The following is a 72,089-nucleotide window of genomic DNA, read 5'->3' on the forward strand; positions in this document are numbered from 1 at the left end:
TTCAACAAAGTAAGAGACTTTCAATCATTTCTACTGGGAAAAAAAAAAAACTAAACAGAAAATGTCATCTTCAAATATAGTACTAAAGAGAAGCATGCAACGATAAATAGGGGAAATACTTATTTAAATGTTAAACTGTTTACATCCCTAGATGTAAAAATGTTATCAATGTTATCTTAACTCATGAGAACTATATTGATTAGTAAGGCGGACAGAGTGGGGCATCACACAGACAGAGAATATGGCTGTGAATGGACTCTGATGTGAGGATATCAAAGAAAATTACATTACAGGTATAAAAAGTATTGTAATGGGAGAAGAGAAATTAGATCCCATGAAGAAGCACAAAAGACCTACTGCAATCCAAGGAAAGGGATGAGCTCTGTTAAAAGCTTGATCTCAAAAGCTTTGGCTCAAAAAGGGAATAACAATCATTCACTTAGGTAGAGAAATTTATCTAACCCTAAAAAGAAGTAGGATGAGAAAGAGATAAGAAAAGGGGGGTATGGATAGAAGGTAGGGCAGAAACATTAGGGGGTAAAAAGAGAAGGGGCAAGGGGGTCATAGAAGATAAAGTAGCGGGTGGGGTGGGCAAAAAAAAACACTACTAAGGACAGGGTAGAAAAAGAGAACAAAAATACACACAGGGGAGAAAATAAGATGGAGGGAAATAGAGAGCTGGTAATCATACTTGTGAAAGTGAATGGGATGAACTCTCCCATAACACAGAGATGAATAGCAGAGTGGAGTAAAAAACAGAATTCTACAATATTTTCTTTACAAGAAACACTTTTGATACAGAGACATACAGAGTAAAGGCAAAAGCTAGAACAGAATTTATTGTGCTTCAGTTGAAAGAAAAAAAGCAGGAGTGGCAATTCTGATCTCAGATAAAGCAAAAGTAAAAAGAAATCTAATTAAAAGAAATAAGGAAGAAAAGTACACCTTGATAAAAACAGTATTGTAAACAATGAGGTAGTAACAAATACAAATCCCTAAAGAAGATATTAAGGAAGCAATAGACAGTAAAACTATATTAATGAGGGACCTCAACCTTTCTCTCTCAGAATCAGACAAATCAAAGCACAAAATAAGAAGAAAGAAACTAGGGAGGTTAATAGAGTTCTAGAAAACCTAAATATAATAGACATCTGGAGAAAACTGAATAGAGACATAAAGGAATACACCTTTTGCTTAACAGTATATAGTGCCTACACAAAAATTGACCATGTATTTGAACATAAAAACCTCACAATCAAATGCAGAAAGGCAGAAATAATCCTTCATTTTCTGACCATGGTGCAATAAAATTATATTGAATTGAAAGGAAAGATAGACTAAAAACCAATTGGAAATTAAGTAATCTAATTCTAAAGAATGAGTGGATCAAATAACAAATCACAAAAACTCTCCATAATTTCATTCAAAAAATGACAACAATAAGACAATGTACCAAAACCTATGGGATGCAAACAAAGCATACTTAGGAGAAATTTTATATCTTTCAAGAGCTACATGAATAAAATTGAGAAAAAGGAGATCAATGAAGTGGGTATGCAACCAAAAAAATCAAAACCTCTCAATTAAATACAAATTAGAAATTCTGAAACTCAAAGGATTTTGTATAAATAAATTTGTATAAATAAAATTTATACTAAGAAAACCACTGAACTAATAAATAAAACTAAGATTTGATTTTATGAAAAAATAGATAATACTTTGGTTAATTTGAATATTAAAAGGAAAGAAAAAGCCAAATCACCAGCATCAAAAATAAAAAGAGTGAACTTACCAATGGAAAAGAAATTAAAGCAATAATTAGGAGCTGTTTTGCCCAACTCTATGGCAGCAAATCTGACAATCTAACCAAAATTGATGAGTATTTACAAAAAATCAATTGCCCAGGTTAACAGAATAGGAAATAAATTACTTCAATAGTCCCATTTTAGAAAAAGAAATTGAACAAGTCATTAATGAACTCCCTAAGAAAAAATCTCCAGGGCCAGATGGATTCACATTTGAATTCTACCAAAACACTTAAAGAACAACTAACTCCAATACTATGCAAACTGTTCAGAAAAATAGTAAAGAAGGAGTCCTGCCAAATTCCTTCCATGACACAAATATGGCACTGATACCTAAATCAGGAAGGACCAAAACAGAGAAGGAGAATCACAGATCTATCTCCCTAATGAATATTGATGCAAAAAATTTAAATAAAATATTAGCAAAGAGATTGCAGCAATTTATCAGCAGGATAATATGCTAACCAAGTGGGATTTCTATCAGGCATATAGAGCACTTTAATATCAGGAAAATTATTGCAATAATTAACCATATCAATAACAAAATCAACAGAAAACATGTGATAATCTCAATAAATACAGCATCCATTTCTATTAAAATCATTAGAGAGCACAGGGACAAAGGGAGCTTTCTTTAAAATAATAAACACTATCTAAAAACAACAACAAACATGATTTGTAATGGAGAGAAGTTGGAAGCATTTTCAACAAGATCAGGGTTTATGAAACTAGGATGCCCATTATCAGCACTATACTTCAATACTGTACTAGAAATGTTGGCTTTAGCAATAAAAAAAGAAAAAGAAATAAAATGAATTAGAATAGGCAATGAGGAAATAAAACTGTCACCCTCTGCAGATGACATGATATACTTAGGGAATCCTAGAAAATTATCCAAAAACCTACAATCAACAGTTTTAGCAAAGTTGCAGGATATAAAATAAACCTACGCAAATCATCAACATTTCTATATATAACTGACAAAGACCAGCAGTAAGAGATGGAAAGAGAAATTCAATTTAAAAATAACTGTAGACAAAACAAAATATTTGGAAGTCTACCTACCAAGACAAACATAGGAAACTCTATGAACAAAATAATAAAACTTCTCACACAAATAAAGTCCGATCTAAACAACTGAAAAAATATCAATTGCTCATGTGGTTAAGGTTGAGCTAATATAATAAAAATGACAATTCTAACTAAATTGGCTTACTTGTTCAGTGCCATAGGAATCAAACTGCCAAAGAATTATTTTATAAAACTAGAAAAATAATAATAAAATTGATCTGGAAGAATAAAAGGTCAAAAATATCAAGGGAATCGATGAAAACAAATTATCTAGAATGGTGGCGTAGCATCACCAAACCTAAAATTCTATTATAAAGCAGAAGTCTTCAAAACCATTTGGTACTGGCTAAAAAATAGGGTGGTGAATTAGTGGAATACAATAGATACAATAAACATATAGTAATCTAGAATTTAATAAACTCCTCAACTCCAGCTTCTGGGATAAGAATTCACTATCTGACAAAAAATTACTGGGAAAATTGGAAAATAATGTCAGAAACTTGGCATAGACTTACATCTCATACCCCATACTAAAATAAGGCCAAAATGGGTCCATAATTTGGGCATAACAGGTGATACAAAAGTAAATCGGGAGAGCAAAGAATAATTTGCCTATCAGATCTTTGGAGAAGGAAATATTTAACAAAATAAATAAAAACACAATAAAATATAGAACACATTCCATTTTAAAACTAAATCCAGAGGAAAGCTGCATACTGCCTTAGGAAACCATATAGTCACATCATCTGTGTTCTATAGTACTTTTATCTGATTTGTCAAATATTTCCCAGTTAGATACTCATCTGGCTCAGCTGTGCTCTGGCATGTTACAGTCAACGTTGACCTTATGTACTGTAAATGTCACTGCACATTGAGGGTTTGTTTAATTATCAGTCAGTCAGTTGTGACTTGCTCTTTACAACCTTGGGACTTCAAGGCATACATTTTTGATTATCTGATAAATATACTGCTTTCCTATGTTAACAGATTTGTTTGAGTGACACCAGCTCTCTAGGAATTATACCCAGAATACAAGTTTTGGAACTGCCTGTTTGTTCTTTGATGGTGGATTTAATATTTGGAACCAACCAAATGCCAAGGACTGACAAGCCTAATCAATACTTGATATTCCAGTCAAAATGGAGATGATAACCAGACCCGCATTTCTCATATATCTAATAAAAGCCACGAAGGATTACTCAGAATAGAAGTAAACTCCAAGGAAGATATACCATTCATCAAGCAATAAAGCATTTATTAAGCACCTTTGTCCTGTCAGTCTTTGCACTAGGTGCTGAGCAAACACTGGTGAAATGGAAACAGTATCTGACCTTCTAACAGGGTAGATGTGGGAATTTGTCTTTACAAAAGAAGTCCAAGATTCATTTGGGTGAAGGGACCACTGGAGAAATGGAGGAGCGGAGATCAGAAGAGGCTTGAAAGATATGAAGGTAAAGGAAACTATATATTCTTTTTTTAAAAAATTTATTATCCTAGCATTTTATTTTTCTAATTACATGCAAAGATCGTTTTCAACATTCACCTTTGCAAAACCTTGTGTTCCAAATTTTTATTCCTCTCTTGCCTCTCTACCATCCCTAGACAGCAAGCAATCTGATAAGTTAACATATACAATTTTTCTGAACACATTTCCATATTCATCATGCTGCACCAAAAGGATCGGATCTAAAGGGGGAAAACATAAGGAAAAAACCAAGAAACAACAACAAAAAGGTGAAAATATCATGTTTTAATCCACATTCAGTCTCTATAGTTCTCTCTTTGGATGCAGAGGGTGGTTTCCATCACAAATCCATTGGGACTGCCTTGAATTACCACATTGTTGGAAAGAGCCAAATCCATCACAATTGGTCATCACACAATTTTGTTGTTTCTGTGTACAATGTTCTCTTGGTTCTGCTTACTTCACTTAGCATCAGTTTATATAAGACTTTCCAGGCTTTCCTGAAGTCAGTCTGCTCATTTCAATAATATTCCATTACATCAAATCATAACTTATTTAGCCCTGCTCCAACTAAGGGGCATCCACTTATTTTCCAATTCCTTGCCACTACACAAGGAACGGCTTTTGCACATGTGGCTCCTTTTCCACTTTATGATCTCTTTGGGATATAATTCTGGCAGTGAGATTGCTGCAAAGAGTATGCACAGTTTGATAACTTTTGAGCATAGTTTCACATTGATTTCCAGAATGGCTAGATCCGTTCACAGCTCCACCAACAAGGTATTTAGTGTCCCAGTTTGCCTACATCCCCTCCCACATACATCATTGTCTTTTCCTGTCATTTTAGTCAATCTGAAAGGTGCAAATTGGTTCCTCAGAGTTGTCTTAATTTGCATTTCTTTAATCAATACTGACTTAGAGCATTTTTACATGACTAGAAATGCTTTTAATTTCTTGATTTGAAAATTGTCTATTCAAATCCCTTGATCATTTATGAACTGGGGAATGGCTTGTATTCTGATAAATCTGAGTCAATTTTCTAAATATTTTGGAAATAAGGCCTTGTTCAGAAACACGTTCTGTAAAAAAAATTCTGCTTCCCTTTTCTTCTTGGTTCTATTGGTTTTGTTTATGTAGAACCTTTTTAATTTAAATGTAATCAAAATAATCCACTTTTCATTTCATAAAAGTTTACTGGTTTTTCTTTGGCTATGAATTCCTCCATTCTTCACTGATCTGACAGGTAGATTATCCCTTGCTCTACTTATTTGCTTACAATATCACCCTTTTGTTTAAATCATGAAACCATTTCAACTTTCTTTTAGTATATGGTGTTAGATGTTGGTCAATGCCTAGTTTTTGCCATCCTATTTTACAGTTTTCCCAGCAATCTTTGTCAAATAGTGAGTTCTTATCCCAGAAACTGGAGTCTTTGGGTTCATCAAACACTGTAGTCAATGACTATTGTGTCTTATGAACCTAACCAGTTCCACCGATCAGCTACTCTATTTCTTAGCATCAAATGGTGTTGATAAGTGCTGCTTTATAATATAGTTTTAGGTCTGGCAAAGCTAGGCCACCTTCCTCTGCATTATTTTCATTAATTCTCTTGAAATTCTTGACATTTTGTTATTCCAGATGAATTCTGTTACTCCTTTTTCTAGCTTTATGAAGTCATTTTTTTTTCAGTTTGATTGGCATGGCACTGAAGAAGTAGATTAATTTAGGTAGAATTGTCATTTTTATTATATTAGCTCAGTCTACCTATGAGCAGTTGATATCTTTCTAGATTTAACTTTATTTGTATGAAAAGCATTTTGTAATTGTGTTTATATAGTTCCTGACTTTGTCTCTACAGGTAAGACTCCTAGTACTTTACATTATCTATAGTTATTTAAATGGGATTTCTCTTTCTATCTCTTGCTGCTGGCTTTTGCTAATAACACATAAAAATACTGATGATTTATGTGGGTTTATTTTATATCCTGCAACTTTGCTAAAGTTTTAATTGGGAAACAATGAAATCTAAGAGGCAGAAGTAAGGAGGGAAGAAATTGGAGACATGGGAGTGACTGCTAGTACAAAGATACAGAAGTGAGAGATGGACAATTCTGTGTAAGGAATAGTGAGGATAATAGAAGTAGGCCACAGAGGGGAGAAAGGAAGACATGTCTAACAAGCATAGAAAAGCAGTTATAAAGAGCTTTCCAATTCAAGCAGAGGAGTTTATACTTGATCCTAAAGGCAAATGGAAGTTGACTGAAGAGAGAAGAACACAGATGAACAGACCCACACTTCATGAAAATCAATTCATCAACTGTGTGAAGTTGAATTGTATGAAAAGAAGGCAGAAAGACCTACTAGGAAACACTAGCAGGAATCTAGGGGAAAAGCCATGAGGGCTTGAACCAAGGGGCTAGCCTTGGGAATGAAGAGAAGCAGACAGAAATGAGAGTTACATTGCAAGTGTACACAAATTCAAAATTTAGCAGGACTTGAGGGTAATACCAACCTTATGAATCTGGGTAACTAAAATGATGGCCCATAATGAGTTGTGTTTTAGACATGATATTTGACTTGCTGGCATGATGTATAGTTTGTAATGTACAATAAAGGCAGAATGAGTGGGAGGGAACAATGTTGGTCTAAACCATCCAATTTAAGACAGACAAAATTCAGCATTAGCCAAAATTACGTGATTAAATGGCTGTGTTTAGGCATGTTCTGAAACCAAGCCAGAAACTTTAAACAGGTTCATTGGTACCTACTCAAGAAATCATGAGAATCTCAATACTTTAAAAAACATTAAGAATCAGGAGTGCGTTATATAGTAACAGCAACATTGGGTGAAGGTCAGCTATGAATAACTTAGCTCCTCCCAGCAATACACTGATAATTCCAAGGGACTCATGAAGGAAAATGCTATTCACCTCCAGAAAAAGAGCTAATGGAGTCTGAATAAAGATCAAAACATATGATTTTCATTTTTTCATAGTTTTTCTTTTACATGACTAACATGGAAGTATGTTATACACAATTACACACACACACACACACAGATATAAAACATTTATCAAATTATTTACCGTTTTAGAGAGCAAGGGGAGGGAGAAAAATTCAGAACTCAAAATTTTAAAAAATGTTAAAATTGTCTCTAAATTTAATTGGAAAAATAAAGTGTTATTTTAAAAAAAAACATTTAGTTTGCTATCAATGGCAAACATGAAAGGAAAAAAGTACATCCATTTATGCTCTCCTTATTGCCTAACAGCTCAAAGAATGAGGTTTTGGCCATGCTACCAATTTAAATATTCCTCTTTATGGACAATCTGTTTTCTGAAATACTTTTGTTAGTTCCCAAATCAACTTCCTTCTTTCTTGGGGAATCAGGAATATGAATTCACATCCAGCCCCAGGTACTCCCTAGATGTCCAACTCTAGGAAAGTGACAATAGTATATCCTCTGTTGACCTCAGTTTATTCATTGGTAAAACAGAAATAATAAGAGCTCTTCCAGAGTTGTGAGAATAAAATAAGATAATGCTTATAAAGCACCATAAAATGTTTTTTTAATATTTTATTTTATTTTATTTAATAATAACTTTATATTGACAGAATCCATGCTAGGGTAATTTTTTTACAACATTATCCCTTGCACTTGTTTCTGTTCCAATTTTTCCCCTCCCTCCCTCCATCCCCTCCCCTAGATGGCAAGCAGTCCTATATATGTTAGATATGTTGCAGACCATAAAATGTTAAAGAAATGTCAACCATAATGTAAAATGGCATAGAAGCAAATCATCTAATAATCATTTGTAATAATCATTTAACAATGGTGTTTTCCAACATGTGCTGATTTTCTTTGCTTCCAATCTGAAGGGCTAATAAACAGGTAAGTTGCAGCTCTTCATGGCTGATACCTTCAGAATGTGATGTACCTTTTCTATTGTCATTGGACAGGAACAGAAGAGGGAAGGGAAGTGGTGGGATCTTCTTTCACCTCCTAGTCATGTGAACCTTGGCCAAGTCAGTCTCCCTGGGCTTCGGATTCATGGGCTGCACTAAAAGGCTTCAATGTTACTTCTATGTCTAAATCCATTATGATCTTAATTAGAGCTATGTTACATATTCTAAGTCCATTGATCTATCTGGATTCCATTTAGATACTTGGAAATAATATATATATATTTAGCCATTCACTAATTCATTCAATATTCATTTAGCATTAACTTTGCACAAGGAGCCACTCAAAGAAAGATATGCTCTTGCCTGTAAATGTGGGGAAAATCCAGATTTTAACCACAAAATGTATTGGCATGGAGAATATATCTTCCCTTAACATGCATACTTAAATATTTTATAGTAATTAATACAATTACTATATAGTATATAAATGCATACATACACAAAGTATTCTAATTACAAATATGATATAAATAACACATAAAATATATATCCTATAATGCAAATGCTGAATAATAAATTCAGAACTGCTCATGGAATAAGATATAGACCTCATTTTTATTTTTTGTGGCACATGTCATTTATGGTAATCCTGTTTTTACATTTTTCTTTTCCTAACTGTAGAAATACCATCAAAGCTATTAATCTAATTAAGATTATACATGGCAGAGAAGGTGTTGATATTGTTTGGGAAAGAAAGTATTTTATAGTGATCTCTCTAGTCCAGTAGATCCAAAAATATCTGCATGAGCATTATGTGTATGTGGATGCACGTATCTTTGTGTACTTGTGCATAATGATGAAAGGGCAAATATATATGAATAAATTCAACAATGAAAATACAAATTTGTCATTGCTGATACATCTCATTGCATATGTGGAGCGAGATAAAAGAGCTTAAAAAAGAAAAAGGCTTGATCAAAAAACAAACTTTTGAAATACCAAGTTTAAGCAAGGACCCAAAACTGTTTCTCTCTCTATTCATCCCATGTTAGTCTTCTATATCCATGGAGATGATAATGTCCATCCAAACTACAATCTTCTTGCACATTATAGAGTTTGTAGATTTTTATTTTCTTAATCTGTCTGAATTGTTTTTTCCTTCACACTTACCACTCAGCCTTCATTTTGAGAGTGTAATCGACCAATTGCCAATAATTTTTAAATCAGCAACAGACCCATCAACCTTTACAAAATTATCTTCTGAAACTGACCTCTTCTGATATACATACTGGTCTGGTGGAAAATGTTCCTTCCTACCTGGGACGGGGTGGGATCAGGAGAACTATACTCTTCCAAGAGGCAACTTGTGGACTTAAAGAATGAAGAATGAAGACATGCTAGTTTCTTGGATGCTTGAAAGTAGGCCAGGAAAAAACTCTCAGGAAATGCATTTTGACAATTATTTAATCCTTCAAAAAACAAGCCGTTCCAAGTGCTTTTCCTACTCACCCTGTTGATCACCAAGATTATTTATGAAAAACCACTCAAATTCCTAGAGGCTGGGCCCAACAGGTCCATAATAACCTTATCGGCTTTCAGGAATGCTGCTGCCACAATCACAATAAAATGCCATGTGAAGATGTTCTGTGGACTTACAGGTGGTCTTTATTCCCAACAGAGAAGGAAAGAGAGTGTAGTTTTTTTAAGTGACATTTTGTAAGCCCTTGTTTATACTTCCCTCCTGGATGAAGACAGTGAAGTAATTTGAAAAATTAAGTCTTATAGATTACTTGCTCAACAATATGGTGTAATGATTGCTTCCTAAATATCTCTTCTAATCTCTGTCTGAAATGGAAGAAACTAGTGAGTTATTTTTTCCAACTAATTCCCCAAGTTAAGAAGTCAGAACCACTCTGTGCAAGTCAAAAGCAACACTAATTCTTAGAGGTCTCACTTAGAATCCTTACCACAAACTAACTCCATTTCCCCATAACAGTCAACATAAAGAAGCTTGCAGGCTTGTGACTCAGTTTGGCACAAAATCCTCTGGTTTCCAAAGAAGCAGCAGAATGGACAGTGCTACAAATGTGCCATATGAAGCACAGAGAAGAGAAAAATAGGGCTTGATGGAAACATACCTTGAAATAAATATGGACAGTCATCTCTTCCTGGAGGGGCCAGGTGACCTTCATATCACCCAACGGGAAGAGGCTGAGGTTCTCTAGCAATTTAGTCTCATTTCTCTGTGCATGAATGTAAAGTGGAGGTTTCAAGGGATAAATGATGGTGAATGCAAGAGAAAAACTGAAACAGTTAAATATCAATAGTGAATGGCTAATTAGAAAAATGTGAAATTACTACAAATAAACATTATAGTATGAAGAAAAATAAATATTTCCTGATCAAGTCCCCAAAATTGGATGATGGTTGTGGACCACCCAGAGATCATGGAACACACAAGACATTCCAGAGTGCTTCACAAGTTCAAAAAAATAACTTATGACTTTCAATGCAGAATTAAAAGTACAAATGTGGTAAGAAAAAAATGAATAAATAAAGGAGAAACTGTCCAAAGAAGAATCTTGTAGGGGAAAAAAACAGATTTAGGACACACAAATACTGAAGCAAAACAAAATTTGGCACAAGAGAAATAAACGGCACTAACATTGAAAGAACACAAATTCTACACAAGACAAAGCAATAAGCCTTAAAGATAGAACGTAGGAAGATGACAAGCATCACAGAATTTCCAGAACAACAAAAAAACAGGAAATCTGAGTAACACAATGGAGGGAAAAGCATAAGAAAACCATCCAGAATTTTGTAAATACCAACAAAATTCACAGATTCATCCACTGCCAGAGAAACCCCCCGATTTCAAATGTTATCACATTTAGGGTTTAAATTGAACAATTTATGAAACAAACTGATTTTGCAAGCATTAAGAGACAGGCCTTTGCATATGTAGGGAAAGCTATTCTAGTGACAAAGGATTCCATTTTCTTAGGAAATTAGAAAAATCAATGAAATCATATATTTCAAAAAACAAAGAAGCTCAAGTTGCAACATCAAACAGCATATCTTACAAACCTGAGCTTAATCATCAATGATTTGGAGGACAGCTGGGGGCAAAGGCAGGAGGATGGGCGATCTGGTGTTGTGCATAACAAAACCACGAGGCGGTCTGTCTGTTTGGAACAAGTACAGAAAGGGGAACAATGGACACACAGGGACTAAAAGGTAAGCTGTGTTGTGAAGGGCTTTAAAACCAAACAGAGGAGTTTGCATTCAAACTTAGGGATGTGACGAATCCAAAGAATGGAGAAAAGACCACAAACTTTTACACTAGCAAAAGCAGGGAACTAGCCTGACTATTTTTGGCAGAAGTGTTGATATTGACTGGGAAAGAAAGTACTTTACAAGGATCTCTCTAGTCCAATGAAATCATATTCTAATCCAAAAATATGTTTGTATGTGCATGTGTATGCACATATCTTTGTGTACTTGTGCATATTGATAAAAGGGCAAAGCTATATGAACACATTTGACAACGAAAGGAACCAATCTGTGGAAATATCTTTTCATCAAATATCTATGCTAATGATTTGATATTCAAGATATAGAGGGAATTAATACAAATATGTAAGATGAGAAGCAACTACTCAATGTAAGTAGTCAACTGGTATGAATGAAGAATTCTCAGCAGAATTTAAAATGATTAACAAAAGGTTGCTCCAAATCATTAATGTGATGAGAAACACAAAAACAACTCTCAGAATTCATTTCCAACAACTGGAAATTTGCAAAGACGACCCAAGAAAGAGTTTATGTGGAAAGAACTTCTCAGAGATAAATGCACTAATACAATGTTGGAATTGTGAATTAAAATTCTGAAAAGCAATTTCTATTTATACTCTTTTCACAGAGATCCTACTGCTAAGTACATACATTGAGGAGGACAAAGAAAGGGAAAAAAAAGTCCTCTGTGCCCTCAATATATTTCTGTGAGCACATCTTTATGATAGCAAAAACTGGAAGAAAACTTATAAAGTCTGGAACAACTAAACAAATTTCAATAAGTGAATGCAATGGGATATTACTCTAGTATAAGAAATGCTAAATAGGAACAATTCAGAAAAACCTGGGCAGAAGCAGGAAAACACGTGAACATGTAAACAGAGAATATAAGAAGGAAAACAAGCAAAAATGAACAGTGTGGAGTTAAGATGAGCAAAAGTGACCAATGAGGAAATGAATACACATACCGCCCTTCCTTCTTTATAAATAGCATGTTCTCTGGATGTGGAACACCACACATGATAAGTTAGCTTGGGAGATGTATAAGTAGTTTTAGTCATTTGTGTTCCTTGTTGCAAGGAACAAAACTCCCTCTGTGAGGGAGAGAAGGGAGTGATACATCCAAAGTTTAAAGGGATATGGAAAAGGCATTAATAAAAAAAAATTTAAACAAAACCATACATTTCTGGAAATCCAAGGATGAATAGCAGAAGATACTTAGGTAGTTTAGAAATTTTCTAGTTTAGCATTAGACTCTTAATAATTCTGTATTAATTTTCTTCTTTCCCCCCACCCTTTAAATAAAGCATATGTTTCCAGTGAGAAAGCCTCTCCCTAATTCTCTAATTCCTGAGCCGACCATAGTGAAAGAATAAATCTGGAAAAGACTCGGTCATTTTTTTTTGGAAATTTCTATCTTGCAAGAGTGGGAATTTGGAGACTCTAGTCACTGGAGTCCAAAAAAAAAAAAAAAAAACCAGGTGATTTTCACCTCATAATTACTAAAATGCCAATAACTCTAGTCTCTATCTCTTCAATACCTTTGTTTATTTATTATAAGTTCTGTACTGTCAGATTTCACTCCCTAGAGATTTAACTCCAATTATGTCAAGAATAGTATAATATAAGTATTAATAAGAGGCTTCAAGGCAAATTTCATCTTTAATCATATTATGGCAAGGGAATTAAAATAGTCCATTCTCTTCCTGGCATCTTCAATCTTTCCATCTCTACAGGCTGTTTCTCCAATCACAATCAAACATTCTAGTCTCCCGTATCATGAAACTAATAAAAACAACCAAACAAATAAATCCACCGTTTGATCCTGCTAAATTGTTCTAGGTATCAATAACCTCTTCCATTCTATTAAATGTCAAAACTCCTTAAATTCACGGTTGACATCCTCTACTTTGGCTTCTTATAGGTCTATTTAAGTCTCTGAATTCTGGCTCTTCCCTCTATAACTCAACTGAAGCTTCATGTGATAGATGAAGAAACTGGGCTAAGGAAAGTGACAATGCAACATATTCTTAATCTCTTTACTAGGGCAACAACCTTTGATTTCACCATTTTCAGTTTCATCCAGCTCTATCAGTCCTGCATGCCACATATTTTGAGGTAGTACTTCAGAATTGTTTTAATTTGCATTTCTTTTAATCAATAGTGAGGGCAGCTAACTGGTGCAGAAGATAAATGAAATCCAGAGCTGTGTTTGGGCAATGCAATAGTATCCTGAACCCAGAGCCAGCAGAAGGTCTTCTGTAATCTTACCATCTGCAGTCTGAGAGCTCTCCAAAGCTGCTGCCATTGCAAGCTGCTTTTAAAGCCTGCTTCTGGCATTGAAACCAGAGGCTGTGTTCTGGGCTCAGTCTGATATAGCAGACCTTTCCTGCCAACCTCCTGAGTTCTCTTGGGTTGCAAAATTATTTCACCTTGACCATTTCTTAATTTCCCACTCCAGAATTTGAGTTGAGAATATTTTAAAGTTTTCTGAAGGGAAACTTGGGAGAGTTCAGGTGAGTTCTTGTCTCTACTCCATCATCTTGGCTCCACCCCAGAAGAACGTTCTCTAGCAAAAATGAGCTGAGGTGAAATGTCTCACAAACTGCTTCACATGTAAATGATTCTAAGCAGCAATTTCTCAGCACAGTGTAAGAATAGTTAGTGATGCTGATTGCTTAAGTTGGTTTCCGTCAAATATTTGCTTGTGTTTTATGCTTAGAATTTCTTTGGGGCATATGAAATAAATACCTACTCCATATTTGATTTACATTGCATATCGTGGACCATTTAAAATTCCCTTCCCTCCACCTCCTCCCAGCGTGGGTAGACGCTCGACAGAAACCAAAGTTTTAGTCATTGGCGATCTTTCCTTAGGATGGAAATGGGTGAGTTAGGGAGACATACCAGGCTTGAGACTGTGTGAGGAGGATTGAACCCAGTCAAGTTTGAATTTGTGGGTCCAGAACAGAGAGTCCTGTATTGTAGAAAAGGGCAAATTGCCCAGCCCCCTGGGTTGAGTAGTGATTTTCAATGTCAGAAAAGAACTCGTGCTTTAAAATTGTGTTCCTCATTTGACTAGAGCATCTGGATTTCTGCTAATTATGTATCATTAGCAACTTTTACCTATTTTGTGTTCTGTGCAAATGTATTTACCATGAAAGGACTAGCAAGGAATATATTACCAGAATCACAAGAAGCAAAACTTAGTCTCCATTCACTTAAAACCTTTCTCCTATTATAATAATAAGGGATTCCATTAGACAGGAAGAAGTGCTTGAGGACAAGTCAGCCTAGAGTTTTCCTAAAGTATCCCAAAGATGTAACTCCAGGGTATTTAGCAACTCTCCAAAACCCTGATTTGCTTATAACAGAACAATTTAGTAGCAATGAAGTGTAGTCAAGGGGCACTAAGTTCTATCCCTAAGTATACAACCTGTGTCATCCTGGCCAAGTTACTGCCCTTCAACGACTGTTTCCTCATCTGTAAAGTGAGAGGCCTAGCATAAAATGTCTCTAAGGTTCCTTCTAACAATACATATAATTCTTTGGCTCCACAATTTTAAATTAGCTTATTATCTGGGGAACTATTTGTGCATTTACAATGTTAGCTATTTCATTCAAGAATTAATTAAACTTATGCCTTTATCTGTTTAAGTAACCATAAAGGTAGAAATGTAGTTAGATTCAGAACTTAAAATAACAACCAGTATCTACAGATTCCTTGAATGTTTGCAGAGCACTTTATGAAATTCATGTCAGTTGTGATTTACAACCACCCTATAAAGTAGGTACATAGCCATCTTACAGGGAAGTAAACTTGCCAAATGCTGCAAAACTAAGAAGAATCAATAAAAGAGAAGACTAGAACCAGGCCCCACATCAATGCTTTTAAGAATGAAATCCTATGTCTTACATTCAAGATGGCTGCCTCAATGAGAAGCTGACCACCCATCCTTCCTAAACACACTCTAGCAACAATCTGAAATTCTAGTCAAGTGGGAGGTACTAGCTTTGTTGGCTGTCACTTTCCCTACAGCTCATGAACTTTTGGTTGGTTTTGTCTGGTTCTGGGATGCAGTTACAAGGAGTCATGTTGTAGTTTATCATTGGATTTCTTGGTCATTTTTGATCCGGTGTGAGAGGCAAGAGACATGTATGTGGTAAGGCAGTGTCTGAAGGAAGCAAGAAAAGAGGATTCCATCAATAGAGCTCCAAGGAAGTCAGAAAGCATCAGGGATGGAACTCTGGAAGACACAGGGAGCAGTGGCTTGGATCAGAGCACCCCAGAGTTAGAGGTTTTTAGATCCCTCACATTTTGTCCTAAGACTGGGGGGAGATAGAAGCTAAAAATCAAGTGTTCTAAAACTCAAAAACCCAGGGTGGCTTAATTTTGGAAGGCAGAGGTTAGCACAGGAACCCAAGTGGCCTAGGGCAAACCCTAAACCAAATAAGGTTGAACATTCCACACCAAAACGCATTATATGTTAAGAGCCTAGACTTGCACAATTCTTCAATTCAGAAACTATAGCTGAAAAGAAGAGTAAAAAAAAAAACAAAAACAAAAACAACAGCACAAAAAATATTTGTATAATTCAAGCCTTATCCTTCCCTCCTCACCACTATAAAAAAAAGACTAATTCAGTAACAGCTTCAGAAACTCAAAGGGGAATTTTGTAAGGATTAAGTGATCACTAAGAAGAAATGAAAGAAAATAAAAATGAAATAAAAGCTCTGGATGAAAGAATTGAAAGGAGTATAACTAGCTCAGGAAAGAGTATGATAAATCTTATCCAAGAAACTGATTTCCTAAAAAGCAGAAGAGAGTAAACAGAAATCAATGTCTTTTCAAGACTACAAGAAATAGTAAAACAAAACCAAAAGAATGAAAAATAGAGAAAAATACAACAAATCTGATATAAAATAACACTTGGCTTAGAAAGTAGATCAAGGAAAAAATAGTTCAAATTCCAAGAAACCATAGTCAAAATCTCGTAAAACCTGGCAGCTTCTACAATAAATAAGAGGAGATTTTTCAATACAATCATACAAAAGTCATAAGAATCAAAGTATAAATCTACTAGGGGAAATATGGACTTCTAATGGATTAAAGGATTTTCAACCGTTCCAAATATTACCACCACCATCATTACTATTGCCACATAGCAATCAATTAATATTTATCAAGTGCCCATCATGCCAGTAACTGTGCTAAGCCCTTGAGATCCAAAACATAGCACCTGCTCACAAGGAGCTTTCAAATCTAAATATGATTATGATGATGAAAACCTGGCATTTATATAGTGCATCAACTCACTCGACTGTTATTAACAGTTCTTTGAAGTAGATGATACAAGAATACAAAGTTTGATTACCGCCCTTTGACAGATTAGCAAACTGAAGTCTAGAATGCTTAAGAGACTTGTCCAATATCCCAAAAATAATATATACAAGAGAAAAGATTCAAACCTAAGTCTCTCCCTACTCTGTATTTAGCAGCTAGTTGTCATACATTAGACTGTGTCTCCAAAAGCAGTTTTGCTTGATTTGCCCCTAGCTTCTTTCATGGGGGTATTTAACCTCTGCTCATTCTGGGTAGCTCTAAGACTGTAATACTTTAATTGAAGTTCGTAGTACTTCAGTAGTGAGGTACTGGGAGTTACCATCTTTTCACCACACCACACTCTCAAATATCCATCAGCACCCTAACATCTAAAAGAAAGGGACTTGGGTGATGCAGAGTCTATTCTGTCTTCAATCCTACTTGATCTAAAGGCAAAAATATTTGAACTCCAATACATCCTCAAACACCAGCCATAGAACCCTGGACAAGTCACTTGATCTCACTTTACTTCAGTTTTTTCAACTGTTAAAACATGGAGAAGAACAGCAACTGTCACACCCCAGGATCAAATGAGACAATAATTTTAAAGCATTTAGCACAGTGCCTGGGGCATAGCAAGCCCTTAAAATGCTTATTGCCTTCCGTTTTCTCTTCTCTGTTCATACAGCATGAACCTATGATTTTGACAATAAGGTAGACTGCTACCCAGCTACAATATATCATAATTATATATCTCCTATTCAGAGATGTCAGGAACTTGTTGAAGCTGCATTGTGACACATGCCAATTGGCTATAGAGAGCTTTGGGATACATCAGAACACCTAACTGGGTACTAGCTTTTTTAAAATAAGCCATATATATTGAAACAATGTGGATGGAATTCAATAGTCCTTATGCCTGTGGTACTCCTCAACTATTCTGTTCTCTTTCATACCCAAGTCGTTTAATCAGTAAACAAACTTGTATTAAATGTACTACATGCAGGGTCCCAGAGACAGAAGCAGAAATACATCAGCCCCAGTCCTTAAGGAGCCTGCATTCCAAAGGGTAGACAACAAGTATACATGTGAGTGAATCAGGAGTTACATACAGAATGCAAGGTAGTTTTTGAAGAGAGAGCACTCTAGCTGGCAGAGAAGGAATAGAGAGACCTAATATAGGAATCATCCTGGTGATTCTTTCTCTTGGTGATGAACTCAAATAACATTTGCCTAATTCTCTTTCCCATATCCCGCTGGATTGTTAGTGCCTACCTCTCAAAGAAATTAAGTGCCTTATAGGTGATTACAGGAGCATGCAGAACCAAGCTCTCTGTAAACTTCTACCCAAGCACCATACAGTCTATTAAAATACCTTGCTGGTTGTTTTTTGAATTGCCACAAGGAACCAGATCACCTTTGTTTGATGCACTGATATAGGTAACTCCCAGTACCCCAGTACTGAAGTACTACAAACTTCAATTAAAGTATCACAGTCTTAGAGCTACCCAGGATGATCAGAGGTTAAATAGCCCCATGAAAAAAGGCAGGGGCAAATCAACCAAAAATGCCTTTGGAGACACAGTCTTCTGTTTAACAACTAGCTCTTATGAACTGGTATAACTCTGCTAGAAGGCAATTTATAAGTATACCGAAAACTATAGTTTAGAATGGCTTAGATGATCTATTTGTTTTTTCAAGGGAAAGAGAGTATAAACTAACTTCCTTCCCTCCTTGCTTTTATTGGCTCCACAGAATAATATCGACAGGGAAAATGCTATAGGGGCTACATTTCCAGTCAATCAATTTATATTATATTCTTTTACTGGTGTTTAGTTGGGAGAAGATAGAATATAGCGAGGAATGCCAGAAAACTGTTCAAAAACCAGGAGCCTTTGCCTTGATTTCTCTACTAAAAAAGAGAAATCAGCTCTCTCAAAGTGAGTCAACAAGTAGTTTAGTAGTCAAGTCAAAAATCTTCATTGCCTCTTTTCAGAAATACTATTCAATGGACTGTGGCCAGGAAACAATGAGGGATGCTGCTACTTTCTAGTAAAAGAGGTGTTGTGCTTTAACCTTTAAAGGAAAAAAACAACTTCAATAGAGACATAGAGAAACTACAGAGCAAACTATGGCCAATGATGTTATGATGTTGAGGAGTCTTGCAAGTCACTCCCGTTAGGAAATATCATTGTTTTAAACAGCTTTCTATTTTGATCACATCCATTTGCTCTAATTCCTACGCACTAAGAGAATTCAATGAAATGATTTCTGGGAGAAACATCAAGGGCTTCTTTCTGAAGAAGCATGGATGGCAAAGAGGCCAAATAACATGCAAGATAAAATTGTGGTGCTATTCCTGCAGATACTGTGATGAACCCCCAAAGCTTATGGGGTGGATGTATAAATGATTTTGCTTCTGAAAAAAGAAGTTAGGCTACTGCAACTCTCAGATAACACAAACATCATGTGACACAGCTGTTGCTAAGAGCAACCACACATCTTTTCTATCAATTCTTTATTCCTAAATGCTTGATCCTAATGATATCCTCAATACCATGAAATCTGTGCCTCTGACTTTCAAAGCTTGACAGAGTATAAAGTCTACAAAAAACTCTAAGATGGAGAACGAAGGGGAGACATGGGGAGTTGATGATCCCTAGAAAGAGTCCTGACCTTGATGCTTATGGATGAAAAAAAGAGAACATTATGTACTACATTAAAAATTTTGACCCTTAATATAAAATGCAGCCAAGGCAAGAATACCAGATATTCCAAGAATCCTGAAGCTAGCTTTTAAGATTGCTACCTTGTGTATTCAAATGTCCACAATGGCATTTGGTGAATAGTTGATATTGGTGATATATGGTGATATGGTGGTTATATATCTCCTATTCTGAGATGTCAGGAACTTGTTGAAGCTGCATTTGTGACACATGCCAATTGGCTATAGAGAGCTTTGGGATACATCAGAACACCTAACTGGATACCAGCTTTTTTTTTTAATAAGCCGTATATATTGAAACAATATGGAGGGAATTCAATAGTCCTTATGCCTGTGGTACTCCTCAACTATTCTGTTCTCTTTCATACCCAAGTCACTTAAACAGTAAACAAAGTTGTATTATTATTGTTTAATACATATCTCTCCATCTTTTCCACAAAATATAGCATATGAAGTAATTTGCTTTTTTTTTTTTTTGAAAATCTCAAGATCAAAGATCATACTTTTTGATGATAACCAGAGGAACACTCAACCCCAAATATTGTGGGCACAGAGAATGATGGGTCTTCCTGAATCAAAAAAAAAAACAACTAGTAGAAATCCTGCAGAAAGCCTCTTCTTGTCTAATTCAGTTCGGTTTGGCTGCTTTGAGGAGGCTGGATTGGAAAGGAGATTTGAACATGGGGGTTATGGAAGCCAATTAGGCAAGAGGTGAGAAGGACCTAAAACATCATCTTGGTTTTGTGAGAAAAGAGAAAGGGATGCATAGTAGACAGAAAAGATTTAACAATTGCTTGGATGTGTGGGTTGAGGATGACAGCGATGTGGTAAACTTGAATTGACAAATCTAGGAAGAAGGTGGTACCCTCAAAGAAGATTAGATTTATTCCATTCAACACACATTGATTTATTAATGTCTCTTCCTTTTCTCCTTATTAGGCAGAAGCTGTCAAAAGACAATGCCTATAGCACTCGGCATTCTCTTCCTCCTCAAACATCATGTGGACACATAACAATAACTACAGTATCAGGAATGCCAATGCTAGCTAGGGAAGGCAAAAACAAGAAAAAAGGGTTTATCTCCACTAGGATAAAAAGGGAGTATTAAAGAAAGAAACTGACATTTACTGGGGGGGGGGCGGCGTGGATAACAGAACATAGAGATGGAATAACTGCTCAATTCCCATTATGTTTCTATTTACACTGGAAATGCCAGAACCAAAGTGGCTAACAGGATGCTTACATCAAGGAAGAGAGCCTCAAACTGCCTTTGATGAATTCATCATTTTTTCTCCATCTCTGGCTTAAGCAAATGGCAATCTTTAGTCCGGGAAAAAAAAAAAAAACCTGGCAGACTCGATAGATTTGAAAGATCATGGAAAAGGGAGAAATAATCCAAGCTTAGAGAAAGGCAAAGGTTTCAATTTTCAAAAAAGAAGAGAACAGAAGCAGCACGCTATAGACAAATAAACTTAGCTTTGATTCTAGGGAAAATTCTAGAACTTATTATTTATTTATTATAGCTTCTTACTTACAAGATATATGCATGTGTAACTTTTCAGCATTGACAATTGCAAAAGCTTTTGTTCCAATTTTTCCCCTCCTTCCCCTCTCCTCTCCCCCAAATGGCAGGTTGACCAATACATGTGAAATATGTTAAAGTACAACTTAAATACTATATATATATATATAATATATATATATATATATATAATACACACACACACACACACACACACACATATATATATATATATATATATATATATATATATATATATATATATATATATATAAATGTCCATAGTTACTTTTGCTGTAGAAAAAGAGTCAGACTTTGAAATAGTGTACAATTAATCTGTGAAGGAAATAAAAAATGCAGGTGGGCAAAAATAGAGGGATTGGGAATTCTACGTAGTGGTTCCTAGTCATCTCCCAGAGTTCTTTCACTGGGTGTAGCTGGTTCAGTTCATTACTGCTCTATTGGAACTGATTTGGCTCATCTCATTGTTGAAGAGGGTCCCGTCCATCAGAATGGATCATCATATAGTCTTGTTGTTGAAGTACATAATAAACTCTATCCTTTTTGGCAAATTCCTTCATATGTTATCTCTTGTGGAAAAGATGGAGAGATAGGTATTAAACAATAAAAAAAACTAAACTCTAGTTTATTTGAATTAGTAGGTGGGACGTGCCATAAAAAAGCTATTTGTTAACCTGGTACTTCTAAGTTCTTGAATAGTACTTTGTACTTAGTGTTTAATAAACACAGAATAGGATTAAATTTAGTAGGAGTAGAAGTGGAGAGAATCATTAGTTCATTGTACATCACTATCAAAGGATGAGTAGGATCAATGCCTGTCTATGCACAAATACAGAGAAAATTAATAAGAATAGAAAATGACATAGTTTAATAAATAATAACAGCAAGAAAATCTTGTACAAAAACCCTGGGAGGTGGGTGCTTTTACAGATGAAGAAACTGAGGTGGAGATCAAATGACTTGCCTGTAGTCACATAGGTAGTGAGGATAGGAGGAATGATTTGGACTGAAGCCCAGTGCTCTATCCACTGTGGAACCATCAAAGAGAGAGAGACAAGTGCAAGTAACTGTACGGAAAAGGGATGCAACACAAATTGAGGCTGATCCAAAGAGGAAAGGTGTGAGCCTTCACGTTGATGGGGAAAGACTTTTCACAGCAAGGGAGCCTTGAGGTGATGTTTAAATAAAAGGCAGAAGGAAAAGAGGAGAAAGGAGAGAGTTCCATACATGAAGGACAATCAATAAAAATGTACAGTCAAGGAAAAGGAGTACCTTGTGCAAGAACAATAAAGAAATCCATATCAGTGGGTTACACAGTACAAGAGAAGAGGAAGGACTGAAAAGGTTGGAAAAGTAGAAGCAAGTTCAATCATAAAGCGCTTTAAGAATCAAATGGGATTTATTTAACATTGGATTATCAAGGAGACTAGAGCCACCCAAGATTATAGAATTAAGGGGAGGGTAACATGGTCACACTTGCACACAACACAATAAAAATAATGCGAGGGAAGCCAATAATGAGAAAAAGTCAAAGATTGAAGTTCTTTTACAAAGAACTGTAAAAAGGCAAAACAAGAATCAAAGAAGGCACAAGGCAACGTTGATTAGGACTGGACAGGAGGCTGACTGGTGGGGTTTGTCCTTCAACCTTGAAGATGACCAGGATATCGTGGCCTGCCATGATGTGCAAGTGGATTGGCTCACTTTCACCTATAGAGCAATCCAGGTACGCTGGAAAGAAAGACAGAACAACTCAAGATGGCTCCAAATGCAACAACATATTTTGGTCTTTTCAGACTAAAGTTTTTAATATGTCTCAAGCTGAGTAAGTCAAGGCCAATCAGTGACTAAGTTGAGGGAAGAGAGACAGGCAGGTAAAACAGGGATGGAGGGAACAAGATTCGGGGGAGACAAGAGATGAGGGATGGAAGACAGAGAAGACAGGAGATGGGGGGTCCTGAGAGATGGGGGAATGGGAGCAGAAGATGGGGGGGACAGGAGATGGGAGACAGAGATGAGTGATGGGTCCTGGGAAATGGACCCCAATCTCAGGAGGGGAGACAAGAGACAGGGGGGACAGAAGACAGCAGGGATGGGAGATAGTCCCCAGAGATCTTGGTTCCTGGGAGATGGGTCCAGGGAGACAGGAGATGGTTCCCAAGAAACGGGAGACAGGACTCAGGTCCCAGGAGACAGAGCGGACAGGCCTCGGGTCCGAGGAGACGGGGTGGAGAGGCCCCAGGAGATGAGAGATCTCGGGTGATGGATCCTGGGAAACGGGCCCCAATCTTGGGAGGGATGGGAAATGGAAGACAGGAGATGGGAGATGGGGGATAGGAGATGAGGGATGGGAGACGGGAGGGAGACTGGGGATGGGAGATGGGGTGGATGGGCCCTGGGCGACGGGGTAGATGGGGAGACTGGTGGGAGACAAGTCCTGGGAGAGATGGGTCCTGGGAGACGGATGACAAGAGAGACGGGTCCCAGGACTTGGGTCCCAGATAAATAGGAGATGGTTCCCAGGAGACGGGAGACAGTTTGAATTCAGTTTGCTAGTCCCGGATAAATATTATTCCTGTATACTTACTAGAGATACTTTCAGAGATTTGTGAAAAATCATGGAGAAGAATTGAAATAATGAGTAGTGACAAAATATTCTAATTTTCAAAAAGGGAAAATGACATATTCAAATTACAATGCATATTTTCTTCCAGTTCCTCATTAAATCCTAGAAGGATTCACTAATGGAATTTTTGTGGAAGGAAAGCAGTGATCACCATGAGCCAGTACTGGTTAAAAACAAGTTATGACAGATTAATAAAGGATGTATTTGAAAAGGTTACTAGACTTCTTGGTCATTCTGTCAACTATTGAAACGATGTGCTCTATAACCATTCTAATGTTATTAGGAAGGATGGGTTCTTTTGCATTTCTAGGATATCCTAAAGACACAGATAAGGTCTTCTAAGAAAATCCAATGGGCATATATGGGTACAAGGAACATCACTGAAAGGATTACCATACCTTTGCTCATTAGCCTATCTGTAACATGCACACAAGGAAAATTTTCAAAAGCAAATCGAGACGTACATTTTCATGAGCTGTGGACCAATAAGTGATCAGAGAGGCAACAAAGATCAAATGTGGACATCAAGAATATTGCTGGGTTTGGGGAAGGCTGGAGATGGGACAACTTATATTTTTGTTGAGCCTCTGAATGTGTCTGTTTATACGCACTGTGTCACCTGTCTAAAGGTTGAAGTATTCTAGTAGCTTCTTCCAAGATCATCACAGATTAATCAAATGCCACCTATTCCGCTCACTCCTCAAGGCTCCCTTTATGACGCATATTCTTATGGTCTATTTAGAAGAGAGATACCTCGTTGTTGATACACATCAGCTTGATGAGATTTTATATGAAACAAAGTGATAATCAGTCTGGTTCCTCTACATGGCTACAGCTATCAGTAGCCCAGGGCTGGAAGTGACAACTTCCATGATGAAAAAATCCTAACAATTAACCTTCAGTCACACTGAATGGCAGATTGATGCTTCTTATGCTAATCCAAATGATAAAGAAGGACTCTATCTCCAAACATTCAAAATATAAACAAATCAATGCCATGATAGGTGAGAAGAAAAGGGATACTCCTAGCCATCCTGCTTCCTTAGGAAGAAATTCTACAGAGAGTTGAAAGAAAATCGTATACATCAAATATATTAACATGTCTCACTTTTGATTTTTTTCTTTCACACAATGCATTCCTTCCTCACTTCCACCTCAGACACCATCAGGTTCCCTTCAAGGCATAGTTCATGGATCATTTTCAACTCAAGATTTTCCTTGTGGCTCCCTCCTCCAAACCATCAGGACTTACTGTCTCTTGAAATGGCTATTTACTTGGCCTTCCCCTGAAATGTAAGTTTTTTGAAGGCAGAGATTATCTTGTCTCTAGTGACTAGCTACCATGTTTTCCATCTAACCGTGACTTAAAGTTTATTGAATTGAATTAATTTATTCATTCAGGCAACAAACATTTGTTGAGTGCCAACTACACATCAGGCAGTGCTAGCCAATGGAGATAAGAAGCAAAAACGTAGCTCCCTTACTCCAGGTTCTCCATTAGCATTATCCTAAATTCACATTTTAAAGGGGGTTCAAACTCAATATAGTTGAAATGATATTACCTGTGGGGTAGGTACCTGTGGATAGTGAAAATTCAGTATTTAATTTTTAAGAGTCTCATTGAAAAAGCTCAAAAGGATCCTTCTATAGAATATAGAGTCTAAAATTACTTGGCTGCAATCATACTTAAGAAACCCCAAGTTATAGATTCTGTTTTAAAATTTAAGTGAAGGAGAGGGAGAGAAAAGAAAGCTTCTTCTCTGCAACCTCTGAATTTGAAACGTCCATACACTAGCATGCATAGAAATCAGGTAGACTAATGAGAAGTGAACAATTTTGGCTATTTCTAGGTCAAAATTCACATGCATCCAAGGAAGCCATTACATTAGTGAAATGAGCAGTCATATGGCCTTAATATACCTGCATGACTTTGTCATTTCACCTCTCAGCCTCAGTCCCCTCATCTGTACTATGACCTTGACGTTTACAGCCAGCTCATACATTTTAGCATTGCAAGTCATTAGTGGTGAGGTTGGAATTGAAGATCAAAACATTAAAGGCAAGACCAAACAAAACTGCACAAAATAATCATTTGGAAAAGTTAGTCAACAATTTGGCCTAGACCTGAAATTATTTTCTTCATTCAATATGCATTATTTTTCCTTTTAATTAAAGCATTAACAGACTAATTAGCAGAGGCATAAAAGAAGTGTAGGCTGGCATAATCCTGCCTATTTTAACCTTCTCACACACTGGATTTTATTCTTTTTATGTGGTGGATAATTGAACTTCCTTTGGGATAACGCCAAGACTGTGTTCTACAGCCCAGGAGAAGTTCAGGTCCATGGTAGAAATGCATGGTCCTAAATGATAAAGCTACCTGAAAGGAAACCAAATGATACGAATTTATCCTGACACCTTTGAGGATTATTTACAATCCACTTTGTCATCTTTTACAGGAAACCACATGGTAATATGTGGAGCACTATCTTTTTGAGATTGATGATAAGGAGACAAAACAATTCTACTTCTCCTTATCATAAACCTTAAGCATACGTTCCTTTATGGAGTTAGCTTTCAACCACTAGTCCACGGGTTCTTAGCCTTTCTTTTGTCCTGGACCCCTTTGGTGGTCTGATAAAGCCGATGGACCCTTGTTCTGAGCAATGTTTTTAAGTGCATAAAACATAATACATAGTATTACAAAGAAATTGAACTATACTGAAACATACAAGGTCATGGACTTCAAGTTAAGAATCCTTACAAGGAGTATAAAACATATTTTGCCTGAGACTGCATTCTAGAATCATTAAGTAACCTGTATATACCTAGTGGCATTTAAGTTCCTGCAATTCCAGTAACTAAGCAACCTGACCAGTGTTTTAACTCAAAGGAAAATGGTATAACCATACTCCCTTGGAATGAAGTTGTCACACAGTGCATGTCGCTAGTTCAGAACATATATTCCAATTGTGGATTGATTTGAATGACACCATGTTGGAATAAAAGGCACAAAGGAATTGTAGAAAGATAAGGTTAAAAAGATATTAGAAGATTTTGTAGAGTCCCAAATGTGAGACTAAGGACTTTTTTCAGAAAGTCACTGCAGGTATTTAAAGAGGGAGTAATAATATCAGAAATGTGTTTGGGAAGACCTTGGCAGTAGCACAGTAAAAAAGAACAGTGAATTTAGAATCAGAGAGCCTGGGTTCAAATTCTACAAATATGACAATGGAACTAATGTAGTGTATACATTCTAATAGGAGGAGAAGACCTAAGTGCTGCCTTAGAGCTCTAATGTTTTCAAGAGTTATGGGGGAATAAATAAAACTGAAGCCCTAACAGTAGTGACACTAAAATCAAAGAAAGGATAAGAATCTGATTACTTGTGTTTCAGGGAATGAGAAAAAACAAAAATGCATCAGAAGCAGAGTACATAAAATGTAGAACACATACTTCACACTCACCACTCTCTTTTTTGTGAGAAGGAAGAGGGTAGGGTGTGAAGAGATTTTTTTTAAAAGTTTAGGAGGATACGCTAGACTGGCACAAAATTCACAATTTAAAAACTTACTTTTAACATGAATGGGATGAACTCGCCCATAAAATGGAGGTAGAAAGCAGAATGAATTAAAAAGCAAAATTCAACAATATGTTGTTTACCAGAAACACTCTTAAAACATTAAAGATTCATAGACTTAAAATAATGGTTTTGGAGTAAAATCTATTATGCTTAAGGTGATCTAAAATTTTCAAGAGTAGTAATTATAATTTCAGACAAGGCAACAATAAAAACAAATTAAGGAGATAAAACACAAAACTATATTATGCTTAAAAGCACAACACAAAATGATTAATATCAATACATACACATATACAATGAAAGGAACAACATCTACATACCTACAGGAAAATTAAATGAAATAACAGGAAGAAACCAAGAATAAACTTATTCTCCCTACTATTAGGGAGAGTGGGGCAATTTCAAAGTACTCTTTACATATACATACATACATATGTGCGTGTGTGCGCGCGCACACACACACACACACACACACACACACACACACACACACACATATATAAAAATCTAACCCGAAGGGAAAAAAAGAAGGTAAGAACCTCAACCTAATTTTTGAAAATTTATATTTCTGGGAAATTAATGAACAGGAATGAAAAGGAGTAAACATATCCCATAACCAAAGGATTACTTTGGAGAGATATCAAAAAACAATTTTAAGTAAGAACAAAACATCAAGATTGTCAAGAAAATATATGAAAAATTATGGGAAAAAAGTGAGAGAGAAAAAGTACTAGATTCTAAACTATACTAGGAAGAAGCAATCATCAAAACTTTTTTTTTTTGGCACCAGTTGCAATATATAAAAGTACATCAAGGGAAAAGATAAGGTACACAATCCATAGAAGAAAACATAATAATATAATGAGTAATAAACCCAAAGAGACCAAATATTAGAGTAAAGATTCATTACTGACTGTGCTGATTGGCATTTGACAAAAAAAATTGATGAGGAAAATGGAAAGCAGCTCATTACAAATTATGTTTAGCCCAACATGTCATATCATGTACTGCAGTACATTCCAAATAAATAATACATGACCCAGATACAAAAGCTCAAATCATCAATAAATTAGAGGAACAAGGAAGAATGTAAACTTTGGACAAGGGAAGAGTTCATGACCAGAAAAGCAATAGAAGGGATTCCAGAAATCAAAACAGACAATTTTTATTGCATAAAATTGGAAAATTTTTACACAAAAATTAATGCAGTCAAAACTGAAAGGAATAGTTTATCAGGAAAAGGAAAAAAAGTCCTTTAGAGCAAATTTCTCTTATAATAAGCTGCTAATCTCTGGATCTCCAAGCTATAAAGGAACTGATTCAAATATATGTGACACCCATTGTTCACAAGATAATGATCAATAAATACGAACAGGTAATTTATAAAGGAAGATATCCAAGTGATCAATATACTTATTAAAATGCTCTGAATCATTAATAATTAGGGAAATGAAAATTAAAACAACTGACACTCCACCTCACATCAATATGGTTGCCAAAGATGTCAAAAAAGGAAAATGACATGTGTTAGATGGTCTATAGAAAGAAAGACACAATGGTGCATGGTTGGTGAGGCTATTCAGTATAGTAAGTTGCAACTACATCCCATATCCTGATCATATCCTTTGACACAATGATGCAGCTGCTAGGCTTGTACCACAAAGAGACCAAAAAAAAAAAACCCCACCTTATCTGTACAAAAGTATTTGCAGCAGATTTTCTATTGTAATTGTAGAAAAAAATTGAGAAACTAAGAGTGCCCATTAATTGAAAAATAAGTATAAAAATTATGATATATGAATGTAATGGTCTAGTGCCATAAGAAAAGATAAGGGGGACAGTTTCAAAGAAAAGTAAGAAGATCTGTATGAATCAATGCAGAGTGAAATAAGCTGGTACAGGAGGACAAATCATATAATAACAACATAGTAAAGATAAATTACTTTTGAAAGACTTAAGAACTTAACTGCAACTCCTAATTGATGATGAAATGTACTACCCCTTTCCTGATATAGGGGTGATACACTCAAAGTAGACAATAAGACATAAATATTGGTCATGGGAAATGTTTTGCTTGGCTATGGTTAATTGTTTAAAACTTTTTTTCATTTATAGGACAAAGATTTGGGGGAAAGGAGACTTTAATCAGTCCCCTAAAAAGAGAGAAGAACTAAAAGAGGGTCACTGAATCTTTTTTTTTCAATTCATAAAAAGGAACAAGAAATACAGAAAGGAGGAAACTCTCAAGATAGATTTGAAAATCTGTTAAAAATATCTGATGCTTTCTGAAAAAAAAAACATGAACATGAACAGAGATTCACATTTTTACACAGATTTTTTGTTTGTTTTTTTTTGTTTTTTTTTGGTTAACTTCAGAATTCAAAACATGTGAAGACCTTGAATATATGTCACATGAGCTTGGCAGAAGGCAAAGGGATGATTATTAACCTGGACCAGAAAAGATACAGATGTCAAGAAAATGGTTTTTAATTATTTGAGAGGTTGTCATGGGGCAGAAAGTGATTAGCCTTGCTCTGTTTGGCTATTGAGGAAAAATGAGGAGGAATAAATAGAAGCTACAAAAGGGCCAATGAAAGCCTGGTAACAATTAGAGATAGAGCACACAATGAGGTATTGGGAAATTTGGGAGGGAACACTTTTGTGATGGGTAGTACTTGGTGACCACTGAGGTCTATTTCAACTCAAAATCTGTGATCATGTGGACACTGGACAAATCTCCAAGGTTCTATTTAGCTCTAAATTTCTGCTCTCAATTCTGGCAATGACAAATAGGGTAGACTGGAGGAAGGAAAGAAAAGAGAGGCTTGCAGGGAGACTTCTTATTAGTGAGCCTGCAGAGGAGTTTCAGATTTGAAGAATTTCATATGGCGCTTAACCTTTTGATCCTGCAATTTAACTTGAAGAAGGTCATAGCCAATGGTGATATCTCCTTTGAATCTACCAAAGACCCAGGCTTCCAGACCCCACAAAGTATATAGATAAATCATTTGACAGTGATAATATTTCCATTGGGAAAGATTCCTGGAAGATCAATGTAACTGCTGCTGGAGATGTTAGACCACCTCCACGCAAAAAAAAAAAAAAAACAAAAACAAAAACAAAAACAAAAAAAAAACTTCTAAATTGTTCAATAACTTTGGGATATGTTTTCAATTTTCTTTGACTGAAAGTCAACACTTAACTTGGACAGAATTTCTAATTACTTTCCCTCTCCAACTCTGCATTTTAGTTTGCAAGCTCTAGTCACAAAAATGGTGTTCTATACTTAGTCTTAACAAGGGTCTGATTTGGCAATGAAGTTAATTATATACAATTATTACAATATTGTACCACTCAAGGTGATGCTTAATTAAACATTAAGTTGTTTTTCTTTTTATTCGTCTATGACTCATATTAACAATCACAAAGGAAGAAATGTGGGTTCTTGGGAAAAGTAGTAGGTTGGGTATTGGGAACTATGAATCCTAGGTTCGATCACTGGGGCCTCATTGAATAGATGAGGACAAGTCATGTTCTCTTGGCACCTTACTAATGGAAGGAGCATGTACTCTGGTTCAGTAAGGGTCCCACTTTTCTTGATTATAAAATGAGACTAGATTATGTCTAAGACTACAAATCTATTATCCTTCCCAGGGAACAGATGTGCATTTCGACACAATCAGAAAATAAGTTCTTCCTAGGCTTTCTGGAAACAATGACAGCATCACATAACAATAAATACCACAGATGTTAGCACAGCTCACAATAACCACCTGACCTGACAGTGATCTTTGTCTCAGAAGGGAACCTATGGAAACATAATGTAAGCCTCAAGGAATGGCTAATCTCTGAGACAAAGGATGAATATACACCTCTGATTTTTACATGTTCACTAAACAATGTGATTTCTTCTGTGGACCATTTTACTTTGGTGAAGGGTGTTTATAGGTGAGGTCTGTTGATCAGTTTGTTCATTTACTGAATGCTGGAGCAGAGAACAGGTAGGGAAGCCAAGGCCTAGACTGGGGAACTGATTTGCCCAGTATTAGGGGACTGGTAATTAGCGGAGTCTATATTATTAAAAAAAAAAACAAAAAAAAAAAAACAAAAAACAACTCACTGAGTCTGTGTCGGGGTACTTCGTACCAAGCAAGGCTTAGGGGATAGGCTCCCTGACCACAGATATATTTCCTACCAGCATTTGTATTACTGGATAACTGTTCCTTTGGGCTACAATATTAAGGCTTTCTGAATTCCCTGCTATGAAACAAGTACTTGTGGAAGGATAATAATCATCATAACAATAATAATTAGGACAATGACAAATATTCTATCATTTTAACCTCACAGCAACTCTTAGATTTCAGTGTAATTATCCCCATTCTACAGTTGAGGAAAGTGAGGCAAATGGAGATTGAGTGGCTTGCCCACGGTCACAAGACTAGGAAGTGTTTTCTTGGGTCCAGGCCCAGTGCTCTCTCTGCTGTCTCTAATATCAAGAATGTATCTACCATTAACATCTTAAGCCAAATTATTATTTATCTATAAACCAAAACCTTTCATTTTTTTCCTTTGCTAGAATGAACTGCAGAGCAGGTAAATATGTCCAGATCGGTGCTGGGCAAATCAGGCTGGGGTGATGCAGGAAAGCCACTTTAGTAATGGGATTTAGTAAAGCTCTCAGGTGGCTAGGATTTCAGAAATGGGAGAAGGTAACATCAGCGGACAGAGCGTGAGAGGCTAAGAAAGGGCACTGCCCTTAATTTGTTAGGAAGAAAAAAAAAGTCCTTATTGCTAAAGATGATTCATTTTTTTATTATGTTACCTAAAACAAATGTGACAGTTTCCCAAGACACGGGTCATTTTTAAACCATTAAATGATAACATAGGATCTTTAAGGGAAGTCGACAGTCACTATGCTTAACCTTTTAACTTTTTTTTTTAACCCACATATTCTCTTTGGAGTAATATGAAGCCTTTACTTTATATTTTAAATGATTTGCACCTGATTTAAACCCCATATATGCCCAATGCACCCAAAATTGCCTGGGTAAATTAAAATTTCAATAGGAAGAGACTTTTAACAAAAAGTCACATTTTCTATCTAGCTCCCATCCCACCTCCCCAAGTCTGTGTGGGGCTGGTGGACCAGCAGAGGCAAGGTTCAGATGTCTTCCTCTGAGCCAGCTGAGCAGAGGAGTGCTCAGCTGAGAAGCCCAACATGTTTGTCTCTAGCAGTCCTTTGCCGTTAGCTATCTGTATATACCTGTGTACGTATATGTACACATACATACACATGTACCCACCCACATACACACACACAGGGGGAGAACAATCTGCAAAAGCTAAAACTGTATTAAAACAATAGTTTGTGGTACTGAAGTTGTAGGTTCTTTGCAATTTAGGGTACCCCCTGGAAGGTTCAAATAGGTAACAAGCCTTTTTGAGCAAAGGTTAAACAAATACCCAGGACAGGGCAAAGTTCTACCAGGAAACAAAGAAGACTACAGGCAATTCTCATGCAGTCAAAGCCCACTTAAAACAACCCCCAGCCTCTCCTGAGATCCTCTGTAATCCCGGGATTAGAAGGATCAGCACCAGCACTGGTTGCTCTTTGCTCAGGGAATTTGCTCAGGCTGGGTGGAGGGGCTGGCTCTGTTTTTCTTCTCATTTCACATTCTGGGGCTGGGAGCCTTTTCCTTATTCAACAATGTCCCCAGATGGTCTTTAACCATTGAAGATACTGCACGCTCTTGCTGATGATGAGTATGAAGCACAGAATACCTTTACTAGTTTGGGGATCAAAGTCAAATTTCCTATCTTACCCTCCAACCTGGGCCATCCCTCCCTTCATGTGGTCATAGTTTCATACATGTCCATCTGGAAGCAAGCTTAAGGGTCAAGTTGTCTAATCACTTTATTTTACAAATGAAGAAATCAAAGCTCAATGAAAGAAAGAGCCTTGCCTCAAATACAAAGGCAGCGAGTGACCGAAAAGGGATAGATTCAAACTTAATCACGTCTTGTGATTCCAAATATAGTAACTGGTAGCACTGCACTACCCAGCTGGCTTCCCATTTGGGTGTATTCTGGACTGAATGCATAGCACCTTTCTTTGGTGGGCTATCGCATCCATCTATTTATTCATTTCGGGGATAATCTTGCATGCAGACTGAAAATCTATAAACTTCATAGAACCCTCCTAGTTTCTCTTACAAGAATCTTGCCTTCAATACTCCTTTGAGATACATTTAAGACTAACAAGAACACTGTAACTACCCCAAGATTTCCTGTTTAAATGGAAGGGAAGATATTGATTCATGGGGATCCTTGGCTTCAGGGATGCCTTCCCTCCTCTAGTCTGTTAAAACTCTTATTTACTGACATCTCTAGGGTTATGAAGCAAAGATCTCTTTGCTTCATAACCATATAGTTCCCTGTTCTCTTGTATTAATACTTTTTTTACCCTGTACATGTAAAATTCAGAGAAACTGCAGCCATGGTAAGAGGAATTTTGCTGCTATGGATGCTATAAATGCAGTACATTAGGCAAATAGAAATGCTATGCATTTTTCATCAATTCAAAGGATTTGAGAGTCAGGAAGATTTGAATTATAAATGCCATTTTTCAGCTTCCGTCTTCCAGCTTTCCAAGAGCCCTCCAACATTTCACTCTCACCTTATTCCTTTAAGATGGAGGAGTAGACAGATATTAAAAAGATTCTATGTTCCGCCTTCTATAATCATTACTTTATTTTCCAGAAGTGTATCCTATTCCGGTAAGACAGATATGTCCCATTGATCTTAGAATTATGCTGCTCCATGGCTGTGATTTCTTTCTGTGAAATCATCCTTGGGTATTTTAAATTTATTACCAATTGGCTGGTGCAGTGTGGTTTTCAGTTGCTGAAAATTTAGAGTCCATTACAAAAGTGAGGTTTGGAGTAATTTCCTGGACTGTCTATCATGCCAAAGTCCCCACCAAGTGGAAGCTCACCAAACTCACTCCCCTGGTTCTGAGAACCTCTTTGGGTGGTCTATCCCACTCTTGTCTTACTACTGCATCCCCTAGCTCTTTCCCCTACCCAAGATTGTAATCACCTCTACTATAGGCAATCAGTATTCTTGGATGGGAGTTTTAGTAACTAACCAGGGGGCCATACATTCCAGGGTAGGGCTGTCCTCTATTTTTATCAGGGGAATCTAAGTCATAGGGGAAAATAATGCAAGTATATCATATCATCAGATAAGAATCTATTTCTATTTTTTTCATAGAGCAAAAATAAGTTTGAGACAGCACAATAAAGTCCTCCAAACTAGAGGATTAGTTCCTGAGAGATGATATGAGGTAGAACCTCATCAGATATCCCCATGAAAGGAAAAGACAGATATCTGAAGATGAGTATTGGGTTGCTTTTTTTTCCCTTGAGAAGATCATTTTTTTTCCTCTCCTTTTCCTGTGACTTAAGTTGACTCTGCTATCCCTTCAAATTTTCAGTCTATACTTCTTTTCTCTCTCACAGTCAAACACCAGGAAAAAAAAAACCCTCATCCAGCCATCAATGAAACTCTCATTTTATCTCAACTATATCCCGAGTTTGATGCCAACCATTGTGGCTCCAAAGGCAAATATGGAATAGTCCCTATTCTGAAAAAAAGTACCATTTTCTAAGGGGATGCAACATGTATGATAAGGATACCTAAATCTATACATAATATACAGAACAAGTAAAAGGCAATTTTGAATGGATTACCAGCTAGGGCATGAAGAAAGGTCCCATGTAGGAGTTGGCCTCTGAGTAGAGCTTTGAAATGAACTTGGGAATTTAAGAGGCAGAGGGGAGTTCCATTCCAGTTCACATTTTAGACATGGTAGAAAGGTTGGACATAGGAGCTTCAGTCTTTTGTGTAAACAATCAAAAGAGTCTTATACAGCTAGACTACAAAATCTAGTGTAAGGAGAATGAGCTATAATAAACCCGTAGATTGTAGCCAGGTTGTGACGAATCCTAATGTTCTAGAGTAAGCCACTAGAGTTTTAGCAGGAAAGTAATAAAGGCTGACTTCAAGCAATGGCATAAAGGAATGAGGGCTTAGGAGTATCATTGGCAATGGGCCAGAGGATAGATTAGAGAGTGGAATGACTTGATGCAGAAAGAGAAAAGGTGATGAGAGTTTAAACTAGGAGGGTGCATGCCCATGAGAGCAGAGTAGACCAAGAAGCTTTAGATATTGTGGTAGAGATAGAAATCAACAAGACTGGGCAATTTCTTGTATACATGGGTCAACATAGCAGTGTTTATTGTAAATCAGAAGGTACTTTAGTGACATTTTAGGCAGAATTCCAAATCCCTTTCCAGAACGCTCCAATTCACAGTCCAAACAACCAAGTACACGTATGCCCACTTTCTTTAGCTCCTCCAACACCTCACATTTTCTCTTTCTACCTTCTTTGTCAATTTGATTAGTGTGATATAGAACTTCAGCACTGCTTTAATTTGCATTTCTCTAATTATTAAATGGCTTCAAGCAATCCCCTCCCACCCCACATGCTATTGATAGCTTTGATCTCATTCTTTTTATATAATAGCTTTTATTTCCAAAATATATGCAGACATCTTTCAATGTTCACCCTTGCAAAATCTAGTGCTCCAAAAGTTTTTTTCTTCCTCCCTTCCCCCCAGTCCCTCCCGTTGGCAGCAAGTAATCCACTATAGGTTAAATGTGCAATTAATTCCTCTATACATATTTCCACGTTTATCAGGCTGGACAAGAAAAAATCACATCAAAAAGGAAAAAAAAAATGAAAAAGAAAAAAAAAGCAAGCAAACAACAACAAAAAGGTGAAAATACTATGCTTTGATCCATAATAAGCCCCCACAATCCTCTCTCTGGATGCAGATGGCTCTCTCCATTACAAGTCTAACAGCATAGCCTAGTCATATCTTTTGACCATTTATCAATTGTGGAATGGCTCTTATTCCTATAAATTTGAATTGGTTTCTTATGTCTGGGAAATGAGATCTGTATCAGAAAAACAGTGCAAAAGCTATTTCTTCTATATGACTTTTTCTTCTACTTTTTAGCTAATGCAACAACTACTAATGAAGCCTTTTCTGTGAGCAAGGCCCACATTCATCTAGGGCAGTTTATTCAGCTGCTAAGTCTCAATTAAGCATCTATATAATATAATCTCAGAGGGAAGGCAGGAGCAATTGATGTGCAATTTCTGCAGGTGGTGAGATTTAAGGTGAGTCTTGAGGGAAGCTAGAAGTCAGAAGAGAGGAAGTAGAGACATACAGGCATGAGGCCTACACACTGATGCAATACCAAGCACAGAACCCTTGTCACACGCCACTTATCCTGACTTGGGCAACTGTGTTATCACTGTGGGTCTTACCCACCCCATTGACGTGCCTTTTTCTGCCTTTGAAGGTGTTCTGCCTTATTCAGTGTTGATGTCTAAAATACAGTTGACCCCTTGTCTACAGAAACATGTGTTTATGCTTACATTTCTTATATACTGAATTTCATTATACCAAAGCCTCTGGAAAAAAAATCAATCCCTTCTCCATCTGCCTATCACGGCCAGGATTAAGAATTTAAGAAAATTGATGGCAGCAACAGTATAGCAGAGAGTATTCCCTTGGCTGCCTCTCTCACTTTTTTTCCTGGCAAAGGAACACCACCAATTCGGATGAATTTTGGTTCAAGGAAGAAAACACAACTGTGATCATGACCTCCATACAAGTGGGAGTGGCATTAGCAGGATGTTTCAAGTATCTGGTATCTAATAGCTTTCTTCTGGTTTAGTAACTTCAATAATGGAGTTGGGTTGATTTTACTTTTTTAAAGCTTCATTCTTCTCTTTAAGCCTGTGTTTCATAAGCTTAATGGACTTCCTCAGGTTTCTGATGGAGACAATCCACCAGGTGAATAGTCTTAAGCTCATGAGCTTGGAAGGGCTTACTCTGTCAGGCTGCTTACTATTTGGAGTTGCACTAGTTGACATATTCTGATTATAATGCCACAAAGCCCTGATAATATTTACTGCAGAAAGAAAATGGTTTTTGCACCCCTTTCTCCTCCCCCTTCTTTTTTTGCATAACTCCAGTAAGTTGAGCATTAACTAAGGTGAAGCCTGAATGGAACTGACAAATTCAGAGGCCAGAAATTTAGGATTACTTTTATGGACTGCATCTCCAATACATCAGCATCAAAATGTCAAGGCCACTAAGTCATAGCCAGGAAAAGTTTATGTGGCTTTGGGAACTTTCTGTTCATCTCATTTCTGTGTTATCTAGCACAGGTCAGAGCAGCAGGACTGATAGGGCTGTTGAGAGGAATTCAAGGCTCAAATATCCTTCCATACCAGAAATTTACTCAGACACATGGGGAGAATAAAGTGGATCTTTAAGAAGAATGTAGGTTTGTTGTGTGTTTTTCCCCTAGAGAAATAAAGAAGGAAAAAACTGCTGTAAGCTAGTGTAAACTGGAATCGTTTTCTGGGAAAAATACAAGGATCCTTACATTTTGAAGAATCTGAAAGGCCAAAGCCTTTGGTTCCTTCATTTCTAGGAGAACTGCTTGTTTGAGTTTCACTTAAAGGGAAGGGAGGGGAACGTTCAGATCACATAACCAAAAAAATCACAGATTACTTTCTCTAAACTCCTTTAAATCTCTACCCCTCCAAAAATGAGTTCTATGCCAAATGTAGAGCAATTACAGCTGAATCCACAGGACAAAGGAGCGAGAAACCTGACAAGGTAAAAACCTTATGAATTCACAACAGAGAACTCATTTAAAGTGTTCACTCAGCTTTCGTACTACAGTAGCCTCCACTCTTCAAACAGGGACAAAATCTCACTCAAAGGCTGGTGCCCAAGACCTACCTTGAGACTGCTACTGATGCAAATATTACATTTAGATGACCCTGCGTTCAAATAGGCAGAAGATATCCACTGTGATGAGAGACTTCTGATTGGGACCACGCCTCTGTAAAGAGTGCCAGAAATACCCTCCCTATCTCTCCCTCTATAAAAAAAGTAGAGGCTGATTTAGTTTAGGCACAAGATGGAAAGGAGATAAGCCAATGGAAAAACTGGGTCAGGGGTCATCACATATATCTGTACTGAGGTTGAAAAATTAAAAAGGACAGAAATCCAGATGGAAACAGTTCTGTTTCCCTTTCTTCCGCAAAAGGACTTAGAGCAGGGACCCAGACCTAACTCCATTCTGTGACTCAGAGGCTGAGACAGTTGCGCATTCTAGCCTCAGGGTTATGACTATCAGCAGAAAGGGAAGAGTCAGAAAGTGAGTGACCAGAAGATATTTTTTTAAAAACCAAAACCCCAAAGATTTCATCAGGAAATACCCATATGCAGATACATTAGCAACCAGGAACCAAACATCAGAATAATGAGTATTAGATCTTCAGACCTCATAAAATGCCCTAATTTCTGATCATTTCCTATTTGCCAACCATCTTACCAACTTGGAGAAACTGCAATCCTGGGGCCTTTCTGTTCTGATTGGTATCTAACTTTTGTAGACAATAATGTCAAGAAAACATCAGCCATAATGCCTCACTTGTCTCAGAGCTCACTGGCTCTTCACCACTGCTTTGCCACCACATACATAAGCTTTCCTTCTCCTCCCCCAAATGGTATAATCATGAACCATGATCAATTCATCTCTGCCTTTATTCTTGGATGGGGGTATGTTAATCTACTTTCATGTGATTCCACTGGTCTATTTTTGTAAATTTTTACCAAGTCAAAGAATATGAACAATTTTCAGATGAATAAATGAAAGCTATTTCTAGTCTGGAAAAAATGCTCTAAATCACTATTGATCAGAGAAAAACAAATTAAGAGAACTGAGATACCAATTCACACCTCTCAGATTGTCTAAGACAACAGAAAAAGATAATAAATAGAGGGGATGTGGGAAAAGTTGGACACTAGCGCATTGTTCATGGAGTTGTGAAATGATCTATTTTGGAGACCAATTTGGTACTATGCCCAAAGGGCTATAAAACTATGTATATACTCTTTGATCCAGCAATATCACTACTGGGTCTATATCCCTAAGAGATTACAAAAGATGGCAAAAGACTCACATGTGCAAAAATGTTTGTAGCAATTCTTTGTGTAGTGGCAAGGAACTGGAACTAAGTGGCTACCCATTAGTTAGAGAATGGCTGAATAAATTGTGGTGTATGAATGTTACGGAATATTACTGTTCTATAAGAAATGATCAACAGGAATGGATTCAGAACTGATGCTAAGTGAAGTGAGTAGAACCAAGAGAACATTGTACACAGCAACAACAAGATTATATGATGATCAATTGTGATGGACTTGGACTCTTTTCAGCAATGAGGTGATTCAGGCCAATTCCGGTAGATTTGTGATGCAAACAGGTATCCGCATCCAGATAGAGTGCTATGAGGACTGAATGTGGATCACATAATTTTCACTTTTTGTTGTTTGCTTGTGTTTTTTTCTTACTCATTTTTTTCCCTTTTTGATCTGAGTCTTCTTGTACAACATGATAAATGTGGAATATGTTTAGAAGAATTACACATTTGACCTATATTGCATTACATGCTGTCTAAGGGAGGAAAGTGGGGGGAAAGGAAGGAGAACAATTTGGAACACAAGGTTGCACAGGGATTAATGTTGAAATCTGGGTTTGCATATATTTTGAAAATAAAAAGCTATTATCAAAAAAAAAAAAGAAAAAAATGATGAGCAGACTGATTTCAGAAAATCCTGGAAAGACTTACATGAATACTGAGTGAAGTGAGAAGAATCAGGAGAACATTGTACATGGTAACAACAAGATTATGTGATGATCAACTGTTAGATTTGGTTCTTTTCAACAGTGCAGTGATTCAAGACAATTCTAATAGACTTGGGATGGAAAATGCCCTCCACATTCAGAGAAGAAAATATGGATACTGAATATGGATCAAAGCATAGTAGTTTCACCTTTTTTGTGTTTTTTTCTCTTTCTCATGGATTTTTCCCCTTTTGGCCTGATTTTTCTTGTGTACAATAAATAGATTTTTTAACCTATGTCAGATTGCTATATTGGGGAGAGGGGTGGGAGAAAAATTTGGAACACAAAGGCCTTGCAAAAATCAATGTTAGGAACTGTTTTTTGCATGTCTTTGGAAAAAAATAAAATACTTGTGAGAAATTCAAAATAAATAAAATAAAAACTAATTAATTAAAAATCAGTTCCAGGAGAAAAAAAATGTGATTGAAGTAATCATCTCTGGCCACCACTCCCTTTTGTGTGTGGCATTGTCCATCAGACTATAAACTCCTTAAGTGTAGATATGGTATTTATAACAAACATGTTGGGTACACAGCAAGTGCTTAAAATGTTTATTCATTCATGTATGAGAAAGGAAAGTAAACAAATACCTAATTACACATAGTGCCTTTTTTTCTTCCAGAAAACTCATCACTGGGAAATTTTGTTATCTAAGATCCAATCTGGTCGATCCTTACATCTCCTCAGTAGCCTATGACCCCTATAAACTGGAAGGCAGACCATGAGCTCCTTTATTTAAGAAGAAGGGCTTAACACAATTATTCTTCCCATTTCCCACCAGCTATACTGTTTTGGACTTCCATGTAAGTTCCCAGGCACCAGGTACCTTGCCCTCCTCATCACCCTACCCTGATTTTTCAGCTTCCATTTGTGTATTGTCTTTCCCCATTAAATGGAAAGTTCCTTGAGAGCAAGGACTGTCTGTTTTTATTTGTATTTTTATCCTTTGCACTTGGTAAAGTGCTTGGTTCATAGTAGATGTTTAATCTTTACTGACTGAAAACTCCAAAACTAGACAATTTTTTATACCACATGTCCAAAGGCTGAGAAGTCTCTTTACACAAATTTCTTTTTATGGTAATGAAATCATCCTTGAGACTTAAATGGTTCAGGGAACGAAAGCTCAAATTATTGGTCTAACTTTCTTGTCCCTAAAGTCATCAGAGTCCAGTCACTGGGTAATTGCTGTTCCTCTGCATGAACAGACTTTCTTTTTGGTATAAGTCAACACAGTATTCTGACTAAAAGTGCCTCCCTGGCAAATGGGGAGAAGAGGGGTCCTGAGCTCTTTGAAAGCAACACTATATCTTTGAATATTATTTCCATGCTTTTTGTTGAATGGGCTTCCTTCATTTGAAGATTATATGACCTATAAGTATCTCTTTTCATCCTAGTCCTGTGCCTGGACCATGAAAATAACACGAGTTAGGGTTGGCCGAGTAATGCTCAGTACCTCTACAAAAGTAAACCAGTTACCAGGGCCCAGAGAAATTATCATTTTTCAAAGCAATGCTACACACATGCTTTTCAAGACATAATAAAATAGTTATAGGGAACATAAGAAAAAGCCTGTGACAGCATATATGTTCTGCAAACTTTAAAGTTATTTAAACAATAGTCCTTCTTCATTATTATCATTATTATTAAAAGGAGACAAGAATGACATGTTGAACATCATTATTGAGGGAATTTGAAGGACAAATCAGAGTTACAGTTAATAACCATATGAAAGACAGTAATAACAAGACAACATAAACATTCTGGAGCATGGCTACAGCAGTCCTCAGAAGAAAAACTATATCTCTAAGAAAACATGAATAACAAAAAAGATTATAATTTGCAATCAGCAACAAACATTACATAAGGAAAAAATTTAAATACATAAATTGGAATGAAAATTCTATAGGACTGATCAAACTGGAATTAGTTCTCTTTGAGAAGACTAAGTACAAATGGAGTACTACATATAATGGGACAACATTCAAAAATGTAGCTATAATTTAGGAGTAAAACCTTTCCCTGATATTATTTTATATTCTTCTAAAAATGCTATCAAGAGCAAAAAAAATGAAAGATATAAAGATTAGCAAAGAGAAACAAAACTATGGTTATTTGCAGATAAGGCACTTTCCTTAGAAACTTGGAGGAAATCAGCAGCTAAAAAGTTGACACAATTCATAGCTACAATAAAGCAGCGGGTTACAAAATATAGCCACAAAATCAGCAACTCTTCAACAGACTAATAACAAAATCAAGGTGAGAATTACAAAATAAAATGCCTTTTCCTTGCTTGCTAGATTCATTACTATTTATTTTTTGCAAAAGCAGGTGATTATGCAGGTGCAATTAAATATGTACCAATTTACACACACATGTGTATAACCACACATGTACATATATAAAAACACAGTGTCTGGTAAGTTTTGCTGCAATGATTTTTTCCCCATCATGCTACCGTGTTTCTGTGCCTCCAACTTTAATCACCACTTCAGCTGTCTCCTTGGGTTCCTGGCCTTCCAATTGGTGAAAAGTGACCATTTCTAGCCTGACTCAGACATACCTCTTGCTATACCCTAGATCATTTTCACACCAAACTGCCCAAGTATGCATCATCTATTTATTTTCCACCCCTAGCTCTTGATAAAATGATCAAATCAACATTTCTGCTCCTTGAAGGGAAGAAGTCAATCAATGACTTCCCTCATTATCCCTAAGACCACAAAGACCAAAACACCCAGAGGTTTACTACTAAATGTTTAAAAACTGGCTCTCTCCTCTCCCAATTTATGTATGGCACACTTTTAAGTTTAATCTTTCTCCACAATCAGCAAAATAACAATCAAGTCCTGATTTGTAGTAGTTCAATGAGTTCTGAGGTAGAAATGCTTACAACATTTAACAACTGACTTATTAGCTGGTTTGAGCTGATTCTAGCTGATCCTTGAACTTCTTCCTGTTGATCATTCCCCTGAAAGCAAGGACAACATTGCATTTAGCATTTGTAAATGCCTTTTATTCATTATGAGTGATAGCGCTCGCGCTCTCGCGCGCGCGCGTTCTCTCTCTCTCTCTCTCTCTCAAAGCTGTTTATTTTCAAAACGCTCAATTTTCAACATTCACCTCTGCAAAATCTTGTATTCCAAATGTTTTACTTCCCTTCTCCTCCACCTCCTCCCCTAGATGGCAAGCCTGGATGGGCTGCAATCTGCGCCAAAAAGGTGAATATTGACATTATTGAAATCGAAGACATTGAAGAATCAGTGAATGGAATGGGAAGTTTTACATTGGTTAGCGAGATTTTCCTCCTACCCATGTCCTTTCCAAGTTTATTCAAAAACCAAATCACTTACTAAGATGTGCAACTCTAATCTCATCCCCTACTGCCATCCAAATTGCAGTCCATAAATTGTTACACTGGTCAAGCCTTTCTGTGTTGTGGAATGTGTCTCGTCCTGCAGGCATCATATAAGCCATGAAAACTTCCAGGGAAATAATTATGGCCAATACTGTAAGATAGCAAACGCATCGGTGACACAGCTCAGATTTCCCTATATGCTGCCTCCTCCAATTTCATGAACTCTATGGATCATGGAATCAATAGAATCTGAATAATTTTGGGTAGAGGGTATGTCTATGCATTGGCACATGACTTGGGCACAGGGATGGGAGAGAGAGAAGAATATCTTCTTTCCATTGTATTCTGAGAGGGTAGGAAAAACTCAGGAGCATGTCATAAAGGGGGTAGCTAATTGTAAGATGGTATTTTAAAACACAAGGATTTTTTGTACAAACTTTAGGCTCTTTATTTGTCATATTCAAAGGGAAAAGCAAACCATGAGATAGATTTATTAAAGACATTTATTAAAAGACATTATTAAAGACATTACTAAATGTCTTTAATAGCTTTAAACTGCCCTAAAACTTTTGGGCAACTACATTAAAAAGCAATGAAAAGGGAAGAACATTTTGGACAAATAGGATAAAAGACAGACTGAAGATACACAGTGGGAAAGGGGAAATAAGAAAAGAAAAGGATTCAGAACCTGAAAATAGGAGAGGAAATGAGAATGTAATACCTATCCCTACTCAAGCAAGGTAGACTGGATAAGGCCTGTGCAGTATACAAGAGGGAAATATTACTCCTGATTTGCTAAGATAAGGGTATTTATGTGTTTCTGGCAGAAGGGAAAAATATACTAGTGAATTTGAACACTTTGTGATTAAGATTGTAACAGCCTCGAAAACAAGCAAAATAAATTATGTTTATTGTGTTATTGTTGTTCCCTTTCCCACCCTATGCCCACAGTTGGGGAGGGTGGGGTTGGGAAGAACACATATTTCAGACCCAGAATACTTACAGGGCTTAACTTCTTAAAATAAAATATCTTGACTCCTTTCAGAAGAATATTAAGCTTGTACTTGGCATGTTTCAATGGCACACATTTATTTGACCCATGCAAACATATGAAAAAATGCTCCAAATCACTAACTAATCTTAATCCTATGAATATGATCAGAATCAAAATTGTATAATAAGTCCAGATGCTTTTTCTCAAGAGTCACTTTAAAGGGTCACTCCTCTATTCTAAGACAGTCATGGATAATCCTTATGGTATATGCTGGGTGCAGAGTTCTAAAATCTACTGGTTCTCCAGGCCTCTATAAGCCTGACCAAAGTTGATAAGGGATACAGGTAAAGTATATTGGATACTTCACCTCTTTTGTCCCCAAGGGATGGGAAACACCGCTAGACCCTAGCTAACACTGAGATTAATTTTATTAGTTTATTGATCTTCTTACTTATGCAGAAGACCCACTGATACCTAATATACAGCCCCAGTGTCTCTCCAAAACTCCAGTTTCGTGTTAGAGATATTTCAAACTCAGTATGTCCAAAAAGGAATCCATTTTCTTCCTTCCTCCAAACTTTTGTACATCTATCCAAAGGTAGTGCTACACTTCTAGTTTATGACCTTAGAGCCATTCTTAACCTATCCTTCTTTACCCCACATATGCCATCAGTTGGCAAATCTCCATTTCAGCCTGCCATCATCACTCACCAGACAAAGCTCCCTAATTGAATTCCTGACTTTTGACTATGATCTACTTGAGAACAGTCTTCTTTTGACTTACCTTGCATCCTCAGCACATAGCAAAGTAAGTTCTCCCTCTCCCTCTCCCTCTCCCTCTCCCCAGCTGAATGGAAGTTCGTGGAGGGAAAGGTCTTGTCTGTTCCCTTCCTACCCCGCCCACTCCCTGCTACCCCAAGAGCAGCAACTAACACTGGAGGTGCATATAAAATGCTTTCTCAATTGAATTAATCAGTGAAATTCCAACTGCTCAGCACAAATGTGATATTAACAGTTTCATTTTAAAGGGAAGTAGAAACACATTCTAATAAAACAGAAAAATGAACTTCGTAATATATCTTTTTGCCTACCACATAATATACTAAACTATCAACAGCTAGAGCGCAGGGTCTTTGTGTGTTTCCCAATGTGGCTAACAGAGAGTTGGTAAACCAGTATAAAGAACGTTTATGTTTAATGTTTAATGAATATTGGCTGATAGAGGACTATACACTGTACTAGTTAATGAGATGCTGTACTGATTACTACTGACTGAGAACCAAGAATACATGGATAACATGGGATACAATCCAATAAGAGATAGAATATTTACTGACATGCTTTAGAGCAGAGACAAATTAAAGATTCACATACTTTTAAGATTCATTTTTCTTTTAGTTTCGCCAACCTTCCACATAACCAAGAAAGCTAATTTCATGTACTTCCAGAAATGATTTCATCATCCATGAACTGTCCTAGAGCTGAACTATGTCACTTTGTTCATAGAGTTATTGTGGCAAATGAGTACTGTACTGGGACCTGAATCCTGCCTCTGACATGTACTACTTACAGTACTTTTGGGAGCCTCACTTTTCTACTTTGGAAAGTGTGTTGAGACTTCCGGTTAAGATGGCGGAGAGGAGGCTCACAGTTGCATAAGCTCCGCGCTTTCTCTCACTATCCACTTCATTACAAGCCTCTGAATCAATGCTTGACTGAAAAAAACCCACAAATAGTTACCAAGAGAAGCCATCCTTGAGATCCGCCAAGAAAGGTCTGTCTTTACTGGAGGGCTGGGGCGGTTTTAGATCGGGCGCAGGCTGAGGGCAGCGGCAGTGAGAGCACGGGAGCAGAGCTGAGAGGGGGTGGAGAGTGATCGCAGCCATCTCTGCGGGGAGAGCTTCGCTACAGGTTTGGAACCTGCAGCAAGTCAACAGCCCAGCAGAGAAGCTAAAAACACCGGGGCTGAAGAACACAACCGCAAACAGCTGGAGTCTCTCAGGACCTGGCCCCCCCCCCCCTTCCCCCCCCTCAGTGACTCAGCACGCTTTGGGATCTCAGAGCGCAGGCGCAGCACAGTCCTGCTAGTGCCTCACTACTGCCACCTGCAGTCTGTAGAGGAAGCTCGATAACACACCCAGCCCCCCCCCCAAAGAAAGACTCCAGTTTTTTCTGTTTTTCTTTGGTAGTTTGTCTCTGATTAATAGACAGAATGAGCAAGAAGCTGAAGAGGACTTTAACCCTTGACAGCTTCTATACAGATAGAGAGCAGACTCTAAATCCTGAGGAGACTAAAAACAGGCAGTCCCCAGGTGATTCCCCAAAGGAGGAAATCATCTGTTCCTCAGCACAGATGAACCTCATAGAAGTGATTAAAAAGGCTCTCACAAGGGAGCTAGAAGAAAAATGGGAAAAGAGTCTGGAGAAAGTTAAAGAGAGAGTGGATAAAGAAGTAAAATCCTTGAAAAATAGGATTAGTGAACTGGAAACAGAAAACAGCTCTCTAAAAAACAAAATTGGCGAAATGGAAAAAAATTCCACAGAACAAAAGAACTCAATTGGACAATTAGAGAAAGATTTTAAAAAAGTGAGTGAAGAGAATACTTCACTGAAAATCAGAATTGAACAAGTGGAATTGAATGACTCGAGGAGACAAGAAGAATCAGTCAAGCAAATCCAAAAAAATCAAACAATGGAGAAAAATGTGAAATACCTTCTGGGGAAGACAACAGACCTGGAAAACAGATCCAGGAGAGACAATCTGAGAATCATTGGACTCCCAGAAAAACATGATGAAAAAAAAAGCCTGGACACTGTCTTCCAGGAAATCATCAAAGAGAACTGCCCAGAAGTCATAGGAACAGAGGAAAAAATAAACATTGAAAGGATTCATCGATCACCCACTGAAAGGGATCCTAAAATCAAAACACCAAGGAATATAGTGGCCAAATGCCAGAACCCTCAGGTGAAAGAAAAAATATTGCAAGCGGCTAGAAAAACCCAATTCAAGTATCAAGGAGCCACAATAAGGATCACCCAGGATCTGGCAGCATCCACATTAAAAGATCGAAGGGCCTGGAATATGATATTCCGAAAGGCTAAGGAACTTGGTATGCAACCAAAAATAACTTACCCAGCGAGAATGAGCATCTTTTTCCAGGGAAGAAGATGGACATTCAACGAAGTAAGCGAATTTCATCTATTTCTGATGAAAAAACCAGAACTTAACAAAAAGTTTGATCTACAAATATAGAACTCAAGAGAAATCTAAAAAGGTAAAGATTAATCTTGGGAACTATATTTTGACTATATAGATGTATAAAGAATACATGTATACCTTGTTCTAGAAATTGATGTGGAAAGGACATTGTACCAGAAAAAGGGTAAAGTGGGGGTAGTACATCTCATGAAGAGGCATAGGAAACCTATTATATCTGAGAGAAAGAATGGAGGGGGATGAATATAGTGGGTATCTTACTGCCTTCAGAGTTGGCTTTAAGTGAAAAATCTTAAGACATATTCAATCTATTATGAAACTTCTCCCATCTCATTGAAAAGTGAGAAGGGAAAAGTGGAAAGGGAAGGAATAAGCTAAGCGGAAGGGAATACAGGAACTGGGAGGGAAAGGGGTAAGATAGGGGGAGGAACTCTAAGGCGGGGGGAGGGACACTAAAAAGGGAGGGCTGTGAGAAGCAAGGGGTGCTCACAAGCTTAATACTTGGAAGGGGGGGAAAGGGGAAAGAAGGGAGGAAAGCATAAACCGGGGTTAACAAGATGGCAAGTAATACAGAATTGGTCATTCTAACCATAAACGTGAACGGGGTAAACTCCCCCATAAAGAGGAAGCGGTTAGCAGAATGGATTAAAAGCCAGAATCCTACAATATGTTGTTTACAGGAAACACACCTGAAGCGGGAGATACATGCAGGTTAAAGGTAAAAGGTTGGAGCAAAATCTACTATGCTTCAGGTGAAGTCAAAAAAAGCAGGGGTAGCCATCCTGATCTCAGATCAAGCTAAAGCAAAAATTGACCTAATTAAAAGAGATAAGGAAGGACACTATATCTTGCTAAAGGGTAGCATGGATAATGAAGCACTATCTATATTAAACATATATGCACCAAGTGGGGTAGCATCTAAATTCTTAAAAGAGAAACTAAGAGAGCTGCAAGAAGAAATAGACAGCAAAACTATAATAGTGGGAGATCTTAACCTTGCACTCTCAGAATTAGATAAATCAAACCAGAAAATAAATAAGAAAGAAGTCAAAGAGGTAAACAGAATACTAGAAAAGCTAGATATGATAGATCTCTGGAGAAAATGTAATGGAGACAGAAAGGAATACACTTTCTTTTCAGCAGTTCATGGAACCTATACAAAAATTGACCATATATTAGGACATAAAAACCTCAAACTCAAATGTAGTAAGGCAGAAATAGTAAATGCATCCTTTTCAGACCACGATGCAATGAAAATTACATTCAACAAAAAAGCAGGGGAAGTAGACCAAAAAATAATTGGAAACTAAATAATCTCATACTAAAGAATGATTGGGTAAAACAGCAAATCATAGACATAATTAATAACTTCACCCAAGAAAACGATAATAATGAGACATCATACCAAAATGTATGGGATGCAGCCAAAGCGGTAATAAGGGGAAATTTCATATCTCTAGAGGCCTATTTGTATAAAATAGAGAAAGAGAAGGTCAATGAATTGGGTTTGCAATTAAAAATGCTAGAAAAGGAACAAATTAAAAACCCCCAGTCAAACACTAAACTTGAAATTCTAAAAGTAAAAGGTGAGATCAATAAAATTGAAAGTAAAAAAACTATTGAATTGATTAATAAAACTAAGAGTTGGTTCTATGAAAAAACCAACAAAATAGACAAACCCTTAGTAAATCTGATTAAAAAAAGGAAAGAGGAAAATCAAATTGTTAGTCTTAAAAATGAAAAGGGAGAACTCACCACTAACGAAGAGGAAATTAGAGCAATAATTAGGAGTTACTTTGCCCAACTTTATGCCAATAAATTCGACAACTTAAATGAAATAGAAAAATACCTCCAAAAATACAGCTTGCCCAAACTAACAGAGGAAGAAGTAAATATCCTAAACAGTCCCATCTCAGAAAAAGAAATAGAACAAACTATCAATCAACTCCCTAAGAAAAAATCCCCAGGACCAGATGGATTTACATGTGAATTCTACCAAACATTTAAAGAACAATTAACTCCAATGTTATATAAACTATTTGAAAAAATAGGGATTGAAGGAGTCCTACCAAACTCCTTTTATGACACAGATATGGTACTGATACCTAAACCAGGTAGGCTGAAAACAGAGAAAGAAAATTATAGACCAATCTCCCTAATGAATATTGATGCTAAAATCTTAAATAAAATATTAGCAAAAAGATTACAGAAAATTGTCACCAGGATAATACACTATGACCAAGTAGGATTTATACCAGGAATGCAGGGCTGGTTCAATATTAGGAAAACTATTAACATAATTGACTATATCAATAACCAAACAAACAAAAACCACATGATCATCTCAATAGATGCAGAAAAAGCATTTGATAAAATCCAACATCCATTCCTAATAAAAACACTTGAGAGCATAGGAATAAATGGACTTTTCCTTAAAATAGTCAGGAGCATATATTTAAAACCATCAGTAAGCATCATATGCAATGGGGAAAAACTGGAACCTTTCCCAGTAAGATCTGGAGTGAAGCAAGGTTGCCCACTATCACCATTATTATTTAATATCGTATTAGAAACACTAGCCTCGGCAATAAGAGTCGAGAAAGATATAAAAGGAATTAGAGTAGGCAATGAGGAAACCAAACTATCACTCTTTGCAGATGATATGATGGTATACCTAGAGAACCCCAGAGATTCTACCAAAAAGCTATTGGAAATAATTCATAATTTTAGCAAAGTAGCTGGCTACAAAATAAATCCCCATAAATCCTCAGCATTTTTATACATCACCAACAAAACCCAACAGCAAGAGATACAAAGAGAAATTCCATTCAGAATAACTGTTGATACCATAAAATATTTGGGAATCTATCTACCAAAGGAAAGTCAGGAATTATATGAGCAAAATTATAAAAAAGTCTCCACACAAATAAAGTCAGACTTAAATAATTGGAAAAATATTAAGTGCTCTTGGATCGGCCGAGCGAACATAATAAAGATGACAATACTCCCTAAACTAATCTATTTATTTAGTGCTATACCAATCAGACTTCCAAGAAAATATTTTATTGATCTAGAAAAAATAACAACAAAATTCATATGGAACAATAAAAAGTCGAGAATCTCAAGGGAATTAATGAAAAAAAAATCAAATGAAGGTGGCCTAGCTGTACCTGATCTAAAATTATATTATAAAGCAGCAGTCACCAAAACCATTTGGTATTGGCTAAGAAATAGATTAGTGGATCAGTGGAAAAGGCTAGGCTCACAAGACAGAATAGTCAACTATAGCAATCTAGTGTTTGACAAACCCAAAGCCCCTAACTTCTGGGAGAAGAATTCAATATTTGATAAAAACTGCTGGGATAATTGGAAATTAGTATGGCAGAAATTAGGCATGGACCCACACTTAACACCATATACCAAGATAAGATCAAAATGGGTCTATGACCTAGGCATAAAGAACGAGACTATAAATAAATTAGAGGAACATAGAATAGTTTATCTCTCAGACTTGTGGAGGAGAAAGAAATTTGTGACCAAAGATGAACTAGAGACCATTACTGATCACAGAATAGAAAATTTCGATTACATCAAATTAAAAAGCCTTTGTACAAATAAAACTAATGCAAACAAGATTAGAAGGGAAGCAACAAACTGGGAAAACATTTTCACAGTTAAAGGTTCTGATAAAGGCCTCATTTCCAAAATATATAGAGAACTGACTCAAATTTATAAGAAATCAAGCCATTCTCCAATTGATAAATGGTCAAAGGATATGAACAGACAATTTTCAGAGGATGAGATTGAAACTATTACCACTCATATGAAAGAGTGTTCCAAATCATTATTGATCAGAGAAATGCAAATTAAGACAACTCTGAGATACCACTACACACCTGTCAGATTGGCTAAGATGACAGGAAAAAATAATGATGAATGTTGGAGGGGATGCGGGAAAACTGGGACACTAATGCATTGTTGGTGGAGTTGTGAACGAATCCAACCATTCTGGAGAGCAATCTGGAATTATGCCCAAAAAATTATCAAAATGTGCATATCCTTTGATCCAGCAGTGTTTCTATTGGGCTTATATCCCAAAGAAATACTAAAGAAGGGAAAGGGACCTGTATGTGCCAAAATGTTTGTAGCAGCCCTGTTTGTAGTGGCTAGAAACTGGAAAATGAATGGATGCCCATCAATTGGAGAATGGCTGGGTAAATTGTGGTATATGAATGTTATGGAATATTATTGTTCTGTAAGAAATGACCAGCAGGATGAATACAGAGAGGCTTGGAGAGACCTACATGAACTGATGCTAAGTGAAATGAGCAGAACCAGGAGATCATTATACACTTCGACAACGATATTGTATGAGGACATATTTTGATGGAAGTGGATTTCTTTGACAAAGAGACCTGAGTTTCAATTGATAAATGACGGACAAAAGCAGCTACACCCAAAGAAAGAACACTGGGAAACGAATGTGAACTATCTGCATTTTTGTTTCTCTTCCCGGATTATTTATACCTTCTGAATCCAATTCTCCCTACGCAACAAGAGAACTGTTCGGTTCTGCAAACATATATTGTATCTAGGATATACTGCAACATATCCAACATATAAAGGACTGCTTGCCATCTAGGGGAGGGGGTGGAGGGAGGGAGGGGAAAAAAAAATCGGAACAGAAATGAGTGTAAATATAATGTAATTATTAAATAAAAAAATTAAAAAAAAAAAAAAAAAAAAAAGAAAGTGTGTTGAATAATACTTCTATTACCAATATCAAACATCTAAAATGTTACCTAATGTAGTACCTCTGAAATTGCTCCCTTTTCCTTAGTTCTAAGGGGGTGGGAGGAGAGAAATCTTTTTCCATCTGGCCTCCAATGGTCTAATGATATGGCAAGAACATTATTAAATATCTTCTACTTCCATTCTCATCCTTCTTCCTCTCCCTTCATCTTTATCATCCTTATCATATGTGTGAGTCATACTGGTTTACAAAGAGGAAAGGGAACACTGTGAAATATACAAGAGTTGCTGAATACCATTGTAAAAGGGATTCTCAGTTGATCCATCAAGGTATCCAAAAGTTTTCTATTAGAAATCTTAAGGAAAAGACCACAGAGTTAAAGATAATCCCTGCTCAGGTACAGGTGGGTCAAAGACCTCTTGCCTGAGTCATAATCATGTTAGCACTGTGAGAATGGACTTTTGGGAGGGAGTGCTTACAGAAACCGTTCTGCCAATTACTGTAGGCAGGCCCAAATGGAAACCTTTGGAGCTGTATCAACCATGACCTGCCATTAACACCATTCATTTCCAAATCAAGGGAGGAATGAAAACTACTTCCTCCTTGATGAAGGAAGCCAAATAGGATGCTATATATACACCACCTTCCTTCAAAACCATCTTGTGAAGCCTATGAAGCTTGTGAAGCCAGTGAGGAAAGCAGATGGCACTCGGGAGAACTTATGGTAGACTACAGGAAACTGAAAAAAAGTTGGTACACCAATTGGTGCTGCTATTCCCTGACTTAGGAAGCCCAAGTCTAGGATGAGTGGTAGGGGGTTTGTGGGCCAATGACATTGACTCCCATTTTGTGGCTGAAACTAGCCAAGAGAAGTTTAAAACCTCCTGGGAAGGAGTATGTCTTTGGTGCTGTCCTTCCCAGAGGTGCCTAACTTTACTTCTTTATTATGATTAAAGCTTTTTATTTTCAAAACACATGCACAGATAATTTTTACATACACCCTTGCCAAACCTTGTGCTCCAAATTTTTTCTTCCCTTCCCTTCTCCCTACCTCCCTCCCTAGATGGCAAGTAATCTAATATATGTTATAATACGTTAAGACATATGTTAAATCCAATATATGTATACATATTTATACAATTATCTTGCTGCATGAGAAAAATCAGGTCAAAAAGGAAAAAAAAATTAGAAAGAAAAAAAAGCAAGCAAACAACAACAAAAAGTGTAAATACTATGTTGTGATCCACACTCAGTCACCACAGTCCTCTCTCTGAATGCAGATGGCTTTCTCCATCACAAGTCTATGAGAAGTGGCCTGAATCACCTCACTGTTGAAAAGAGTCACGTCCATGAGAATTGATCTTTGTATAGTCTTGTTGTTGCCATGTACGATGATCTCCTGGTCCTGCTCATTTCACTCAGTATCAGTTCCTGTAAGTCCCTCCAGCCATCTCTGAAATCCTCCTGCTGATCGTTTCTTACAGAACGATAATATTCCATTACCTTCATATGCCATAACTTACTCAGCCATTCTCCAATTGATGGGCATCCACTCAGTTCCCGGTTTCTTGCTACTACAAGAAGAACTGCCATAAATATCTCCCTCATCTATGATCTCTTTGGGATATAAGCCCAGTAGAGACACTGTTAGATAAAAGGGTATGCACAGTTTGATCACCCTTTGGACACAGTTCCAGGTTGCTCTCCAGAATGGTTGGATCCATGCACAACTCCATCAACAATGTATTAGTGTCCCACATCCCCTCCAACATTCATCATTATTATTTCTTGTCATCTTAGCCAACTGAGAGGTATATAGTAGTATCTCAGATGTCTCAATTTTCATTTCTCTGATCAATAGTGAAGAGATGCCTAACTTTTCCTCAAATTTCCACAGTGTGGGCAACAGGAACCTCTTCATTAATAATATAATGTTGACTGGATCAGACAGTATCACAGTAGCAGTGGTCCAGGATATGATGGTGGTTCATCTTATGTATATGTCTTATACAAAATGTTAGAGATCAACACTGAAATACTAAGAAAATCCAGCTCTTGACCTGCTCAGTTAAGTTTGCAGGAATACAGTAAATGTCAAGAACCTAGCTGATTCCAGATACAGTCCAGAAGAAGCAATCACCAATTACTTCTCTGCAATCTAAAAAGAACAGAGAATTATTGGACTCTATTCTGGAGAACTGGCCTATATTTACCAAATAATCTACAAACCTTCCTCCTGCAAGTGGGATTCATCAAAAAACTAATCTTGGAAGATCTAAAATAGAGTATCCAGTATTTTCTTTTGAGACCTCCAATGGAAAAGATTCAGACTTAAAGTCTTGGCTCCCCCACACAGTGGCCAAGGAAAATCTATACCTCTTTTCAATTTTTTCTTCTGTAAATTGGGGTCTTAGGTTCCCACTATGATCCAATGGTCCTAAATGATACAGATATACCATGACCTTGGACTCAAAGATAATGCAGAAAACAGAAAAGCTGTGATAGGCAATAGCTCTTGAACTGCACATCCAATCCCTTCCCAAGGCTTGGAAATAAATTTACAACATTTCTCTATCTGTCCCAGAGCCAGGCCTAGAACCAAAAAGGAGAACAGTGAGGTGGATTTCATTTTAGCAACTGTGCTGTGCTTTCAGTGGCCACAAGCTGCTCCCTGATGCAAAATCTTATGTGTTTAAGTACCAAATTCTTCTTAGTGGTGCTACAAATCATGAAATACTATGAACTCAGAAGATCAAAACTACAGGTGACCCAGTCACAGGAAATACCCAGTGAGTGTAAACAGGCTGGAGCATAACAGAAATAGGAAGCAGTGCAAAAAAAATTAGGAGTATGTGAGACCAGTAGATCATAGAGGTGGAGCAAGGGGTAAGAGATGAAGAGCTAACTGCTCCCCTGATTTCTAACATAATCAAAAAAAAATTTCGTGGAATAGCTGCCATGGAAGGGAGTAACTTCTCCATTACTAGACATTTTCAAGTGAAGACCAGAAAGCCACTTGTCAGAAACATTTCAGAAAGGATCTTTGTTCAAGTATAGATAGGTTGAAGTAATTGCCATCTGAGGTCCCTGCCAATTCTGAGTGTCTATCATTTGGCAGTCTCTGGACCTCTCAGGCTAGTAACCCTCTCAAGAAAAGAAAATGAGGCTAGCTGGAGATAACTTCTTAGTAAATTCATGCTGGAGCCTAGAGACCACAACCGTCCTTTTTGCACCTTAGATAAGCCATCTCTTTCATTTTTGTTTGTGTATTCCTAGTATCTAGCACAGTATTGGGCACACAGTAGGCCTTCAAGAAATGTTTGTTGATTGAAAATGTGCTTACATCTTTTGCTAAGAATTGACATTCACCTTGGAAAAAATAGAAGAATAGAAAGCTATCTGTTCATCTTTAGGCTTTCAATCCCACTTCTGGTCTTCAGGAGCCCAACAGTTCTATCATGAAAGCTATTTCTATACCCTGGGATATCATGTATCCAGATCCAGAGACTAGAACTCCTTCAAAGGTCTGAAATGGGCTCTTAGTCTCTTCTATGTATCTCTTCATCTTATCAGACAAAATGTTAAGTGCAGCCCCTGCCTGACCCATGCCTACAATTAGCTGAATTAGACCATCTGGCAACCACCATACATAGCCTTTGGTGCCCTGCCTTTTTGCTTTCATTCATACCATTCCTCATACATATCCACTCTTAAGGCTCAATTTAATTAACTTCTACAAACTTTCTTCTTATTAAGAACCTATGATATTTTAATCATTGGGGAGAGTAGTATAAAATCGAAATAGTTTCTCCCCTCCAAGAGTTTACATTCTACTGGGGGAAAATAACATGAACCCAGAGAAAAATATGCCCAAACACTAGAAGTGCTAGGCAAATTTGGCAAAGGGCATTTAGTGTTGTGCAAGTACGTGTGAATGAAAATTAAGAAATCAACCTGTCTCTTATGGGAGTGGTCCTTGAGCAGAGCCTCAAGGTTCTAAATTAAGGGTGAGGAGGGGGAGCATTTCAGGCATGACAGTTGTGCAAAGCAGGTAAGCACTACCGCAATGCTGAGGAAGTGTGGGAAGTAATGGGCAGTCTCCAGAAAGATGAGCTGAAGGCAAACTGAGAAGGACTTTAAATGAGAAAGAGAGGAGTTTGTGCTTTGGCCTCATCACAATAGGACCTTGCTGAAGCTTTTTGAGGAGGGGAATAACAGGGTGGGACCATGCTCTTATAATACTAATCAGAGACCTGTGGCTCTATTTACACAAGAGATGCCAAGGGCTAGAGTTCAGTTGGTGGCTGTTGTTGTTGACCTTTTGTTTTCAGAGAGGACCACGTGGTAGCTGGCTGGTAACTGTGGCAGTGGAGACAAAGGGGACAGAAGTGGCGAGATGTGATGAAGGCAGAACTAAAACTGATCAACAAGGAAAAGGAAGAAGAGTATGGAGTTGAGGATGACATGGAGACTGCACAAGAGTAGTCTAGGAACCCTTCCTTGATTACTCCAGTTAAAATGATGTCTTCCACTTGCAAACTCTCCAGTCACTTTTTCCATCCCTATCATATGAACATAACCATTAACACAAAATAGAATCTATGTACATATATATTATAGCAAGAAGGCCACAAGCAACTTTAGAGCCAGGATGATGTCTTACTCATCTTCCTAATCCCCAGGTCTTAGTATGTGGTAGGCACTTAGTGTTTACCAGATAGTAAATCAAGTCCCATCTCTCTGATCCCAGTGAGGAAACAGTGGCAGAGGGGACCTTGGTAGATTCCAAGTGAAGTAGATGCAAGGGGACAAGTGGCCAAGTTTTTTTTTCCAGACAGCTGAACATGACAAGCTTTGTCATCCCTAGAAAGGACTGAGTCAGGCAGAGACAGATGATTCAAGCATTAAGACACTACAGCAGGTGATGATCTCCAGAGGCTTTTTTGAGTGACTCTGTCATGCTGTTTGCCCTAGGTAGACAAAGTATGTGGAAATGGAAAATATTGAACTGAACAGCATGGAGCATTTTGAAGAAGGAAGAGGAGAGTAGACTCATTCTACCTTAATAAAGTAGCTTTCATCATTTATTGCACTAGCATTTCTGCAGTGCTAACTCTGGTCAAGGCACTGGGAATACGGAGATAAAAACAAAACAGTACCTGTCCTCAAAGAGCTTACATTATATTGAAAAAAGAAATGAGAGACAGAGACAGAGACACACAGACAGAAAGACAGAGAGACAGAAATAGAAAATAAATATAAAACAACTTGAGATTTTAGTAATCAGGGAAAGAAGATCAGGAGAGACATGGGGGCAGGAGAAAAAACAATGTAGATGAAGAATAGCTTAGGCTCCCGATTTAATGAAAGTTCAGAAAACGTGAGATCCCCAATCTGATACTGTAATAGCTTTTGCCTTCTCTATGAAATTTGTAAGAATGAGGTAATAAGGGTTTAAGCATCTACTTGTGCATTCAAAACCAGCAACCCATTTGCTACAAGAGACAAGCGAGCTAAGCACAACTACACACATATTGCTACCTTGGCTTCAATTTTTTTCATATTGTAGAAGGGTAAAAGATACCAGACTAGAAGCAATTCAAGTTGTTATCAGGTCTGACCTTTTCATTTAAAGAGGAAAAAACTGAATCATAAAAGAGGAAAAGACTTGCTCAAGCTCACATGAATAAGAGTAAGAAGCAGAGTCAAACTTTGATCCTGGGTCCTATGACCCAATAGGCAGCATTTTTTCCCCATAGCACTTTGCTGAGATTAGTGTCTTAGAGTTCACTATATATAAAATGGACAGAGTTAAAAAGAGCTGGGTTAAAATTCCACTTCTGACATTTACTGGCTTTGTTACCCTGGGAAAGTAACTAGAACTCTGTGTCTTCTGGGGATCTTAATTTCAGGCCCATGAATTAGGGAGGAGGGGGTCCTGACAATTTTTAAAAAGATGATGTCAATGCCAAAAACATATGCCAATCTATATAACTGGTTCCTTTGTAATACTTTGTATTTTATTTTAAGCAGTTCACTATATAAATCTGGTAAGGAAGGAGTGGGTCCTCACATATCACCATACTACCAAAGGGGTCCATGACACAAAAGTGCTTCAGGGTCACTGAATGAAGACATAAATGGACAGCGTTTTGTCTCTGTGTTGATGTGAGAACACATCAGACATTTCCTCTGCGGATAAAATCCTTGGTCCTTCATGTGTTCATGGCAAGGTATGTCATCATAACTATTCACTGTACATCAACTGTGATTATTTCCAAAGCATTTTCCCCTTCACAATAAACTCATGAAGTAAGTAGGACAAATATTTGCCCATATTCTAGGATACAAGAAAGCGAGTTCAAGGAAAATGCCCAGGATCAGCTGGTAGTGTGATGGGTCCTAGATTCAGTCTTGAGATCCCAAGTTCTTTGTCCTTTATGTCAGGATGCTTCTCACCAGATCATTAGCAGCATATTGTCTTTATGGAGAAGTCTCACAGGTAGGGGAAAAGACAAGAAATTATAATGACCAGGCTTGGTTCCTAACTCCTAGCAGACAGTGGGCTGACTACATTCAGTAAGTTAGTAGTAAATTGGCCAATGAACAGTCAGCTGACTGTATGCCAGGAATTGTGCTAAGTGAAGGGCATACATACAAATAGGGCAGTGTTTCATCAGAGCTATCGCATTCACAGGTAAGGCCTCACCAGTGTGGCTAGTATCAAATTAAAATACTACTGGGAAATGTTTAACAAAACACAACATTGATAATGGTAATCTGTGGTTTTCTAAATCACTATGTGGCCTACAGTTGCTATGTCAGTTCGATACCAGGGTTTAAGATAAAGAGAAAATACAAAATATACGTAGAGCACATGGAAAGTGACCCAATAAGGAAGGAAGGTTAAAAGCTAAAGGTTCTGGAGAAGTCTACTACAAGGAGGAAGATTTTTAGTAGAGTCTTGAAACAAGCCAGAGAAACTAAGAGGTGAGGGTTAGAGGACAATGCATCCTAGATAGAGGGTTAGGTCAAATTCTAAGGAGTTTTACAATCCAATAGAGGAATTTATATTCAATCCTAGGGGTAACAGGGAGACACCAAGGCTTACTAAACAAGGCGTGACAAACATACCACACTTTAGAAAAATCAGTTTTGTAATTAATTAAAAATGTGAAGAAGGGCAGCCTAGCAATAACATATTTCTACATTACAAAGTGGTAATCCCGAAAACAATCTGGTAATGGCGCTATTAGAGTGGTGGATCAATAGAATAGATTTAGACACAATGCACAGTAGTAAACAACCATAGTAATCTGATGTTTCATAAACCCAGAGACCCAAGATTTGGGGTCAAGAAATCACCATTTGGCAAAAATTGTTAGGAAAACTAAAACCAGTTTGACAGTAACTAGGCATGGACCAACACATCATATACCATATGAAGATATGATTAAAATGAATATGCTAAGGTTGCCCACTATCACCATTATTATTCAATATTGTATTAGAAACACTAGCCTCTGCAATAAGAGTCGAGAAAGAGATTAAAGGAATTAGAGTAGGCAATGAGGAAACCAAACTATCATTCTTTGCAGATGATATGATGGTATACCTAGAGAACCCCAGAGATTCTACTAAAAAGCTATTAGAAATAATTCATAATTTTAGCAAAGTAGCAGGATACAAAATAAATCCCCATAAATCCTCAGCATTTTTATACACCACCAACAAAATCCAAGAGCAAGAGATACAAAGAGAAATTGCATTCAAAATAACTGTTGATAGCATAAAATATTTGGGAATCTACTTACCAAAGGAAAGTCAGGAATTATTTGAGCAAAATTACAAAAAAGTTTCCACACAAATAAAGTCAGACTTAAATAATTGGAAAAATATTAAGTGCTCTTGGATAGGCCGAGCGAATATAATAAAGATGACAATACTCCCTAAACTAATCTATTTATTTAGTGCTATACCAATCAGACTTCCAAGAAAATATTTTAATGATTTAGAAAAAATAACAACAAAATTCATATGGAACAATAAAAAGTCGAGAATCTCAAGGGAATTAATGAAAAAAAAATCAAATGAAGGTGGCCTAGCTGTACCTGATCTAAAATTATATTATAAAGCAGCAGTCACCAAAACCATTTGGTATTGGCTAAGAAATAGATTAGTGGATCAGTGGAAAAGGCTAGGTTCACAAGACAGAATAGTCAACTATAGCAATCTAGTGTTTGACAAACCCAAAGCCCCTAACTTCTGGGAAAAGAATTCATTATTTGATAAAAACTGCTGGGATAACTGGAAATTAGTATGGCAGAAATTAGGCAAGGACCCACACTTAACACCGTATACCAAGATAAGATCAAAATGGGTCCATGACCTAGGCTTAAAGAACGAGATTATAAATAAATTAGAGGAACACAGGATAGTTTATCTCTCAGACTTGTGGAGGAGAAAGAAATTTGTGACCAAAGATGAACTAGAGACCATTACTGATCACAAAATAGAAAATTTTGATTATATCAAATTAAAAAGCCTTTGTACAAACAGAACGAATACAAACAAGATTAGTAGGGAAGCAACAAACTGGGAAAACATCTTTACAATTAAAGGTTCTGAGAAAGGCCTCATTTCCAAAATATATAGAGAACTGACTCAAATTTATAAGAAATCAAGCCATTCTCCAATTGATAAATGGTCAAAGGATACGAACAGACAATTTTCAGATGATGAAACTGAAACTATTACCACTCATATGAAAGAGTGTTCCAAATCACTATTGATCAGAGAAATGCAAATGAAGACAACTCTGAGATATCACTACACACCTGTCAGATTGGCTAAGATGACAGGAAAAAATAATGATGAATGTTGGAGGGGATGCGGGAGAACGGGGACACTGATGCATTGTTGGTGGAGTTGTGAACGAATCCAACCATTCTGGAGAGCAATCTGGAATTATGCCCAAAAATTTATCAAATTGTGCATACCCTTTGATCCAGCAGTGTTTCTATTGGGCTTATACCCCAAAGAGATACTAAAAAAGGGAAAGGGACCTGTATGTGCCAAAATGTTTGTAGCAGCCCTGTTTGTAGTGGCTAGAAACTGGAAAATGAAAGGATGCCCATCAATTGGAGAATGGCTGGGTAAATTGTGGTATATGAATGTTATGGAATATTATTGTTCTGTAAGGAATGACCAGCAGGATGAATACAGAGAGGCTTGGAGAGACCTACATGGACGGATGCTAAGTGAGATGAGCAGAACCAGGAGATCATTATACACTTCAACAACGATATTGTATGAGGATGTATTCAGATGGAAGTGGATTTCTATGACAAAGAGACCTAACTGAGTTTCATTGGAGAAATGATGGACAGAAACAGCTACACCCAAAGAAGGAATACTGGGAAATGAATGTGAACTATTTGCATTTTTGATTTTCTTCCCGAGTTATTTTTACCTTTTGAATCCAATTCTCCCTGTGCAACAAGAGAACTGTTCGGTTCTGTAAATATGTATTGTATCTAGGATATACTGCAACATACTTAACATATATAGGACTGCTTGCCATCTTGGGGGGAGGGGGTGGAGGGAGGGAGGGGAAAAAACGAAACATAACGAGTGCAAGGGATAATGTTGTAAAAAATTACCCTGGCATGGATTCTGTCAATACAAAGTTATTATTAAATAAAATAAAATTTAAATTAAAAAAATGAATATGCTATTTAGACAGAAGGGATGGCTATTATAAGTAAATTAGAGGAGCATGGAGAAAGTTACCTGTCATATCTATTAAGGAAAGCATTCACAGACTAAAGAAATGACAAAAGAGTATTACGGGAAGTAACCTCTTTTTGTGGTGGCAAAGAATTAGAAATTGGTGGAGTATGGCTGAATATGTGCCATGTGATGGCATATGTGATGGCATACTGTTCTATAAGAAACAAAGCAGGGTGTTCTGGAGAAAACCTAAGGAGTCTCAAAACAACTGATACAAATTAAACAGAACCAGAATGTTTACATAGTAACTACAATACTGTAATATTGATCAATTGCTCAAGACTTAGGCACTCTGATGAAGACAATTATTCAAGAAAATTCCAAATGCTCTATAAAGAAAAATCCAATCTATCTCCAAAGAGAGAACTGAAACTCTGAGTGCAGACAAACATTTTTCACTTTCCTCATTTTACTTTGTGTAGGTTTTCTTTTGCAAATGGCCAGTATGGAAATATGTTTCACATGACTACACATGTGTAATAAATAGCTTATTACTTGCCTTATCAAGGGGTAGAAGAAGAAGGGAGAGAGAATTTAGAACTCAAAAAAATTTTAAATGAATATTACATTTAGAAAAATGTAATTGGAAAATATTTAATGAAATAATTAAAACATTTTTAAAAAGAAAAATCACCTTGACAATTGACTAGAAATTGGAATGGAGCATGGTAAGACTTGAAACAATGGGACCAATCAGAAGGCTTTTGAAGTAGTGTAAGCAAGAGATGATGGGCAATGTACTAGTATTGTGTCTATTTGCTTAACAAGATGGTCACACATATAAGAGTTATTATGAAGGAAGAAGTAAGATTTGAGTCAACAAGATGAATACAAAGAATCAGTAAGAGTGTGGGATCAAGGATGATGTTGAGGTTGAGAATCTGGGTAACCAGAAGGATGGCAGTGTCCTCAACCAAAATGGGAAAATTGGAAAGACAGCAGAATTTAGAGGGAAAGATAATCATCTCTCTCTTGAAGATTTTGAGTTTTATTCAGTTCAACATGGCCAAGAGGCAATAAGAAGAAAATTCAGAAAATGTCTGGTATATATATGTTTGTATACATATGTATACATATACACGTAAAAAATCATCTGCACAGAGGTAGTATAGAAATGAGATACAGGTAAGAGAATTTAGAGAACAGAGAAAAGGAAATATTTGTCCAAGTCGGAGCCTTGGAACACACTCAAAATAAGTTACTGGGAATGACAGATGAAGAAAGAGCAAAGAATGCTTGGAGGGGACATCCACACAGGGAGAACCAGGAAAGCATGTCATAAAAACCAAGGAGGAGAGACAGTTCAATAAGAGAAGGTGATCAACATTATCAAATGTTCATAAAAGCTAAGAAGGATGAGAACTGACAAAAAGCCACTGAATTTGGCAAGTAAGATATCATTGTTAACTTTGGGGAGAGTTGAGTTGGATGATGAGGTCATAAGCTAGAATACAGAGAGTTTAGCTAAAGTGAGGTAGAGGGAAAGGAAGCACCAAATGTAGATGACTTTGTCAAAGACATTCCATAAAGCGGAAGAGATACATAGGATGATAGTTCAAATTAGGGTTTTTTAGTGCTAAAGAGGTAAGGGAGATGCTTTTGTAGATAATGGGTAAGGAATCATTGAAGGCGGCAGGGAGAAAGGCAGAGGGAGAGGGAAACAGGAAGAGGAGGAGGATGGAAAGAGGAAGAGGGAGAGGCAAAGGGAAGAGGAGGAGGATGGAAAGAGAGAGAGAGAGATAAAGAAAAAGGCAGGAAGTATGGATTATGGAGGGAGAAATTTATTGGAGAAGGTGACACAGAATGAAATCAAAGGAGTACCCAAAGGGGTTTTTCCTTAGCAAAATGAAGAATCACCTCTTTATCAGAGATCTGTGTGAAAAAATGTGAAGGAAGATATCTGAGTGATGTTAGACAAGGAGAGGTTATAAGCTCTCAGAAAATAAGGGTTTTCTTTGAGAAAATAAGATTCTTAGCTGAAAGCATCCATACAAAAAGTTTTGGAATGGCCACTGTGGAGAGTGGGAAATGTATTAAAGGGAATAATACGTTTTCTTTATTCCAGTGAAAACAAAGTTGAGACCAGGTAACAAATTTGTAGTGGACTCAGTCAATGCAGTTGCATGAATTGTTATAACCCTATTCAATAACATGTAGTTCAATTGTAATATAAGAGCATTTTACCACAATATATCACACAAGAGTGAAGGAGATTTGGGAGTTGTCAGAGTAGAATGGGTAATGGAAGGATTGGGACAAAGGCTTCTAGGGCAGAAGATATTTTAAGAGTTGAACTCATTTATACAGGAGGAAATAGAAGTGCGTCATACAGGGAAAGAACTGAGGGTTAGGTATTATACAAGATGGGGGAAATGGAAAGATAAAATATTAAGATTAGGTGAAAGCATTTCAGAGTACATGAACAAAGATGAATAGTGGTGTGTGATGTTTGTGTGTTCAAAACTGTGGATATCTCTGTATGTAGTTGAGGTAGAATGGAGGAGGAGGTCATGGGAATGAAATAGATCGAGGAACTGGAAAGCCAGAAAATTTTACTATCAATTTGCACATTGAATTCTCCTAGTATGAGGACAGGAGATGGGAAGGAAAGAAAGATCATGATCCAGTCGCTGAACTCATTGAGGAAGGAATGAAAACACTAACAGGACAACAGGCACTAGAATCTGGGTTAGATGACAATATTGGGTGACATGAAACTCTGAAGAGGAAATGTTGCTTACGGAACTTGGTAGAGGGAAAATGTGGATAAGACCACAGGGAGGGCTTGGATATTCCGATTTTCTGAACATGACCAGTGAAAAGAAGTGCAGAGAAAGCTGGACAATGTGTTGAGAATGTTATCAGGAAGCAAACACCCAATGGGGGCTAGAAGATGGAATAAGCAGGGCAGATATAGAAATGACTACGAATTAAAAGCAGTATATATATCAATAGAACTAATTTTTAAATTTTAAATGATGTTAAGAGAGAAAACCATTCCATCTTTCTCCAAATAAAGATGCAAAGACAATTGGCTATTGAATTAAAAGAGCATGAACTTCTAAAAATGACATTGGTACTTCTTTGGATAATTGAGAAACTCATCCAAATCAGTCGATTAACATTTGTTTAACACCTACTACGTGCCAGGCACTATGCCAAGAGTTAGGGATATAAAGGAAGGAAAAAAAATCAGTCCCTTGTCTCCAGAGGCTCACAATCTAAGGTGGGAAGACATTTACATTACACATCCCTAAGAGGAGGAAGGTGTTCCCAAAATCTGTCTTCTAGAATCAAGATCAGTTTCATTGCCTTTAAGCTAAATACAATAACCTTTGAAAGTCTTCATTTGCATTATGCCTAGGCATAAAGGATGTTCTTCTCGTTTTGCTATCTTGGCCCTATGTCAGTTCAAGCCTTCCCATGCTTGTCTGAATTCTCCATACTCCTTATATTACATACAGTAATATTTCATTATATCCAGAGACCACTGCATCTTTTCAACCATCCTCCAACTCTTGACATCTTTATGTTCATATCTACTTTTTTCTAAAAATGAATAACATCAAGAACAAAGATGTCATTTTGTTACTTTTGAGAAGTCTTGGGCTTCATGCCTCCCAAGACTAAAATTTCATCTTGGTTGTTTTCTATAATAAGACTTTGCAATCTGCTGTTGTCTTCCTTCTACCATATGAGAAGAACTCAAGGAAAACTTACTATTCCTTCGGGAATTGTTTTTTTTAAAATTTTAATATCAGCATTTTTCCCTTTATCAATACAGATTTTACCTCTAGAGATAACAAGCCTACAATTGTTAATAATAACTACTTGAGCATGACTTCCACACATCGTGATTACAGGCAAGCAGTCCAGGTATGGTAATTGTAGATGGCAACTTACCCAAGCTTTGATGCATACTTCTTTCGCTCTCTAGGTTTCAACTGCTCACACCTTGCCAATCTCTACTGGTGCCATCTTTTGGCAAAAGTATCCAGGAATCTTGACAGCATCCACTGAAAAGAGTGAAGAAAAATGACAATAAGAGGGTGGAATAAGCTAGCAATACCCTTTAAAATGCTAAACCTGTTACCTAAAGGAAAAATCACACAGACTACTTCTAAAAGCAGCTAGGTGAGGCAGTAGATAGAGATCTGAGCCATGACTCAGGAGGACCAGAATTCAAATCCAACATCAGACACTAGCTATATGACCCTAGGCCAAGTACTTTAACTCCTCTTTGCCTGAGTTTCCCCAACTCTAAAAATGAGGGGTGCTAAAAGCACAAACTTTGCATTGTGAAGATCATATAAAACAATATTTGTAAAAAGCACTTAGCACAGTGCCTGATACAGAGTAGGTGTTATATGAATGTTTATGCACCTCCCCCTTCTTTCCCATTCAAGCCACACTAGGGTACCATTTTTTCAAAAGCAAACATTCATTGTGATCTTATGCGCCAAGGAGTAAAGAGAGACAAAAATGTGATAGTCCCTGATCTAGAGCAGTTTATCTTTCATTATAGAAAACATACTTTTAAATCCCTTGCCCCTATGAAAATGTTTTGAGAGGCAGTGTGACATAATAAGATGTCAGCCTTACAGACAGGAATTCCTGGGTTCATGTCCTATCACTGATATAAACTGTGTAAATCTAGGGAAGTCACTGCACCCCTCAGGAAACTATAAGGTTCTAAATTCCAAAGAGCCTCAGAACTAAGGCTACTTCTACACTAGCAGTTTCCTAATTCAGATGAATTCATGACTCCTGTTCCCCACCCCTGTCAAAACACACACACACACACACACACACACACACACACACACACACACGAATAGGTTGTTAGTCATCACTTCAAAGTCAACATCTTATGCTCTTGAAGATGACAAATGTGTTTTTCATTCTACCCATTTCACATGAAAAGACAAATCTTTCTCTCACAGACTAGTCCATCATCCACACAGGTAGGTGGGAGGGAAGGAGAGCAGTAGCAAAAGGCTTGTCAGTCAGAGTGACGGACAACTGGGCCTTGGAATGTCCCAAGACTATTAAAATAGCTGCAGAGGATAGAAAGGAAATCTGAAAAGCCAGCAAATGGAGTTTTAGTGTTATCATTGATTGGGTTAGCAGCCTAATCAGTGTGATGTCATTTCTTCTACAAAGCACAGAAATACTCAAACATAGCTTGGCACTCTACAAAATCATCGTGGTAATCTGCTTGGAGCAGAAAACAGAACAAATCCTAGTACCTCAAGAAAGATAAAGCAAAAAAAATTAGAAAAACCAACATTCTACCTGCTCCAAAAGTGTTATTTAGCACAGATAGTACTGACTGGCTAAACCATGAGCATATATGAAGCAAGATTGAGGACATGAACATTTGCGTGATAGGCCAACACTGCATCACAACTTAACTGAAAACCTCTTCTAGCTAGAACTGAGGGCTCTATCCTGCTTTCTGCCAATACCACTTACCTATAACTTACAGAAGAGGTAATAGTCCAAGGAAGAGGTAGCACGTAGCCTATATCAAGAAGGTCTAATCATCACCACCACTACCCCAAGGAAAACAGTTCAGGATCTAAAAGCCTTTGGGAATAAAAATGTCCATCTGTGCACTGACCCTTCTTACACCAGGTCCCACAGTAGCCCCTACAAGGAGCAATCACCAAGGAAAAGAAACCAACCTTCCTCTCATTCAAGGCCAATCACGGACTGGTAGATAAACCCAAGAACCCTGGCAAATGGTGGAATCCCTCAGAATAATGGTCTTGATTCCATTCTCTTAAAAGTGTATATACAAAAAGATTTCTTGAACCCCCAAAGAACAAAGAAAAACATAGACAATTTTTGATCATCTTCATGGTCACAAGAAATCTAATATGACGAAACACAAGTCACATCAAATGTGAAAAAGAAAATTTGTGCACAGATAATAATGAACAACCAAACAATTTTGTCAAGGATGAATAAGATCCCTCAATTTGGGTTCAAATGCTTCAATGGTGATAAATTACTTATCAAAACAATTTATCGCATTCTACATAGATGCAAGCCTTATCCAAACTCTTTTCTTCTTTTAAAAACATTAGCTCTTCCCATTACATATAGAAACAATGTCAAACATTCATTTAAAAAATTGTTTAGTTCCAAATTCTCTCCCTTCTTCTCCACACTGATAAGGCAACTGATTTGACAAAGGTTATGCATATGTAATCATGCAAGACATTTTCATGTTAGTCATATTGCAGGGAAAAAAACAAGAAAAATAAAGAAAGCAAGGACAAATATTGTTCAATCTACATTTGGAATATATCAGTTCTTTCCCTAGAGATGGACAGCATTCTTTACCACAAGTCCTTCAGAACTGTCCTGGATCACGGCATTGCTGAGAACAGCTAAATCATTCACAATTCATCATTAGACAATGTTGCTGGTACTATGTACAATGTTCTTATTCTCTTCACTTTTCATCAGTTCTTCTGAGTCTTCCCAGGATTTTCTGTTCATTATTTCTTATAGCACAATTATATTCCATCACACTCATATTCCACCACTTGTTCAGCCATTCCCCAGTTAACAGACATGCCCTCAATTTCTGTTTGACAACAAAAAGAGATTCTAAAAATATTTTTGTCCCTATGGATCCTTTTCCTTTTTATTTGATTTCTTTGGGGTTCAGACCTAATAGCAGTAATTGTTGGATCAAAGGCATGCACAGTTTTATAGTCCTTTGGGCATAGTTCCAAATTGCTTTTGTGAATGGTTAGAGCAGTTCACAGTTCTACCAATAGTGCATTTGTGTCCCAATTTTTTCCATATCCTCTGAAACATTTGTCATTTTTCTTTTTAATCATGTTAGGCAATCTGATAGGTGTGAGGAATACCTCAGAGTTGTTTTTCCATTTCTCTAAGCAAAAATGATTTAGAGCATTTTTGTACGACAATAGACAGTTATCTTTTCATATCTTTTAACCACTTAGACAATTGAGAAATGTCTCTTATTTCTATAAATGTGACTCTAGTATCTATATATTCAAAAAATGTAAATGTTCTTCCATGTCTCATATCAGTAATCTAGCCCATTTGACCTCTCCCTTTCCCCTTCCTCCTTATGCATCCCTCTTTCTAATCCCTTAAAATTTTATTTGTCAAGAAAATCATCTCATCATATTCAACTCCCACCCATGCCTTCTGCCTATATATGCTCCTTCTAAATGCCCTAATAATGAAATAGTTTTTAAGAGTTGTAATTGTTATTTTCCTGGGTAGGAATGCAATTTAAACTTATTGAATCCCTTATGTTTTTTTTTCCCTGTTTACCTTTTTATGCTTCTCTTGAATCTTGTATTTTAAAGTCTAATTTTCTATTAAGCTCTGGTCTTTTCATCAGGAATGCTTAAAAGTCCTCTGTTTCATTGAATATCCATTTTTCAGCCGAAGGATTGTCCTCAGTTTTGCTGAGTAGGTGAATTTTGGTTGTAATCCTAAGCCTTTTGCATTCCAGAATATCATATTCTAAGTTCTCTGATCCTTAATGTAGAAGCTACTAAATCTTGTGTTATCTTGAATGTGACTCCATGATATCTGAATGGTTTTCTTCTTGGCTACTTGCAATATTTTCTCCTTGATGTGATCCCAACTTATCTCAATAGTAAATATCAAATATTTATTACAAAAAGATAAGGATGCTAGTGATGCTTCAAATGCAAGACAATTATTTACATGTATACATACTTTATAAAAGCTGTCACAGCATGTAGTATTAGAAAAAAATCTATAAACACAAGAAAAAATATATGTGGTGAAAAGTAAAAAATATATATATATATATATTGTTTAAGGGGTTAAGAAACAACCCCTGGGCTACAAAGAGCAACTTATCAATTCAGTAATTACTGAATAAGCTGTCCAAAAGTGCCAATAATATGCTTCCTTAATTGATTAATCATAACAATAACACACTCATTCTAGCCACATATCTTAGTCATGTGTTGGAATGATATAAATTAGACAAGATTATAAGAGCCCCAGAATATTTGATGTACATAAGGAAAAATGTTCTTTCCTTAAAATGTATCACCAACATTGACCCTTAAATTCTATATTTCTCTTAAACAAAACCAAGTACGACTTCCACATTAAAGAGTCACATCAAAACATTGTCCTAATCACTTGGTATAAAATGTAAGGAGGTAGTTAAGACTGCTCAGTGGATAGAGCACTGGGCCTGAGTTCAAATCCATTTGCATGAAGGAACTGACAAACCACTCTAGTATCTTTGCTAAGAAAACCCCAAATGGAGTCACAAAATGTCAAAACATGACTGACATGACTGAACAAATAATACAGTTTACATGGTTCCACATTCAACAGTTTTAACATCTCCTATAATATTTTTCCAATGATAGAAAAATGTCACAAGGACTGGACATAGAGATAGAATACTTTGAGCTTGAATCTAGAGGTCAAATTTAACCAGTGGATGAAGGCAGTACTGATAATTATCTAGGTCTCCTTCTGGGCAAGACATGGGTATAAAGTTGTCAAGGAGAAAGCTGTGCACATGGATGCTGTAAGACTTACTGACATTCAAAAAACAAAGGTCAATGGAAGAACACATTCAAAGCAATAACCACCTGTGAAATACCAGTCTTAAAATATACTTTTGGAAGGGTAAAATGGATCATAACAGATTTGGAAAGTATCCTAATAAAATCTCATTGATGGAATGTGGTGCCTACTTCCATAAAGAAACCAGAAAAATAAATATTTCCTTGTCAAAAAGGAGAAAGAACATATAATAATTAAGCTTAAACTTACAGAGATAGTCTTGGAACAAGCATACATCAATTCACTAAGCAACAGTAAAGGCTGAAAACAGGCACATGTCATTTAACTTGCTGACTGTAACTGAGAAATCATTTTCCCTCCAGTCTATAAAATGGCCAAAATCTAAGAATAAAATCAAAGGCCCTCCATGGATGATCTCCATGCGAACTCACCAAATAACATACCAACACAAAAGTACTGAATAAATGATTGAGTCACGTATGTGTGTAGAGTGATATGTATATACATGTACATACATGTGCATATACACATGTAAACACACACAGAGAGATATGAATCCAAGTCAGCAACTCAAGACCAGGTCATCACCAATAGAAATTACAGATGGATTATCATTAAGGAGCTCAGACTTACTATTCATTTGGATTATTCAGCAACATATTATTATAGGCTAATACAAACAAAACACAAACTAGCATGCACTAAGTACTCAGAAAGATAAAAGATACTTTTTGGTAGTTTAAATTATGCAACAGAAACTTTCTTTCATAAATTAAGAGATAGCAAACCTACTAATACAGACTTCAAGATATCTTCAACAATTCAATTCATCAAGTTCACTGGAGTCAGGCCATTACTACAGACATAACTCAGCCACAGATGGTAAAACATTGGTTTAGAAAACATTTAGAGAAACATTTGAATAGGTATGCCCACACCAAATACTTGGCCTCCAAGCTGTACAGAATGAAAACTTTCCCAAAATGGAAAATTATCCAAAGAATCCCAAAACATTTGGAAAAGATACCTCTCTGTCATACTGTCTGTTACTGGACTTGTCCCAAAGATGCTTTCAACGAACCTATGGAGAATGCACTATATCCATCTCAATACTTGTATTCATTTACAAAGAGGCAACTATTTTATCCATCTCTACCAAAGTTCACAATTCATTAAATAGAAAAGAATAATAAGATACCAACTTGTCCCAGGAA

This window comes from Antechinus flavipes, chromosome X (genome assembly GCF_016432865.1).
Source record: "Antechinus flavipes isolate AdamAnt ecotype Samford, QLD, Australia chromosome X, AdamAnt_v2, whole genome shotgun sequence".
NCBI classification, from domain to species: Eukaryota; Metazoa; Chordata; class Mammalia; order Dasyuromorphia; family Dasyuridae; genus Antechinus; species Antechinus flavipes.